We start from the raw sequence: 66,172 nt of genomic DNA, 5'->3' as shown, positions 1-66,172 counted from the left end.
TTCTTTAGAGCCTGTTTTCTGCAATCCAAACTCAGGGGAGAGATTGCTCCATGGTGGGGTGCTGGCCTTGAACATAAGCAGATGGACTAGGAACAGGGAGTATCCTCTGAGTCTGGACAATAGATGAGCTAACCTGGCCTTGTCTAGTAGTGTTTCTCTCTGGATGAAGGAAATAATCTCTTGCTGTCTAAGTGCTGAGAAGTAGTGGGAGTCTTAGAAGTCTTTTCCAGAAGAACCTTGTGAAGGAAGAGAAGAGGTTGGACAGCCTATGGCAGAAATAACAAGTGGCAGCAGTACAGTTAGTTTTTACTGAAGAAAAGCAAGCAGGCAAAGCATGCTATTGGAAAAGATATCTTCTCACATCAAGAAGAATGGATAGAAAAATGCAAGAAGGTTAATAGGCAAGAAATGGGAAGGCCAGGTTTTGATTCATGGATAATGTGATACTGAAGTTAAGGGATGGGTATTAAGGAGATGCTGTGAGGAAAACACCTTATGCCTAATCTGGAGGATTCAGCTGGACATTTCTGATAGCTGGCTTGTTTCAGTGGCTGATAGAGATCTGCTTCTGGAGAAACCTGAGTTTTGAAATTGGCAGCATACCCTTGGCTTGTATGTTTTTCTGGCTACAGTGTCTGTTTGTACAATGAAGGTTTAATGTGTACTCAGTTATACTTCAGCTGTTAATTCCAAATATTAGCTCTTCTAAGCCTGTTCCCTTCTTACATTGCTACCCTAGGAAAAAAAATTTGTAGCTCTCAATATTAATTCAACTCTGTTGTGTTAGTTTACATTCTTTGAAGAGGCATTAAGCAGAACACCAGAATTTAGAGAGTAAGTGAAATAAAAAATTATTTTGAAGGCATCAATTATCTGTGGAAGATAGCATTACTTTTACTAAACATTTTTTTATATGTCTAAAAAGGAGAAGGAAAGCATTAAAAAAAAAGAGAAAGAAAAGCAGGTAAGGAAAAGAAAGAAAATCTGAAATTCTGGAGATGGACAAATCCCTGCAAGGAGAAGTGTAATTATTAGGCAGGAATAAGAAGCTGTAAGAATGGAGTCTGAAATTTAAGTCATTCCTGAGACCATCACGACCTGAAAACAGTCTTAATGAGAACAATAGGGGAAAATGTGGTAATTGAAAGGAATCTAAAAATGAGAATCTGTTGATTAGAGGATGCTTTATTTTTTCTTTGTATTAAGGTTGACATGCTGTCATTTCAAGGTAATGAAGTTAAACTCTGAAAATTGTTTTCTGTTGTTCTATCACCAAAATGTTGGCAAATAGTGTAAATCTTAACTGCTTCTTCTATGAATTAAATAGAAGCAACTAAATCTGTGCTGCAAACTACTACAAACTAGGAAACTGAAAGCCAGAGCTGATATTCTGTTTTACATACCCTGTAGGCAACCTAAATGCTTAGGAGAATGCTTTGAGAGCATTGTCAGTTTTAATTTTGTATTGCATATCTTCTGACAGTTTGTTAAATACATATATGAATTATTTAAAAAACACTTATGTACATATTTAACAGTCTATTTGTAGATATTCAGCTCGCTGTTCTGACATGTATTCATGTACCATGTTTTTCAAGGGATATTTTGTAATATGGGATTTTCAGCTAAGGAAACAGACCATTTATAATTTCCGAAATAATTACCATACAACCCATGCTGGTCCATAAAACCAAAGAACAATTTCTGCCTGTTTTCCCTAATAGAGCACCAGGCAGAACTCCAAATACATTTCTGCATGTTCTTTCTCAATAGGAATGAGTGAGAACTGAGTGGGTTTTGTTTGGCTGGTTGGGGGTTTGGGGTTTTTTTGTGTGTGTTTGTGGGAGTGTTTTTTGCTTTTACTCATATATAAACAAGAATGGAATTTAAAACTTTGACAAAATGGTTCTTATTACAGAACTATATGGTCTTCTAATGAGGAAACGCATTTTTAATATGTCAAAAGCAATTTTTAAGGTCGTGGTAGATCCAGTTTTGATCAGTTACTATATTGATCTAATTGCAAGAATTTTTACTGTTACAGATGATAGAAGATACTTGATTTACATGTTCTCAAGGCTTAGTTTAGAATTATTTCTATTAATTCCTATTACCTCTGGAATTATGTGCTGCTTTTTAATATTAGTTTATTAAAATTCTGGGAGATAATCTTCTGGAGAATGCAATGCTCTGTTTTGTTGTTTTTTTCTGGTGAATTTGGGAATCTTGGTTCTCCTTGAATCTACTTCCCTTCATCTAAGATGTCCTCTTGAAGGCACTAGGCCAAAGTCTGATGTTGTTTAGGCATATTTGTCATTCTGGCTTGGTAAAAACTGAGGCTTCAGTCTCTCAGACATCGTGTGAATAACCTGTAATTCCACCACTTCAGATCCTTCTGCCGTAGCTGGGCCTCAGCTGTATCATGGTCAATGATGGATCCATAACCTCTAGACATTCTACTCTTGCTTCAGATCACTAAGAAAGGAAAAACAAGTTGTGCTTGTTACTCATGCGCTGTACCTGTAGAGATTTTATCAGGGTCTTCTCAAGCTTGCCCTGGTGGCAGAACAATTTCTGCTGTCAGAAGCAGAGCATAAAGAAGGGGAAGTCCAACAAGCCAAGTAAAAATAGAGTCCTAGGCCTGTACTGAGTGACCCAATACATGTGTGGATACAACACAACCCCAGAGTTACCTCTGCATGTGGAAGTTGGATAATCCTACTATAGTCTTAGGTAATTAGTGATATGTTCATAGGAGAAGAACAGTGTGAGTAATTCTCTCCTTTGAAAGAGACCTTGATAGACCTTCCTGTGGGGGAGTCATGAGCAGAGATTTTAAGATTTGGCTTGATATTAACAGTGAGAAAATTATAACAGAGGCATCAGAAGCAGCAGCAATAGGTGAGGGAGAAGATCTCCAATATTTTATAAAGGGGGGGAGGAACTAAACTAATTGAAATAACAAAATTCACAAGTAATTTGTAAAATGGAGCCTGTAGTTACCAAGATGCCTAATTAATTTTCCTTATTAGGTTGCTCATAACATTAAAATATCATTCTCTCTACTGTATGACAGTAGCAAATGTTCAGATAGCCTAGGCAGATCTTTTAAGTAAACTGCACTGGCTAGAGGAGTTGAATTTTGTTATTAATCATGGAAAAAAAGTAAAGGTAATTGAAAAGGTTTCTTGTGGTTTGGAAATGCCTTCCAAATATTCATTAAACATTTAAGCGTCTAAATTTGCAGAATATGTTCCTGGCATTGGCACTGGTTCTGTGGTATTTCTCTCATCAGATGGAAGGACTGTGTGTTATGCAGAGTGCATTCATGCATAAACAATATAATTTTCATAAATTAAAACCTCCCCTGCAGAAGGAACATCTGTGCCTGCCTTTGAATAAAAGATGGTGGCATGCGAGTTGCCCCTTGACTGACTAGAAGAATCCTTATGTTCAAGAAGAAGTCACATAACCAAAAAAGCAAGCAAGCCTGGGTCACCTTTTTCAATTTTATCTTGAAAAGTGTCATTCATTCCCCTCCCTCCCTCCCTCAGGTTACCCAGGATATATTTAGCTGAGTAGCCACTGACTAGGACAGGTTCATCTGGTGCTCGAAAAGTTGGCTTTTGCCTGCTAGCTTTTCAGATACAGCAACAGTTTGGGAGTACGGAACTGCGAGCTCGGGCAGAACCGGCGTCGCAATGAATTCCTGTCATGTTTTTAGTAGGGAAGACCGGAAGCAAGGGTGAGGTAGTACTAGTGCAGGTTTGCAACGCTTACGCGTTGGATTTCCATTGCTATAAACACCTTTAAAATAGACTTCAGCTTGATTTCTTCTAGGAAAACATAATGCTCTCACCCACAGGAGAGCCTGTTCACTTTCTGCTGGATTTAAGTGAAATATTTATGAAAGCCCCTTCCGCTTTGTGACAGACTTCATTTAAGGTATTTCAGGGAACCTCTTTAGTCTGCTTCTGACCGTAGGAGGCAAAGACCTGTTGCTAATTGCTCCTGGTCATTAGGGGAATTGCTCTCCCGCAGGTTGTGTCTCTGGGTTCCTTAAGCCCCAGAATAATCAGTGAAGATTAAAGAAACACATGTTTCCCGTCTGGGAGGAGGGGAGACGGCGAATCGATAGCGCCGGATCCAGGGCTGGCTGGCGGGGGAAGGAGCACCTGCTGCCGGGGCTGAAACGGCATTTTCCCTGTGTGCCAGGCTCGGCTGGGCGCGGGAAGCCGCGCCGGTATCACGGGACGGGCGCTCCCTCCGTAATTTGAGAGGGGACACGGGGCTGAGCTGGGGCGAGCGCGGGGCACTCGGCGCTGCTCAAACCGGTACCCACAGCTCCCTGGCGAGCGGCGTTTCGGGTCCCTGTTTCCCTAATTCGACAATTCAGCATTGCAAACGGCCCGCTCCGCTGTAAAGTAAAGGAACAAAATCCCGCCCCCATCTTCCCTCGTTCTCTCGAAACCCCTCAAGGTAAGTAAAGAACCCATGTCCCTTTTTTTTTAGTCCAATTTTATTCTACAAATAATAAGTGTTGCACCTTTCATGAGCTATCCGAATAAAACAATAATCCCATAGGAATTACTTACACTAAGAAAAAAATAATAATCACATTTAAGGAGAAATGCAACATTCGACCAAATGTTCAATACTATGTTGTTGCCAAAGGATGGATGTTTTCCTAAAATCCCAGTGTGCATTACACCATAATATACAGGATTACAAACAAAATTACAGTACAGATTGATTCCAGTTGAACCAGCGTTACATTTCAAACAGCACTTATTCTGGACTGCATTGTACATGCAATAGCTATTGTTCTAATTACGGATTAAATGGTCTGAATTTGTTTCAAGCTACCGTACTAATCGACTACAATAGGTATATAGCCCGACTTTAACAACCTGATTAGTTTTAGGTTCCGATTTAAAAGATGAGCATATGACAACCACGGATTGTGTGAACATGTATAAAATCATGCATTTATATCGCCTGGAAACATTAACATTTTCAAGTTCTCTTCAGAAAAACCACGCAATGCCAAGGGCTTCAAAGACTAAAAAGAAACAGTGCAAATTGTATGTGATAGTCAAGCAGCTTTTGATTTAAAAAGGGTGTTGGCATTTGCTTATAATCTTTATATACAAGTTTGTGCAAGTAATGTGTTGAATTGATATGTTTTAATAGAAAATAAGTCTCTCGTTCTTATATCTTCTCAAGACCTAGGGGATCTGGTTCTTGCTGGGGGGGGTGGGGGGAGAAAGAAAAAGAAAAGAAAAGGAAAGGAAAAAAAGAAAAAGAAAAGAGACTTTCATGGGAAAGAAATTGCCTGGATTGTGCATTTCTTTTTTTTCTTCTTCAACTATTTGAAAGGAAAGAAGTGCTAAGGCAACGTAACTTCTCTAAGCACTTTTCTGCTGGTTTAAATTAGTTAAATAATTTTGTATAAATTAGATATAATTCTACCTTTCCGATATGTATAAAAATTGATGAAGCTGCATGGTTTAAAATAGGAAATTCACGTTATAAAAAGTCATTAAAAATTCTGTACAAAATCACAACAAAATAATTCAGCATGGGAAAGGTAACAAGTAGTAAAACGTCGGTTGAAAAATAGAGATTTCATATATATTTTGTAATTGGCCCATCGCTAGTTTAAAAATTGCATAGATCCTAATTATTGCTTGTGATTTTGTTATCCCGATCAGGTAATTGGCGCGATCCCGGTGCCGCTGCCCCGCGTTTACAGCGTCGCTCCGAGGACTGCAAACAAGGCGGTGGCCGCCGGCGGGCTCGGCTCTTCCCTTCCCCGTCCCACGGCGGGTCGGGGGAGGCTCAGTCGTGGAAGATGGCGTTGAGCTGGGCGCTGAGGACCCGCTCGTGGTGCGGGTGTCCCTCGTAGGGCGCCAGGCCGTCGACCGGGAGCTCGCAGCGGGAGGCGGCGGCCGGGAAGATGGCGGCGTGGGATGGCGCGGCGGCCAGCGTGGCGGCAGCGGCCGGGTAGTGCATGGTGAAGGCGTAGCTCTTGTCGAAGTCGGCGGCCGGCTCGTGCTTGAAGGAGAAGTTCCCGTTGACGCTGAGGGGCGGGCTGAGCGGCCCGTCGAAGGCGGGGCTGGCGCCCTCCGCCAGGCCGCTCTCGAAGAAGGGCTCCAGCGCGGCGCCGTAGGCGTGCGGCGGCTTGAGGTGGAAGAGGTGGGAGCTGTCCATGGTGCCGTAGGGCGGGCTGGGGAGCCCCGGCGACTGGTACGGGTAGGGGTGAGCCGGGAAGGGCGGCCCCGCCGCCGCCACGTGCGGCGGCACCTCCTGGCTCTGCTCGGGGAGGAAGGTCCGAGGGTTGAGCTGCAGGCAGCCGGCCACCAGGTTGGTGGTGGGCTGCGAGAGGCCCTTGCAGAGGGTTTGCACGAAGGAGACCAGGTCGGGGCTCTTGCCCGAGCGCAGGATCTCGGAGAGTGCCCAGATGTAGTTCTTGGCCAGGCGCAGGGTCTCGATCTTGGAGAGCTTCTGCGTCTTGGAGTAGCAGGGCACCACCTTACGCAGGTTGTCCAGGGCTGCATTCAGGCCGTGCATGCGGTTGCGCTCCCGGGCGTTGGCCTTCATGCGCCGCAGCTTGAAACGCTCCATACGTGCCTTGGTCATCTTCTTCTTCTTGGGGCCACGTCTCTTGGGCTTCTGGTCGTCGTCCTCCTCCTCCTCTTCTTCTTCCTCCTCTTCGTCCAAGTCGTCCTCCTCGTCCTCCTCCTCACCGTTCCGCAGAGAGTCCTCCTCCACCTCTCCGTGCAGACCCTCCAGGTCCTCCTCCTTCTTGTCCACCTCGTGCTCCTCGTCCTGGGAGCTGAGGCACTCGTCAGTCCAGCTTGGGGGGCCTTGGGGCTGGGGCTCGCCCATTAGCCCACTCTCGCTGTACGACTTGGTCATGGCGAGCCTCTGTGTCGCGGAGGAGACAGAAAAGAGCCGTGTCAGCACCAGAACAGGCAGCCGCGGCACCGATCAACGACCCGCGGTGGGGGGGAAAGCTGCCCGCGATCCCCCCTCCTTGCTCCCCCTGTCCCCTCCCGAGGGAAGCCCAGGCCTCCCCACGGTGCCAGCGCAAAGTTTCAATTGTCTCCGCGGTCCTGCCTTATAATCAAGTTGACATATGTTCCAATGCCGTTATGTAACTCGCTGATATTAGTGGGGAATATAAGCAGATTACGTGTGCGTGGGGCAGCCCGGGCGGCAGGGCGACAGCAGACCGGGAAGGTTTAAAAAAAATAAAATCCAAACAAACAAACAAACAAAAAAAACACACAAAAAAATCCACCCCAAATGACACCCCTTTTGATGAATACGGAGGGGAAAAGGCGGGGGAACACGCACAGAACACCCGCAGGGGAGGATGGCCACCCCTCTAGCCTGTCGCCGCCGCTTTCTGCGGCTCCCCTTCGTCACCTCCTTGCACGGGGCTTTGCACCGCCCCGACGGGCACAGGACATCTGCTCCCCCGACCCACACTGCTCAGCCTCTCCCGGTCCCGCCGCCGCTCGCAGGATTGCCGCTGGGTGCCCGCGGCTGGGTTGTGCCGAGCGGCGGTAACAGGTGCGGGACCAGCCCCTGCTTTTCGTGTCCATCACCCTGTCCACAGCAGACCGTCATCGTCCCCTTGGTTCCGGCGGGGCCCTTGCGGGAGGGGTTGCAACCGTCCGCCGGTGGCATCGGGCACACTGGGGAGGAACAATGCCGCCCGGCAGCCGTGCGACTGTCCTTTGCGGAGGAGAGGGAGCTGAAGTTGGGGGGACACAGGTGGAAACACATATACATGTATAATATATGTGCGCACAGGTGCACGCACATATGCATATTTCTATGCGTGTATGGACGCACCTGTGCATATACATATATGTGTATACACACACATGTGTGCGCGCGGATGGACGGACACAGGTGTGCCCACTCACAACTGTCCGCACACACCGGTGGGAGCGACCGTCGCTTCCCGCGACCGCAAGCGACTAGACCTCTCGACCCCGCAGACTCCTCTCCCACCCCGGTAGCCGCCGCTAACCCCTTTCCCTCGGAGGGATGGGGGAGTGCGGAAACAACCCATTTTCCCGTTACCTCTGTTGCTCAGCCTCTCCTGCGCGGTGACTGTCTCATAACCCCGGCACAGCTCTCCGTGCGAGCAGTGTGTTTTGGTGTTGTGGGTTGGTTTTTTTTTCCCGAGGTTGCGCAGCGCCGGGCTCCTCCCGTTATATAGCGGGACCGAGAATGCGCGGCGGGAAGGGGGCCGGCACCGGGACCCGGGTACCCCGGCGATCGCCACCGCCCCAAAACGGGCCTGCGCCCCGCCCCGCGCCCCGCCCCGCCCGGTGGCACGCGCCATATGGCTGCCCACGTCAGGCGCGGCGGCAGTGGTGATGGGCGTCGTTTCACCCCCCCCCTTCTACGTTACACCCCTTATTTGTATGCGGCCGTTGAGTCGCCATCTGTCACCGGGCGGCCCCCCGGAGGCGGCGACGGAGAGGGCGAGGTGCGGAGCGGTGCCGCTGAGCTCCGCACCTCGCCAGCCCCTCCGCCGCTGGGGAGCCGCATTGTTCCCATTGTTCCGAGGGTGCGACCTCCCCTCGCCCCTAACGGGCGCCTCTGACCCCCCTGGGACTCCCCCGCTGTGGTTCTTCTGGGCTGCTGTGCCCCTCGGTGTGTTTCGCTTTCCCCGGGTTTTTGATGGAATTACCGCCGGTTAACGAGGGGAGTTTGAACTAAAGATGCTGAGCGGCGGCTTTAAAGTCTTTAAACGCCCCGGCGGAGTTTGCAAACACCAGCGAGTTATAGAGCTGTGCTTGAAAGGGGGAGATACCCCCTTACAGGGTGACGGGGGGAACTTTGCTACCGGCACGCTTTATCTGGAGATTTAATTGAAATAATTTTAAACCGTAATTAAAACCGCCTCGTACGGAACCTGTAATTCCGCCTTGCGGAGACAGATTTGAAAGATATTTTTCCAGGTCGGGTTATTTTTAAAACGTTTCCCTCCCGTTCGTGACCTACATAGCCCTGGGGCTGCCGGGGCGGCGGGAGGGGACTCCGGGGGGTGGTGGTGGTGGTGGTGGTAGTGGTAGTGATGTTTGCCTCCTCGGTAATCAAACACAGAGGGCAATGGGCTGCGTTTTGTTACTTCCAAGCTGGCCGGTTTCCTGTGCGAGGCGAGGGGCTGTCGCGTCGGACCAGCCGGGCTGGAGCAGGGCGCGCTCGTGTCACCGGCGGCTGAGGCTCTTCCCTGGGGCACGGCCGGAGGGAATGCGCCGGTGCCTGCCAGCCTACCGGCAGCCCTTGCCTGCAGCGAGCCCCTCTCTGGCCGCAGAGCTGCCCCCAGGTAGGGGCTCGGGTCCGGAGGATGCCCGAGCCCCGGGAGGATGGGCCGGGTGTCCCGCCAGGCCCGCCGCTCCCTCGGGAGCGCCAGTCCCCGCTGCCGGAGCGGACTTGGTTTGGAAGCGGTGAGGGTTGGACAGGTATGAGGGAGAAGAATGGGGCTGGACCAGCCCCGTCTCAGCTGCTGGAAAATGTCCCCCGCGTTTGGATGGGACTGGCTATGAATACATCCGGGAGCGTGGGGGGAACACCAGGCAAAGGACACCGGGAGGAAGCTGAATGCCGGTGACGGTGAGAGCTTCGGGGTGGTCGTGTGCCTCTGGGAGCGTTCACACAAACAGCTTCCCGGAGAGCAAAATAAAGTCAACAAACTGTGGGTAGACAGCTAAGTGTGCAGACAAAGAGGCAGGCGGGGACGCAGGAGGGCCAGAGCCTGCCGAGGGGGGTCGGTTCCTCCCCGGCGGCGCTGGGCGAGGGACACGTGTGGCCGTGGAAGAGCCTGTCCGGCAGGTACAAGGCGCTCCCTGTTGCAGCCCGTCGGGGCCGAGGCCGGGCGCTGTGCTCCGTTGTGGCAAGGCTCGCCGCCGCACCGGCTTCATCCTTCCCGCTCCTCTGGCCACTCCGGCAGCTTCTCCAGCTGCTTCTCCTCTCGATGTCTCAGGCAGTCGGCTCTGCTTTCCCCGCTCGGGCCGTCCTCTGGCTCCGCGGCTCCAGTTTCCCACCTTTCCTGCCTCTCCTCTCCCCCCAGCCGCTTGATTTTATCGCTCCAAGCGTGCCTTTTTTTCTCCCTGACCTACAGACTCCTCCTTCTCCATCTGGCTTCTAATTCGGCTTCTGCTTATTTTTCCTCCCTAATCCTCTTTCCTTTTCATTTTTTCCCTTCCGTTTTCCTTTCTCCCTTCCTTTATTATTTTCCTTTTTCTTTAAAAAAAAAAAAATCCTTTTCCTATTTCCTTTTCCTCTTTTATTTTATTTCTGTTATTTTTGCCTTTTATCCCTTTTCTTTTCCTTCTCTCTCCTTTCTCCCCCGCCTCCCTGCCCTCGCCCTCTCCCCCCCCCTCTCCCGCAGCGCGGCACGCGAACCGCACGCGTCCCAACAAAGCCGCGGCCCGGCCCGGCCCCGCCAGCTCCCGCCTCTGCTGCCTCGGGCCCCGGCAGGAGGAGAAGCCCTGACGCCGGCTGGGGCCCGGTGGGGCGGGCGGTGGCGTGGGGCGCTGCCGGAACTGAGCCCCGGCCTGGCCGGGCGGGAGCTGGGAGTAGAGGAGAGTTGGTGCGGGGGGAGCAGCGCTGTGCAAACGCCTTAGAGTCGTTGTCCGGAGCGCGAAATCCGCTCCCGAGGAAATCTCTTGGGTTTGCGGCATTATCTTAATTAAGATAATTGATTCATATTGCACCTGCGAGAGTGCGGGGAAAGGATGCCTCCCCAGATTGCTTAAAGCTATTGGAGAGAGGAAGCCGCGCTTATAATTTAGCGAGTGATTTACTGCCTGGGCAGCTCGGGCTCTTTGGGCTTGCTCCTCTCGCTGCCATGGCTCCCGTTCCCTCCCTCCCTCTCCAGCGAGGCACCCTCACAAGGCTCGAGGGTTATCCTAAATTAAAAAATAAATAAATAAAATACTAAGACACAAGGGAAGGTGTCCCTAGCCGCTTCCCATGCCCCCTCGGCCCCCGTCGGTGCAGCTTCTCTGTCGCATCTCACCCGTCCCACCGCACCTCGGTGCCAAGGCCAGGAGCCGCCGTGGGGAGCCGGGCGGGATTGCCGGCCCGGCCCCATTGCAGGGCTCCTCTGTCTTGCCCCTCTGCAAATAAGGGCTTGGGAGAGGAGGGCGGCTGCATCCATCTCATGCTGTCCAGAGCGCTCCGAGCAGCAACCAGCTTGCTCCAGCTACCCTGGCTCAGACGCTTTAAAGTCCCGTTCTGGCGCCGGTGTGGTGCTGGGGTGCGTCTGGACCGCACCTTGGACCGTCTCCCTGTCATACGTGTACAGCTGGGCTCGAAATTTGCTCGAACGAGTAAGGTGCCTTTTCGGCTTTTTGTCCCCCCTCTTAAGACTCAGTGTATTAATGTTATTGAGCCTTCCCCCGTTAGAGAAGTGCTGTTGTTTTTTTTTAATTCTATAAATGTAAACTTCTATTTAGTTAATGGAAAATACATCACTACCAAGCTTTAATTATCATCTTTTTAAATGACTCTTTTAGTCAAGTGCACACAATTATGAAATCACAATAGATTTAAAATATAATTCAAATTGATTAAAAAAAAACAAACCAAACCCAAAACACAAGAACCCCCCAGCAAAACAAATCAGAGAAGTACATACCATTAAAGCAAATGTCTAAATTGTATTGGTAGGCCAGCTACCGCCCGAGCTAGAGTTTAAATAGCATCAGCAGTCTTTGCTGTCAGTGTCAAACCACCTCTGTTATTAGGAAAAAGGATTCTTATCAGACGGGATTTAGATGCTGTTAGAACTGCAAAATCTAATTATTTTTGATGCAGGCATTTACCCCCAGAGTCCCACCTTGTTTAAATAAAGTGTTTTCCTTCCTCTTGAACAAATGCATTTCCATTTGAATTAAATATTGATAATTTGACCTTTTAGTTCCTTTAACTAATCAAAAGGGAAAAAAAAAAATCCAAATGTAGATCCTAGTGCCTTACCCTAGTGGGTCTTTCCGCTTGAATAGACACTGAGATTAAATGAGTCAAACTTCCTCTTTCATTGCACTCTCTTTGCACTAATTGCTTATGCAAAAATGCAGATTTGTATTAATTAGTAACTCCACTGATTAGTTCAGTGGTATTTTCACGTAATAAATCATGCTGCAGACACGATTTTTGGCACATCCCCAGTAGTGGCTCAGGATGCAATAAGTTTTCCATATTAAATAAAATCTTAGCCTAAATCTACCTTTTCGTTGCAGGTACACTGTGTACCACCTGCTGTATGCACCTGCTACGGGAAATTACCTTCTGTCCCTGGCAAGGCTCTTTCCTTTCCTTGATAATGCCCTCCTCTTCACAGGGTGTAGACTTTAAAATGGGAGGCATGAATCACAGAATTAAAGGAGGAGAGAGATCTGGTGTTATTTTTAACCCTTCCAGATGGATAATGTTCATTTTTAAGGGGATGAGACCTACGTAAGATGCATCTTTTTTTTCTTATGCCCAGCCACATAACGTCCTTTTACAGCACCATTCACTGTGTGCCCAAATTATCATGTGTAAAACCTTTTTGTTTTTTACATTTCTTTCTCTATCCTTGAGATGCAGAGACTCTTACAAACGTGACACTGGTTAGATGGAGTTCATATCTTAGTCAGGTACAGAGGCCTCAGCAGCAAGAAGATTCCATGGAATCTGTAATGGTATCTGCATAGTATCGAAAACATCTGTGCTTGCTTGTATTGTGCAAGCACAAGCAAGCTGATGTGTCCAGAAGCTTAAATGTACACTGAAAAATCTTTCTAAATTCTCTCAAAAGTCATCCTAGCTAATACTTTTCTACCTGTTTCCCTTGGACAGAGCTGCCCGTACTTCACACCTTTTCCTCAAGCAACTCAGCATAATGTATTGGTATGATATGTACCACAACAAATAATGCCGACTAGTGCAGTACTTCACAAAGAGAATAAGAGGCTCCAAAGGAATATAAAATACGATGACACTGATCTCATTTCCTCAGAGGTGACACTTTTGGGGGGCAGATCCTAACAAACTTTAAACTCTCACCTGCCAAGGCTCTTACTTCCATAAGCAGGACCACTGCCAGAAACCAACTTGCAGGATCCAACCTTTGGTCCTCAATCTAAGCAGTGCAATGAGGTGGAAGAGCAGCAAACACAGGTGCCAGCAGATTATCCAAAGCTTTGCTGAGATTAAAATCTTGTCTCAGTATGAGTTATTGCATATTCTCTAAACAGAAATCTCCTTAGTGGTGGCTTTAAAAGGTCTGCTTTTGTTTCCCTCTGAGAGAAAATAATGGTTGAACCCCAGGCTATGCACATAATAGCTTATGTGTTTGTTCCCTGTGGCCATGAAATCTGAATATTTCACAAACATTTTGCAGTTCCTAGTAAAGGCAGTGATTCTGCTCATGTTCCTTTACTGAAGAGAGAAAGCAAAAGTCAAAACGCTCTTACAGAGTAGTACAAAACCTGATCCTGATTAATTTATGAAAACGGTTACTTGTTTTAGCAATATCCTGAGAACAAAACAAAGAAGGTTAAATCAATGATGCACAGGAACGGAAAAAGAGATTCAAATAATCATTAAATCTTCTTACATAATGAGGCTTTGTTTTTACCTCTCAGAGTGGGTTCACACCTGGGTCTGTGCTTTAAGTGCTCCACAATGAGCTGGTCACAGTGGAGAATCATTTTCCCATCACAGTACAGTGTAACCTCTACAGCTGTAGAAAAAAACTACTCAACTGAAACTTTTGCTAAGCATTTGAAGTGTATATGGGGATATACACTTAAATATATAGTTCTTCATCATATACAGCACCACATTTTGAATGCTTTCCCTCCTCTGCCCTTCCTGTCATCACTCCTAGTTTACTCCCATGATTGCCATTGGTATTTCGCAATAGTGTAGGAAATGCCCAAGAGTTTGTGTAGTCCCATGTGGCTGCTTTTCAGAGATGCTCCTGGGATGTTAACCATCCCAGTTATGAGTGTGCTTTCCCTAGCACTCCACTGACACACCATGTGTTCCTCCTGTATGTGTCAAGGTGGTGTTTCAAACTCTTATCCACAAAGGACATGATGAGCATCAGATGACACTTTGTTTGCCTTCTTTCGCTCTAGATATGCACTGAAGAAATGAGATCTTGCCACCCAAAAAGCATGATGCCCATACAATACTCTCATGTTCCTAGGCAGACCTTTTGTATGCATCTCTGGTGACTTTTGCCCAGGAAAGCATTGCTCTTTGCTAGTCATCTTCTGAGTCCTGAGAAAAGTATGTCCTGAGGACCTGTAGCTCTCTCATCTGGCTTATTCCTTCTGTCAGATTTTTTTCTCACTGCTGAATCTTTGCTCAGTTTTTGTGGATTCCCAAGAGAGGAGGAACATGCTGGTAAATCACCATTTCCTCCACAACTGAGCTCCAGTTACATGCCACTATGATAATATAAACATTTACTCATTTTGTCCCTCTTCACCCTTGTAAGAGGATAAGAGCATCTGGCCCTTTGTTAGTAGCCTATTGTCAGTTTGCTGGAGCATCCACTTGTTTATGTTCACTTGTACAAGAACACATAAATAACCCTCTTCTCCATTATTTTGCAGAGTACAGTCACTGTTGAAAGGAGGTGTTAAATCTACCCGCCTGATAGGAGTGGAGAATTCTCACCTTATCACTCTTCAGGTGTTTTGTAAAGCTGTATTGGGCAATATGAAACATAAAGCAGTGGAGAACAAATTGGTGGGTTTTGTATTTCTGTACATTTATCCTGGCACTTCATGCTGTGGTATTTGGCAGGATCTTTTTGGCAAGACAGAAAACCTCAAGTCCAACAGCGGGGCAATAAGGAATGAGATCTACTGTCTTTTAAAATTGACCGTAAATGTTGGTGGAAACAGAAATATAGAGTATACCATTAAGATGTATTTTTTAAAGATCTGTAGTTCTTCTGTATTCATGTCATCTCTCGGTAGGCTGGTGTTCTGCAAAGCTATTAGCAAACAGAAGGGCTACATATTCCTTCCCAAATGAATTTAGATTAAAGTTTTCCAGGATGATTTTGATTTAGAGGGACAAATCTCATTTTAAAAACAGAAAAAATCAAATCCTTCCAGAATTCAAAACCAACTGTCAGCTGTTTGTTTTTTTTCACCTACAGGTTCAAGATTCACAAGAGCAAGAATCTCTACCTCTGAGAAATTTGTATTTCTAGAATAAATTATCACAGTATCACAGTATGCTAGAGATTGGAAGGGACCTCGAAAGATCATCTAGTCCAATCCCCCTGCCGGAGCAGGAACACCTAGATAATGTTACACAGGAATGTGTCCAGGTGGGTTTTGAATGTCTCCAGGGAAGGAGACTCCACAACCTCCCTGGGCAGCCTGTTCCAGTGTTCCGTCACCCTCACTGAGAAGAAGTTTCTTCTCAAGTTTAAGTGGAACCTCTTGTGTTCCAGTTTGTACCCATTACCCCTTGTCCTATCATTGTTTGCCACTGAGTAGAGCCTGGCTCCATCCTCGTGACACTCCCCCTTTATATATTTATATACACTAATAAGGTCACCCCTCAGTCTCCTCTTCTCCAAACTATAGAGACCCAGCTCCCTCAGTCTTTCCTCATAAGGGAGATGTTCCACTCCCTTAATCATCTTCGTTGCCCTGCACTGGACTCTCTCCAGCAGCTCCCTGTCCTTCTTGAACTGAGGGGCCCAGATCTGGACACAATATTCCAGATGCGGTCTCACCAGGGCAGAGTAGAGGGGAAGGAGGACCTCTCTCGACCTACTAATCACCGCCCTTCTAATACACCCCAGGATGCCATTGGCCTTCTTAGCCACAAGGGCACAGTGTTGGCTCATGGTCATCCTGTTGTCCACTAGGACCCCCAGGTCCCTCTCCCCTACACTGCTCTCTAACAGGTCGTTCCCCAACCTATACCGGAACCTGGGGTTGTTCCTGCCCAGATGCAGGACTCTACACTTTCCCTTGTTATATTTCATCAAGTTACTCCCTGCCCAACTCTCCAGCCTGTCCAGGTCTCGCTGGATGGCAGCACAGCCTTCTGGTGTGTCAGCCACTCCTCCCAGCTTAGTGTCATCAGCAAACTTGCTGATAGTACACTCAATTCCCTCATCTAAATCATTGATGAATATATTAAATAATACCGGTCCCAGTACTGATCCTTGAGGCACTCCACTAGTTACAGGCCTCCAACTAGACTCAGCCCCATAGACTACAACTCTCTGGCTTCTCTCCTTCAGCCAGTTCACAGTCCACCTCACTACCTGATCATCCAGTCCACACTTCCTCATTTTAGCCGTGAGGATGCTGTGGGAGACTGTGTCAAATGCTTTGCTGAAGTCAAGGTAGACCACATCCACCGCTCTGCCATCAAATTATTCTCAAAAATGATCAAATATTGATATAATTAAAGACCCTTGGCAAGCTCAGTTGGTGTCAGGCATATAATCAACTTACAAGGTATTTTATAGTCCACAAGTAGTTTTAAGGTTTTTTTGGATCGCCTTGATTTTAAATTATGTATTGAAATTTTTGGGCAACTCAGTCAAGAGCTGATGTGAACAAATGCATGTAAGTGCTGTGAGGTGGGGGCAGCAGTGCTGCAGAGTTAGTCTGGCCATCCATCTGCAGCACTGTTGTATTCCCACATTTTGATTAAGGGCTTTGGTTTGAGAAAATAAGCCTTAATATGAAAATGTAGGTGAATGCTTGAAGCACATGAACAATCTCAGTAAAATTAATGATAACTTGCACACCTTCTAGCTCACAAGTCTACAGAACTAGAAGCAGGGCATTGTCTCACCAACCTTTTCAAATAAACACTTCATTTTGCTGTCTTTTCATGTGCAGTCAGATAAATGTTGCAGCTTGGTGCTGCTCAGAGTGGGAGGGCTCACTCCTGCCTCCTTTTCTATCTCTCTCTTCCTTTGCTTTTGTCAGTGTAATCTGCTGCATCTTCTGAATCAGATCTGGTGCTTTTAAGACTCATTTTGAAAACTTATCATCACTGAACAGGTTATGTTGGCTCATGGAAGACCTGACAAACACCTTCACAAGTGCAGGAGAAGGGAAAGGAGCAAAGACAGGGATAGAGGGGAAAAAGTAGTGGGAGAAGACTGTTGCTTTTTCTGCTGCAATGAGATACTGCACTGAGCCATCATGTCTGGCTCCTCCTTGCTAAATCATCCAGGATGGACCTGCTGAAAGCATGATGGCAGACTAGATGAACCTTTGATCCAGTCCAGTATGAGAATGCTATTTTATCCTGCCCTCCTTGTTTTTAGCTTTGTAGGTAACAACCAGGGGCAGAAGGGAATTCCCGACTCTCCTAGTTTGGATCTCTGAACAACTGATTCCTGAGATGTCTTCTGTGAGGGTGAAATCTCCCTGAATGGCTTGAGCCCATGTGATCCTGCCAATGACACTGAGCATCTGCAAAGTGCTTCTCACTCCAAGTTCACCCTCACGTGTTACCTGTGCTGGTTCAGTCTGAAGAGCAGATGCACAAGCTGCTTAGATTTACATTTTCAGTTTGAAGAGGTGGTAGTTTTCATTCACCTGGCCATAGCATTTTTTTAGTCAGAAACCACACTAGCAAGCCTCGTGGAGAAGAAAATATCCAGTGAGATACCGATCGTCTTTCACACCAGGTTGGAAGGGGCTCTGTAAAAGGATTCACTAAGTGGTATTTGGGAAGAAACATGCAAGAGGTAATATCAGACTCAGAGAAGGTGAATGAACTTAAGCAAGGCTTTGTTTCTAATTAACTGCAAGAGAACACATCTTCATTTCTTTGCATTAAGATGCAACTTGAAGATAATATTCTTGTCCATGATACAAGATGGTTTACAAGAGAAAAGAAGGCCTCAGTGAAATACAGTTATGAGAATACAAAATTAAGTGAAAAAATGTTTTAATCAAATATTTTGCTTCACACAGGCAGTAAGAAAGAAAAGGAACACCTGTACAGAAGTTCACTTAGGCGTATTACTGCTGTGGTGGAGAGATGAATGGTGATAAGGGCAGTGCTGTGCAGATGAGTGGGAGGAGTAGGGGAGGCAACGAAACAAGGTAGCTTAAAGCCATTTCTGTGCTCATTTACCTACTGCATTCCCAATCAAGCTTCCAAATAAATTAGAAAAGATGAAGAATGTTTCCCATTTATACTAGCTGCCAGTTGCCTTGCACAATTAAAATGTGCAGAGAGGAACCATTGTGCTCCACCACCTGCAGGAGCCATGGAAGCTCAGAGCAGTAGCATTGGTGTCTTCTGAATGGTCTCCTGTTTGTCACTGGGGACTGTGCTATCCATACACAAGAGCAGGAAACTGTCTATGGAGGCTCAGTTCTGTTCTGGAATTGCAGCAATATCTGAGCACAAGTTTCTCTTTCTCTCCACCTCTGTCCTCAGTGCATCTCAGCACATATATCCTTGGAGACAGCATAGAAAGATTGCTGTAAAGTCAGCAAATAAAGTGATGATAAAGGCCCTTTTCTACTTCAGACAAAATGTCTTTTCTCCAGCAAAGAAGATGGGGTTCTTTTATTGTGTACTAAATAGAACAAATATGTATTAGGGAAAATAAGCAAGGTAACTCCCCCTAAAAATCTATTTTAATATTTGCATTTATTTGAATGAAAATCTTTCTCACATATTCTAGACACGAATAGCAATACACCATGCACTCCATTTATTTGTTTATAAATAAATTCTTATATGTATATGTGTATGTATTGAAGGATAACAATGCGTGGTTCAAGTGATACAAATCATACACAGAAAAAAATCTGTCACTATATTGTGTCATTCTGTTTTCTAATTTGCCAGAAATAAAAATCTATGTTGGCATTTCATCTTCTTACTCCTACATCAGCTTCAGTGCCACAGTTCTTGATGATCATGCCTCCCAGAAGATGTCCTACAGATAGGCCCTAGAAAGAGGAAAACTCAGACTCAGGAATTGGTTTTGAGTTTGTGAGTATAAAAGAATTCAAAAGGTACCTCTCTTGGATAACATTTGCTTTTAGGAAAGACTTTTCTTTTTTTTGCGTTTTGTTCTCACACATGATGATGAAGAGGCTAATAGTCAACCAATCATGTTCCCAGTGAATGCCGTCTTAGTTTGCCTTACTAACAAGCATGTTCCCATTTTCTCCAGTAAGTCGTCTTATCAAATGACAACACTGCTGAGTTTTCAAACACAAGACCTTACAAGCAAAAAGAATTTTGCTGGGAATTATTATTTAGAATTGCTGTTTTCTGACTGGATAATTGAGTCACTTTGAATAGAGCCTTACTTACCACCATAAAAAGGCAGTTCTGTGACTTCAGGTGGAAACACACTCTTTAAATACAAAAATACAAAGGATTTTCTATGGACATGAACATTTTCACCTGTTAAAGTAATAGCTGATAAATATTAAGGATTTCTTTGGCTTCATGCCAAATTTCAGTAAAAACAGGTTCCTGTATTAAAATGCAAAGCAGTGATTTTGGATGGGTTTCTACAACTGAATGACAGCTGAAGGGGTATAAATCCTTCAGAGTCAGTAGCAGTTAAGAGGCAGACAAGAAACAATTAACTTTGTGTAATATTTTGGTGGAAAAGGGTAGTTATTACAGAAAATGCAGAGGTTACAAGATGGAAACTTGTTCATCTTTCTTTCTCTCCAATAGCTGTAGTTTCTCATGAAGACTGATGAAAAAGTCTTCAGCATGATTCAAATGGCACTTAAGCCTCAGGGTTCACTTCACGTCTTTTGATGCATCCCTGATCAGGCTTTGTTTTTGGAAGTGTGATGGTATAGGACCATTAACCTTTACCAGTGCTAATGTTAATTACATTAGCACAATCCTCTAGTTGGTCCATCTGTTACTCATTTCTTATACATTACCTGTTCTCGTATGGGGTTTTCTCTGTGCTCCAGAAGACATCTTCTAGTTTTCTTCTGGCTTTATTTAAATGATGTTAAGTCATGTATGCCTCAGTGAAATACTTTTATATTTTTTTTCTAAACTGAGCTTTCATTTTTTCAAGTGATTTTTTAAAGGTAATTTTTGTATGTGATTTAAGGTTTGGTGTTGCACCTGAATGCTTAGCTTAGTAAAACAACTTCAACACCTTGTATTTCATATAGTGTGCCTCTTGAAAAACTCAATCTCAGTACCTTTTGGGGGTGAGTTCAGGCTGATTTTCTCACACTTGAATGTCACATTTTGGTTTTTTGCTATCATCAAGTGAGAATGCATTGTTTTCTGTTTCCCTTGCTAAGTTTCCCCTTCTTTTTCATTATCAACCAAAAATTGGTGTTTTCAGTATTAATTCATGTGCTGCTTAACTTCTGGTTGGAGCTCAGGTCTGCAACTAACTGAAACCGTAGCGACCCTGACAGGTCTATAGGTACCATCCAGGTGCACTTTGTGCACCGCAACTAATTACTATAAAGTGATAAGCAGACATGAAGCGGTCGCATTAGGATTTATAGTTTCAGCGTGTTTAGACCTGGGCTCCCGGTGGATAGTGGCTGCGGCCGGGGAGCTGTCCCTGCGGCGCGGAGCCACTGGCACGGCCGGGCGCGCAGCTCCACCTCCCGGCGGCGGGGAAGCCCGGCGGCAGCCGGACGGCAGCTGTCGCCGTCGGTTCGCAAATGCCGCCTGGGCAGACTGAGATTGTCACTTCCTCCTGCTTAGGAGCATCTCTGCCTTCCCCGAGCAGCGCAGCACAGCGGGTCGCGGCGGAGGAGCATCACCGAAAACTGGAGTTTCTGGGTTAGGGGCGGTTTTAAACCTGTAAAGCTGAGCACAAAGCAGGTGTGGAAAGTAAAGATGGGGCAGCGGTGTGTTTTCCTCCTGTTTCGAGCAACTTTCTCAGAGATAAGCGATGAACTGGCCCCAAGAACCTCTTTACTTGTAAAATTTGAAGTTTCATAAACCCAAAGGAGGGTTGAGGTTGAGGTTGAGGTTAAGGTTAAGTTTAGAATCTGGGAAAAGAAGTGTTTCAAAAGCAGGTTTTCTGCGGATTTTGCAAAGCTGTGAGATTGGTACAGTCATGTGTGAATGCCTTGTGAAACTTGTAGGAGCCATAGGTGTTTAAGCTTTTCTAGGCTGATGGTTACAGCTCAGTTTAGGGTTTGGGAAAGATAATTTGGAAGTATGTTTCCTGTTACATATGGTAAGGCTGCCTGAGCTAAAGAGAAGGTAGGGCTGAAGACCTTTAACAGTCTCGTTCAAACTACCTGCGCAAGAGGGCAGTTCGGGCTGAGCTTAGGAGAATTGAGTCCCATCAGCAGTTTCCTGTGGTGACTTGAGAGGCCCTCCAAAACAGTCATATTAGATGGAATTTGAATGCCTTTATTCTTAATTTCCAGGAAAATCTGGTGTTCCCTCTTACAGGGTTACAGTTACAGGCAGGATTAGGGGGACATGAAATGCTGAAGGCATATTTCCCTCTGTGGTCTGTAGGATATTCTGATGCAAGTTCAAGGCTGAATCTGAATGTCTTACCTTCACTCTGTGGAAATTGTAGGTGGTCTTGAGCTTTCTTGAAGACTGTGTAATACAAGGAGTTAGGAAAGTAAGGTTTACTGAAGTATATTTCCTGCTGTGTTCAGCAGAGTCACATGAGATGATCTGGGGACTGATGCTATGAATCTCAATGCCATGTTCTTACTTTTGGCCTAGGAATAGTGTCGCTATGCTTTCGTGACGACTATAGGAGAGTATGAGAGAGAAAGGACTGCAAGATCAAGTTTATGTTGTGTTCTTACAAGGCCTCCTGAAAGATGAGTAAGAGCTGGTACAAAGTGAAGGTTTCACCATGAGGTCTTGAATAACTCTCCTGCAAGTTAGGCTCAAGGTTTGTTTTCTGGTAGCCATACAAGTAAATACCAAGCTGAAGGGGGGAGAAACTAATGGCATATTCTTAATTTTGTGGTAGCTTAAGCAACACTATATCTTCTTAAGGGTTCATAGACTCATAGAATCAAAGAATCGTTAGGGTTGGAAAGGACCTTAAGATCATCTAGTTCCAACCCCCCTGCCATGGGCAGGGACACCTCACACTAAACCATGTCACCCAAGGCTCTGTCCAACCTGGCCTTGAACACTGCCAGGGATGGAGCATTCACAACCTCCCTGGGTAGCCCATTCCAGTGCCTCACCACCCTCACAGTAAAGAACTTCTTCCTTATATCCAATCTAAATTTCCTCTGTTTAAGTTTTAACCCATTACCCCTTGTCCTATCATTACATGTTTGGTTACAGAGTAGAAAGCAACGCCACACATTTCAAAGGCCACACAGGGCTGTTGCTGATAGATATGAAGGCCTTATACTTCAAAGCAGCCATGAATTTCTGGGGTTTGATCAGGGCTAGTGTTAAGTTCTGGAAATCAGAAGCAGGTTATTTGCAGGTTATGTCAGACTTTCAGTAGGTTATTAGATGAAGCCTGATGCAGTTAGCTTGGAGTTGGGAGTTCTGGATTTAAAGAGCTTAGTATTTTGGGCAGCAGGTGGTGCTTGGTCTGCATGATGACTTTAGTGGCTCTTAGCCATTGAACGCCTCGCTATGACATAGCATTTGGTAGTGGGTGCTACATGCTGCCCATTTTTCATTGTGGGCTTTCAGCAGGACAAGTGATGTGGTTATAGGTGTTTGCTATGGGATTGGTTTTTTTTTTGTGGAAATCACCAAGAGAACCAGCATTAATCAGAGGAGGAAGCATGTTTGTGGTTGCATTTTAAGCAAATAATGATCAGGATGGTTATGATCACAAATATCAGAAATAAAGGGGGAGAAAACTTTCCCCTCACCTCATGCAGTTGGGAAGCCAGCTGGCACATCCATGCCTGAACCTGTTTCTGAAAAAACAGGAAGGGGAATCCACATCCAGAAAACACACACAGATCAGCAGGTACTCGTGATTTCCAGGTTCCTGTGGAGGCCCCGAAGAAAGTGCTGAGTACAATGGTCTCCTGCTCATCTTGCCCATCCACAGCACTCTGAGACAGGGCTTTATCCAGCTCTGCTGAGGAAGAGATGCTCAGCAGGAGCACACACAGCTACTGTCCCTGGCATGAGCAGCGGAGTACAGCTGCAACCAGGCCGGACAAATTAGGATACAAAAATTGCTGAAAAATTACTGTCAAAATGTGCCATGGAAAAGATGGGTTATGAGGGTTTCTCCTGCTGAAGATTTTGATCTTGAATCAACCAGCACAGCCAGCTCGGAAGAGCAGAAAGATATTTCTTTTGTTTGTCTTCTGTAGCACGTAAAGGCACCTGTAGATAGATGCTAACAATAAGGAACTGAATCTCACAATGCTTGGAAATCAAAAAAGCCATCAATCATTGTTTTTGCTTACAGTACCCCCTAAAAAGAAATGGTGGTTGTGTTTAGATATGTAGTCTCTGACAGCTGCTTACAAGGCAAAAGCATGTACTTAGCTTCACTGGAGCTGCTGGTAATGCCCCATCTCTTCTGCTCCCAAGTCCCCGGGGAGGGGGGGGGGGAAGACATCCAGACATGTCAGCTTGTGGCCAAGGGATGTGACTTGCAAGAGCCAGGTACAATCAAGTCCCCTAATACAAGAAATGAGCTATGTCTACAAGGGTCTGACACACCTACAATAGTATAAAACACTTAGAAAAGAGAAAGATTTCCTCTGAGATAGCATCAGTTGGTGGTTGATACACATTGCGCCTATCCTTGTTAGGTGAAGCAAATCCCCACCTGTGCTAAAAGCTGTGGCTCTTACAAACGTTGCAGCATACAACAGCTGCTGAGTAGTTGTGTGTGTGCTTGTGCATATGTAGTTAACAAATATGCACCCATTCAAAATGCTGAGAATTTTTAAATCTAAATTCTTATTCCCTTATAATAGGAAACACATTTTATTTTGTGAAAATGCTAATATTACCTTGACACAGCATAATGCATCGTGTAACTTGGAAGAAGGCATTGACACAGCTTTTTAAAAAATATTAAAATTAAACTGTTTTCATTTACATGACAACAGGTTCCTCTAAATGTTTGCTCTTGCAGTTCCTGTGGAATGTGGTTATTTTCCCAAGATGTGGTATTTTCAATGCTGACACTTGGTGGTGCTGCAGTTAATAGATTCTTATTTTTCTGCAGCTGTTTCTCCTGTTTCTTCCTGTCCTTCATTTGCAGATGCTGCTTGGGCCATCGAAGCCCCTTAGGAACCATGATCCATCTTTCAGCAGTTCTTAATTTAATAATAATAACTGGAATAATAACAACAACAATAATATTAACAACAGTAATAGGAATACCAGCAACAATAATAACAACACTACAACTGCCTTTATAGTACATGTTTCCTTACAAAATGAGTAAGCATCATTCTAGTGAAACAGCACAAATACAGGCATGGTCCAGTAATTCTAAGCATCAACACAGAGGGTAAGCTCTGAAAGGGATCTTGAGAGGTGATGGAGTCCATCCTCTTTTTGCAGGAGCAGGGATAGCTGGAGTTCTGCCCAACCTTTTATTGAATACCAGTATAGGCTTTATGGGAATACCTCAGATGGTTTAATGTGTTTTACATACACGTCTCCCACATGGGATCTCTGCCTAAGTAAAGATGAGAGGCAAGGCACGTGGGTTTGGGTGTTCCAGTCTCACACGCAAGAAATAGTCGTATCTGCCAGTGGGCAGTGGAACAGAGATTTTGGCTTGTCCCAGCATTTCTGTGGGCTCATCTATAAATTCACAGGTGCTGGACGAACCATAGGAGATAGGAATATGGATAGGAGCCATAGGAGGAGCTGTGAGGACATCCTGCTGCACTGCTTTGCTCTGAGGGTCTCCCCCCAAGTGCCCTTAGAGATGCTCAGAGCATTAAAGCGCAGATTGCAGGTGATCCTGGAATGATCAGCAGCAAGGTTTGCTGTTGCAAAGGAGGCAGGCAATGCTGTGATAAGAAGCTGTCTCTCTGTTCCCATTCACTGGCTCAGCCCTCCACCTTCACATAGCAACAGCCTGTTTCAGGCAGGAAATAACCTGTAGGGACAAATTATCTTAATTATTAGGACAAAGATTACTTGTTTGAGTGCAGATTCTTAGTATTAATACAAAAAATAATCAAGATATGTTGTTGTAATTAAATTGAACCTGTTCTTTCCTCCCCAAAGATTTCCCTTAAATCTTATTCATTATTTGATTGGTTAATTAGTATTAAAGACCCAAAGAAGTGGCTGTTCACACACGATAAGCAGAGCAAGATCATGACTGCTATTACATGCTTCCTGGGAAGCGGTCAGATTACAGGTACTCCAAAACAACACTCTAGCTGTAAGAGTGCAGTGAACATACACACACTGAAGAAATAAGGTTAAGCACAACAAATGTGCTCCTGATGAAACAACGGAGGCACTAAGCTGATGTGGAAAAACTGCCTTCCTAGGCAGGAAAATGTGTTCTCACTTGGTGGTACTGTGTGGTGAAAGCCTCAGAACATATGGTAGGATCAATTTTGGTTTTGGACACATGTTTTAATGCTCTTTAACATGCAAGCTTCCTATTTCATTGGTCTTGGTAGATAAAAGGGAGCTGTTTGTCACATCCTGCTGCTTTGCAGAGGCTGATTTTATATGTGTGGACTTTGGATTTGGGACAGACAGAAGGAGTTATGTGCCAGCTGGAAAAAAATGGGATGCCCATCGTCAGATTGTGAATGGGAGAAATCAGAACATATACAATTTACTCAAGCTCTTAAAAAAAAAAAATTAAAAAAAAAAGGATAAAAGCTGGAAGTTCCCTTCATTATTTGAACAGAATATTACTTTTTACCTGAAGAAAAATGCTTGTTTTTTCTTGATTTTCTTGATATTTTTAATGTAATTCCCTGTTTCCGTTAACATCAGAAGATCTGGTATGTTTCCTAATAGAAGAATTTTTGTTTAACCTTAACCTTTGCCTGTGGAATGAAGTTTGTTTTCCTTTGCACCCTGAGGTCTGTCCTTTGAAGCAAAGGATTATATTACATATGATTTTCCCCTGGAAATTAGAGAGCAACCCTGCCTCTTCCTGGAAGTGAGAAAGTAAAACCTAGACTGTCTGACATATTGAAAAGGTTTTGCTGGACTCTGCTTTAGAATTGTGTCCTTGTTTATTTTAAATCAGCTTTAAAGTCAGTGTCAAACACTGCTTGAGCTCTCTTATTTCAGTCCACAATGTACCTAGTAATTTGTAAGTCATGAATTTACAGGTGCATATTTACAGATACAGTTGTCTATCCTGTTACTCCTGCTGAAACTTCCTTATCACGGCATGGGAAAACTCCAGGAGGATTTTGCTACCATTCTCTAAAAAACAGTTTCCAGAACTAATTCCAGTAGTTTTGTTGGGAAAAAGTGCTTTGATTTTTTTTTTAAATTACTTTCTACTTTTACTTACAGAGAGAGATGGGTACCTGCTAAGCACAGGTGCATAAGTATTTCTTCTCTTTTGAGTCTCCTATTTAGTCTTGTCAGAAGATTTGATTTAGACACTCCCTGTTCTCAGGGTGGCTTTTGTCTTCCAAGGTTGGATGCAGGCTGGGACTTGTAAAGGGAACTGAAGCTACGAATTTCATAAGAAAAATGAGCCATAGTTCTTTGTATGCTATGTACCTTGTACATACCTACCTTATCCCACAACAAGCAACTCAGCAAACAATAAAAGCAGGTGTTGTCAGGATTTTCCTCAGCCAGAGTCCTGAGATGGCCAATGTGTTTCTGCATCTTCCTGGTGCTGCTACACTTTAGCAGGGCCTCTGTCTCAGTCAGAGATGCTGTGGAGAGAGCCTCCACCTCCACCTGGGTTTGGGTGCAGGCAGCTTGTGTGTTTATCTTACTTTGTATAGGTTACTACTCATATCACTGAGTTAGTGATTAAAAATATTTGCGAAGAAAGTAAAGATTGCATGGGTTTAGATTTGAGTAGGTGAAAACCATTGAAAATAGAATCTGATCAGAAAAAAGAATTTAGAAAGCAAAAGCAAAGTGATTAGTTCCCTTTTCAATGAGACTTAAGTGACAAAAGGTATGTTTCATCATGAATGAAGAAAAACTTGCCTTAAATTTATTCAAGGTCTTATTAAAAATTTATTTGCCTTCCCTTAGTAATTACTGATTATAAAATATATGCACTCGGGTTTACACAGAGCTGAACAACAAGAGTCTGAGAAGGACCTCAGACAAATCTCACTGTAAGATTATATATGCAAATAATTTTGGTATAATTGTAGTGCAAGTCTTTCTGCAGGATTACAGGATAACCAGTACTAAACCTAGCTGATCCACAAAGCAGAAACTGACAGTGAAGAACGAAACCTTCTTCCAGGACAGATGATCATATATAGGTGACAGAGGATAATATATGGACTGTATATAGGAGACACTGGGAAGTGGATAATTCTATTAAGGGCCAAAATGAACACTTCTGGAGGAAGCTTTGCTGGCTGGGAGATGATGGATACGTGACATGATCCTCTCAGGAAGAGTAGCTGTACCCAAGTGTTCCTTCCCAGACCTCCTGCACCACTTGGCACTGTGGCCCAGACCCACCACTTATATCTCTCCAGGTTGTGCTCCCTCTCCCTGAGCATGACCTTTACAATTCCACTTCATTCAAAGCTTTTCATGGAAGATGTAAAAATATCCCAGGAGACACTGTCTGGGTGGACATATAAGAAATACCTTGTGTTGCTGCATTAGCTCCGGCAGCTGCTGGATGCAGCTGTCAGGCATTCCCACACTGACCTTCACTGTGATTTTCTCCTGCAAAAAGTATAGCTGTGGGATAGAAGGACTTTTTTCCTTGTTGCTGTTGCTGTTGTTTATTTGTTTTGTTAAAGGAGTAAGGCTTTTTAATGTGATTTCTGTCCCAGTCCCATGATTCATGCAAACAGTGCTCAATAACTATACTGCATAGCAGTGACAGCTGGTTTTCAGAAATTACTGCACATAAATACATAAAAATGCCTTTTTAAAATGTCCTGGTCCTCAAGACTTCACTCTTACCACACAGAATACAATGCTCCTAACTAGGGCTGGAAATAAAGCCATTGACTGAAGATGGCTCAGCTTAGGATGGTTGCCTCCTCCAGACCGTGGCAAGGTACCACCAGGGCAGATGTGAATCTCTGCAGTGGATTAGTCTCTTAACTGCAGCACCATTATTTTTCCCACTTAAACTTTTCTCTAGAGCCTTCTGCTGTTGCCTTGTCTGCCTGTAACTGAAAACCTGACTTCCTGAGGCAGGTGATTTTATAGCTTCAGTGACTGACAGCCTGTGAGACAATTTCCATCAAACATGAAAGATCCCCAATGACAGGAAGAATTCCCCCAATGTATTTAAATGTAGAAGGTGTATGTGATGAGCTCTCAAGGCCATAATGGAGGAACTCATTTATATACCTCATTTTGCTTCATGTTCGCAGGAAGAGTTTGGCTGCGATTATGGGTATGAGGTGGTCTGCATGGCTACAGACAAGCAGGTACATATCATGCTGAAAGCTCTCCAGCCTTTCAAAAAGGTAACTTTTATTAAAGCATAGAGTGGGTGCTGCTGCTGAGCAGTCAGGAGGTTTCACTAGAAAACATTCCTTCTGGAAGCTGTTTTGTTTGATTATTTTTGGTTTATATCTCATTTGCAGGCTGCTAAAGTGCACGAAGGGACTGTGGCCAGATGCTTGCTTTGTGCTTTGTTCTCTGGCTGAACCTTGTAAACAAGCTATAACCCTCAAAGCAAATTTTGGTTTGCTTATCCTGGGCTTCTTTTTTTTTTCTTTCCCTCCAGCTGCTTAGAACTTGAGGATGTTGCTTGTTGAAACAAAAATTTATATTTTTCCCTATTCCTGTATTTCTTTCACTTTTTAGCGGGAAAAATCTGCAATTACTTTTTTGTTTAAATTTTGTTTGCTTATTTGTTTTTTAAACTCTAGGCTGCAAAACTGATTCTGTGAATGCCCAAACCTTCTAGGGTGTGGTGCACCTTTTTCCATAGTAAAGCACCACAATGACTGGGCTGGTTCAGAGCCTATTGCTCCAAGGTGAGGATACCTGATCCCTTAGCTTGCACTGGCTGCCCACTGCCTACCATATCTTTGCATAGGGTCTTTGTGAAAAGTCACATTCCAGGGAGAGGAGAGCCTGGAAACAGCTTCTTCTCCTACAGAAGGTATATGCTTTCTCTGCTTTAAAATCATACACAGTGAGAGCAGATGCCACCTTGATGGTTTTCTCCTCTAAAAATTTAGGTTATTATAGCTTAAAAATAAAAAGTTCAGGCTTGTACCTGTGCTATGCTATAGAATATTTCTCCCAGGCAAAAATGAGATAGCAGTGAGCCATGGCGGAGGGAAAAGCATATGAGAAGAAAATACTTTTTGATCAAAATGCCCTTACATAATTTTGGCAGTGAATAACAGCTGCCAGTGGAACATGCTCAGGAACAGCCTTGCATCCTGTGAATGGCCACATGGCATAGGAGCACCCAGGCTGTTTTGTGTAGGGGATAACTTGTGTCTCAGAAGCATTTTGTGCACTTCGTGCAGCGCATTAGGGTCACCTTCCAGGTGACATCTTCATTGGGCCAGTGCCTGGGCCATCATGGGCATCATGCTGATGCTGGCCTGGGCACCTCACTTTGCCCCTTTCTCCCCTGGAAAACATGGCTGGGGGCAGTTTAGCTTTCTCCTTCCAAAGAAATGTATGCTTGTTGCCCAGGAGCTGGGCTGGCGAAGCTGCCAGATCCCTTGTGACAGTGGCAGGCTGCCAGGCACCAGGGCATGGCAGTGCCGTCCCCATGCTGAATGGGAGGAAGAGGTGGTGTACAGGGAACACCCTGTGTTGCCGGTGCAGAGGGGCTAAGGCAGTGTGCCACCCGCAGCGCATTTGCACACCCTAATTCGCGCAGCTTGGCGATTGGGAGGCTGCTCTCAGGAATGCTCACCCAAGTGAATTGGCCGCCCTTGCTTTTGCTGATCCCCCTTGTGTGGCAAAACCCACAGTGGTGGGTGTTGGATGAATAGCAGGTCTGGGACTGCTTTGGGATGTATATGCTGTGTGTTTGATCACAGTTCCTCTGGCTGTTCAGCAGTGATCTTACAGCCTGCCCTTTCCACTGCCTCATGTAGCTGTGGAAAACAGAAGCCTTTCCTCCTGAGGACTGTGGTCTTCTGTCATCCAAAAATACACATCTCATCACGCATCACTTGTGCCGCTATTGCTGCTGCCCTTCCAGGCCCTTCTAGAGAGGCTCTGCTTGCCCAGTCCCTGCTTCTGCTGCTTGATACTATTAGCTGGAGAGACTTGCTGGAAACAGACAGTCCCGTGAGCAGTTTCCTATGGACTTGTTTGGATGCAATTTTCCATGAATGGGGCTTTCAGAACATCCCTCTCTGCAGTGGCTTCCTGAGTGTCTAGCAAGGGGTGGGCTCTTACTCCTCCACATCTCTCTTTGGGGTCATTAATAAGCCTCTCCCCTTTCCTGTGAAACGTGTGGGAACTTAGTTTTCTGCCCTCTCTTCGAAATGGGGCAGAAATAATCCAGAGGCTTAACAGCAGCTCGGGAAGAAGGGGAACAAGAGCACAGACCCTGGTTTCCTTAGGAAACAAGCCCAGAAACAGGGTGAATATACATATAGAAAGAGGCTTAGGGTTTTATCTCCCTTATGATAAAGCAGTGCCATGGAAAGTAGCTGGGTACAGGGAAAAAGTGTTTTCAGGACTTTGTTTCCTGCAGTGTTCAGGCAGGGACAATACTTTTCTTAGCTGGGTAAAAGGGCCTTTCCTCTCCCAAAAGCCTCACAGCCCCTCCTCTGTTTCTGAGATTGCATCTGGAAGGAAACAAAAGATGCAAACACCAGACCCAGTGTGTTAACTGAAAAGAGATATTTTTTCACTCAAGCAGATGGCGACTAAAAACCTACCATAGAAACCAACTTACGCAACTCTTCACAACCCGTGTGTGCCTGGTAAATACAAACCGCCAGATAGAACAGTGAGATAGAGCTAGGCAAAACAGCTTGTGCCAGTGAAACAGTGAAGTAAGGAGCACAGAGTAATTTATAATGAACTTGCAAAGGATATGTAAAAATACAAAGGTGGTGATGTAATCCAAGTGTTGCTTCAAAACCCTGCAATTATGGTTTCTGCATTTGTATGGGCTACCAAACCCTACAAATCAACAACAGCGCTAGGAATAAACCCTCTGTGGAAGCGGGAGTCAGCCAGAGGCAAAGGCACATGGCAGCTGCTGGAAGATGTGCAGGCTGTGGCTGGGCCAGAGGCACGGAAACTCAGAGCAAGCCAGCCACAGCCCAGCTCCACTCTGCTCCTGGGTGGAAGGAAAAGCTGTAGGAGAAGAGAAGAGGAGGCAAAGCTATGGTGAAAGAAGGGTTTCAGGCAGACATCAGACGGCAACAAAACCCAAGGCCACAGCATAGTCACCCCAGCTTGTCCTGACTCCTTCCAGCAGGATGGTCAGGAGATAAGTGTGGATGAGGGCAGCTGAAGGAGAAGAGGCAGCTGAGAGATTTGTGCATCTCCTGTGTTACAACATCTTAGAAGTGAGTTATGTAGGTTAAATGTTTACCAGAGTTGTGAGACAGGATTTGATGTTGGATGGCAGGCAAGTTCAGCAGGACATTCAATGTGGTACATTAGCCATTTCAGGTTTCACCTAAAGATTGTGGGTATTTCAGAGGGTAAATGCTGTTTGAAGCATTCTGTTTTGGCTCACCTGGATCAGCATTCTCAGTAGGTAGGAAAATACACACAAAGTCTGAATTTTCCTGAAGTGTTTAGAGTGTATTTTCTATTGCTAGGATAACAGGAGCCAGTCTGGCAGAGACTTTACATACTGTGAACATTGGAGCTTTACATGCTGTGAACAAACCTGCTGATTTTACTGCTGCTTTCCTAACTCGCACTTTTTTTCCCTAGATTTGAAAACTTTTATTTGAAACAGTCACTTGAGTCCTTCACATGGGTTGCATATACTGACAGCAGCTCTCCTGTGTCCGTGTGTTTCCTTATAGAATCATATTTTTGATTGACTTTCATACAGAAGAAGCTCCCAGAGGAACTCGTTGAACCATATGGGTCCTATCTTTTGACATAACAATTATTGCCTGATAATAACAGAATAGCAATAGCAGCATGTTTGGGAATCAACAGTGAAATACTAATGAATGTTAATGCATTGTTTTAATTTACTACATTTGTTTTGTTGATGTACTTATTAACCTTCTGGTCTGTGGTTAATAAGGCATTCTATTTTAAGGTATTATTATCTGGGGGAAGAAGAGAAAATCAACACTGATGAAGTTAGAAAATTTGTTCTTCATTTCATTCACATTTTGCTTGGTAATTGACAGCAGATTTTAACCACTAACCCATAGACTGGAGGGACATTGATGTTATTTTAACAACACAGTGACAGAGGGATGGTTTTAAAAAGAGAATGCACAGATTATTTTAGCTGTATAAAAGGACATTATGGCCAGGAAATGCCATGCATTGCACAAGGCAGCCCAAAAGACTACACTGGTCCCACATGTTCCACACTGTGCTGAGTGTGCACCTGACAAAGCTGCTGGCTAGAGTGGCCTGACTGCAGGACGAAAGCCAAAGACAAGTGCAGCACAAGGCTGTTTTGTAGCACACAGATAATCATTTCCCATGGGGGAAGGTTTCCTCCTCCCTACTTTAATTACTCCCTCCTGATTTTTCTGCCCTTTCATTGTAATGCTTTCTGGCTCCTATGACCATACTAACATGTGGCCTATTGCTGTCCACTCGTCTTGGTTCAAGTCATTTAACAGCAGCTTGTCATGGGATAGGACGGAGGGATTTCATTGGGAAAAAAGAATAGTGCTTGTCCTCTCCTCCCCCTCTCTAGAATCTATTCCACTCTGGATGAGATTTATGGATGTATCTAAGGGATATACTTAAGGGTACAACTTTCACTGACAAGCAGTGAGATTCATGTTTCTAAAACCTATTTGAAAGTTTACCTCTTTGTGACTTTTATTGCCATGGTACTGAAATCAGCATCCCTCATCTGCATTAGCAAGGAAAATACTGTCAAAACCTGGAAAGCTGGAGGCTGGAAGTGTAATCTTCCAAGCAGAGAGCATGCATCTGCTACAGCCCCTGCTCCACCTTAACAACTTTGAGCAGCCCCACTGTGACCCCACATGTGCCTGCCTGGGGCCTTATTTAAACACAGCCAGAGGCTGCTGGTCCCTTCCCTGGTGATGCTGTAGGGTGCTGCACTCCAGCCCTTATGGTTTTCTGCTTTTGCACTGGGCAAGACCTTCCCTGGGAGAAATGTTGTACCTCTCCAATGCTTTGGAAATAAAATGTAAGGTGGAAAACAGTTTTACAATTTGGTTTCCGAAATCAGTCCTCTTTATGGGCATGCAGCTTGTTCTTTGGGCCTTGAATTGCATACTTATGATGTCTTTTTTAGAAAGCTCAAGCACACTTGAATTTGATTATAATTTGGATGTCTAATACCCTTAAATTAATTTGGAGACCTCTTTTTTAAGCCCTAACGGTAATTCCATCAACAAAATGCTTAACAATAGCATTTGGTCTTTCAGATGTAAGTAGTCTCTGTTGGTTTTGTTTCCCATTAAGATTTCTTTTAGAAGTTTTCATTTTTAAAAAGGAAAATTTCCTTGCAGGGAGGGTGAGGGGACTGGATTTTACCATTGTTTATAAAAGCATGTGTGTATACACAGCAGAACCTGCTATTTCCTCTTGTATTAGAACAGCTGAAGAAAGGGGAAGAAAATAAACAACAAAGGTAAGAGGGCATTTCAGTTCCTTTAATCTCTAAGCTGTTTCAGCCGTGTTTTCAGACACTAAATGTTCTCTTGTCTGAATTGTGAAAAATATATTCCTGATAAATCAGGTCACTGAAAGAAGGTTCTTCCCTTTCCCTGGGGTCTGTATTTGGGTGTTTCTCTTTAGTGACTGTGACTGCATACCCCTACTCAAGCAGAATCTGTGTCCCTGTCTTAGGCTGGTGAACTTCTTGAAAAAGGCTGTGTTTGTGACTGCAACGCTCTGGGACAGGAGCATGCATTTATTATTCATACATGGCAAATGTGTGCCTTGGAAATACTAAAGTTCACCAGTCCTTTAGTGGCTGGATGCATACTAAGGTTATTTCTAATACTTCCTTCTGTTCAAAAATGCCAGCACGAGAATGAACAGGCTAAACCAGAACCACTTTTTTCATTACATTTAATTCATTACACTGGACTCTCCTTTCATATTATCCCTTCTCACTCCTCTTTCCTCTGAGGCAACTGTTTATTATATACCCTGCTGATGCAATTAATGAAAAAAACAAGGTCCGCTTGTGCTGACTAATGCAGAAGCCCCACAACTTTCCAACAGTCGCAGCAGGAGGGAATCATATCTGTGTGCTTCATCTCTTGGAACAGTGATAGCTGCCTACAAGTGCTGGCACTTGGCCTGTGCTCAGGCGGTCCATCTCTAACCTACATAGGTTGCCTACTGAAAGCAATTGTACTGTTATCAGTCTTATTACAAATGCCACCACCACTCTCCAAAAAACTTTGGACCCAACACATAATAGAATATTTAAGAACTTATTTTGCCCCATCAAATAATTCCTCTAAAAGGAAATGTACAAATACTTATTTTGAAGTTTTTTCCTTTGAGCCCTCCAGGTACATGTATTACACAGCTACCACCTGACTTTTTTCAGAGATATGCACACAGTATGTTCCTTTACCTTCAAAACCTTTCATTTCTTGGAAGCTGTATTGATCCATGGTAGAAAAACATGTACAATTCAGCATGATTTTCTTGTAATTCCTTATTCATTTCTACGCAGATTCCAGTGCTTGTCTCCTCAAAGCAAGTTTGGTATAGCACACCGAGGACAGGCTGATAAAGCATACTTTTTTGAAGATCTGAGCTGAATCAAACAATTGCAGTGCAGTGGTATTATTGATTTGCTCTATGATATGCCAGGTTGAGTAGGGAAACATTTTAAGGGTCACTTCAAAGAACCAAAATGTACTCTTTTGAAATAATACTGTATAGGAAGGATGATGAAGACATTGCAACTCTGGCTACTGTGAAGCTGAAATTCAAGTGAAATCTCACAGGGCATGGAGTTATGTGAGTAGGAAGTAAAAGGAGCTTGTGCAAACCCCTGTGAATTGAAAGGATAAAACTAACATGTTAGAAGCATGACAAATTAGTGGATAGAGGGCTGTTTACGAAGCGGGAAGGAAGGTGAAAGAACTGACTTTGTCCTGTCTTTAAGGTAAGACTAGCTTATATATTTCATATCATATTTCTCTTAACTGTGCTTAGAAACACAAATTTATCAGTAGACCTCACATAACACTAGAAATGCAGCCTTCTATTTTTCTGAGCTCTTAATTTTTCCTGTCATGAGGACTGAAATGCACAGGTTCCTTAACTGTGCTCTTTCATGCATGGACTCATTTGTTTTCTGTTTAAGTGTTTGATAAAGATATGTTAGTCCAAATTACTTCTTGGACAACTTTGAAAGCATTGAGGTTGATGTGTGGATTTCAGGTGCAGCAACTGAAAGGCATCTTTGCTGAGATCAAAGCTTAATATTTTTACATTGTCTTTGAAGTCTAGAAGAAAGTGAGTGATCCTGAAGATCAAGACAGAGAGGTCTGCTATCCTGCAGCTCCTCTGCATGTTTATATTGCTGAGTAGTTTGACTCCCCACACTTTCTCCCTGTAAGAAAGTGACAGGGGGAAGGATTAGTAACTTGCTTAGTCCTGCTTAGTAATAGTGCACAAGCAACTAGACTTTTTTCTCACTCAGAGAAAGAAGTTTCCCTCCTGTAAGCATAACTAAATGTACAAGGCAACTAATAGTTGTGAATGCCAGCAAAAGGGTTTGTAGTTCCACTAACCGAAATGTATGTGTGCAGGTTTAAACTTCCAACAATGTTGGTTTGGTGATCATACTGAGCTTGGGAGGAAACCAAGTGATATAAAGTACAAACCAATATCACCAGCATGATGCACTGCAGGCTGGAGTCATTAGAAGGAAAAAAGTCTAGTCAGAGAAACTTTCAGGAGTGTTATTATCAAACAGATTGTTAAGGCTGTCTTCCATCAGAAAGGGATGTGGCAGTTTACAGAAGTATTGTCATTCACATCTAGAAAAAATGTGTTGTTTCAGTCCTGTGACAACTCTTCATTGTTGCTATATATTGAGAACAAATGTCACTCTTTTCACAGCTTTTCTCCAGACAGCCAAATAAACTGGGTGTATTCATAGTCTCTTGAAGAATACAGGCACTGGTATTTAAAGTGCGGTTGGTGATTCATGGAAAACTGATAAACATTAATTTCAAAAACAATGGTACTGAGCAGTCACATTGTGCTCCTATAGCTGCCGTTTCTTGTATCTTCCCACTTAGTCATACATCCTGAAACACCCAGGGATCTTCCCTGTGGTACAGACCTATTTGTGTCATGAATATTGCCATTCTTTTTAGATTACTTATTTTCTTCATATTGTAATTAATATCCTTGTGAAATACTGCTTCTGTCTCTGAAAGATGAATCTGTGATTGCCTTCACTGTGATGCTAGTATACCAGCACCACCATAAAAATTGCCACTATCGTAAATGACACCTGCTTCGGCAGTTTTACAGAGCTGTAGGAATTTATTAGGCATGAAAATAACTTTTAACCCTAAGCTGGTCCTTCTGTAGTATGGCTCAATTTTTAATTTTTTGCCTTTTACTGTCTGTGCCATGCCTGTCCTGAGTAAGCATAAGATGCCAGAACAGGCAAACCAGAATCTTTTCTCGGCATCTAATGCTGCAAGAAAAGGGTGGTTATTTTCACTTGAACTAATTTCCTGCAATATTATTTAACTAACTTTGCTGAGCAGAGATAAGAGGCTAAACAGAGTTGGTACTAATCTCTCCTCTAATTTTAAACAATGAGGACTCAGGCTTTATGGAGAAAAGGGGGAAGTTAGAAACTCTAATTCTTCAATCATGATTTCATCCTATGAGTTTACGAAGAGTGGTCACTAGTGTGCTCCTCTGAATAAGTGAAAATAGGTGGGAAAACTGGGATTTAGAAAGGGTTTGGGAGGATCTTTTGTTGTTGCTTTTAAAAAATGGAAAATGAAATTGACAAGAGTTTGGTGATTGATGCATGTGGGACTAGAACTGGCCTTTGTGTGCACCCTGCCAAGGAAGCTGGGTCCCTGGCTGACAGACGAAAGTGCCCATGGGGAGCACATGCAGACTGTGGGAATGGGCTTTTGGCTATCTTTTTGTAGCATACACCTTCCTGGTGATACAAGGTGTCTGAATCTGGAAGAGATGTTTTTGGACTCCGCATTTCCCCATGTGGTGAGTGAGTGCTTTCACTGTTGAATGAGGAGATGCAAAGGCGCTTCCCTGTCCTCTCTTCTGTGCCTAATGCATAAAGTCTCTTCTGTGCCTAACCTGTTGGTTTCCGCACTCTTGGCCTCACACAATTACTGTAAACAGAGGATACACTGTGGCTTAGGGTAGTTTTTTTATTTACAGAACGTTGTTACTGTTCCTCTCTGGTCAGCTCCAAGAAATTATTTTCTCACAACAATTTTAACCCGTTCCCGCTTCAAAATAAGTTATATGTAATTAGTATAATCATACGTGAAAAATCATGGCAGTCAGGTGAAGTTCCCGACAACTGGAAAAAAGGAAATATAACTCCCATTTTCAAGAAGGGGAAGATAGATGACCCAGGGAATTACAGAGCAGTCAGTCTCACCTCTGTGCCTGGCAAAATCTTGGAGCAGATTCTCCTGGAAGGCATGCTAAGGCACATGAAAATCAACAAGGTGCTTGGTGACAGCCAGCATGGCTTCACTAAGGGGAAATCCTGCCTGACCCATTTGGTGGCCTTCTATGATGGGGCTACAGAACTGATGGACAGGGGTAGAGCAGTTGATGTCATCTACCTGGACTTGTGTAAAGCATTTGACACTGTCCCAGATGACATCCTTGTCTCTAAATTGGAGCGACATCAATTTGATGGATGGACCACTTGGTGGATAAAGAACTGGCTGCATGGCCGCACACAAAGAGTTGTGGTCAATGGCTCAATGTCTGGCTGGAGACCAGTAGCGAGTGGCGTCCCTCGGGGATCGGTGTTGGGACCGGTCTTGTTTAACATCTTCGTCGCTGACATGGACAGTGGGATTGAGTGCGCCCTCAGCAAGTTTGCCGATGACACCAAGCTGTGTGGTTTGGTTGATACGCTGGAGGGAAGGAATGGCATCCAGAGGGACCTTGACACATTTCTGAGGTGGGCTGATGCCAACTTCATGAAGTTTAACCATGCCAAGTGCAAGGTCCTACACCTGGGTCGGAGCAATCCCAGGCACAGCTACAGGTTGGGCAAAGAAGAGATTCAGAGCAGCCCTGCAGAGAAGGACTTGGGGGTGCTGGTCGATGAGAAAATGAACATGAGCCGGCTTCAGTGTGCATTTGCAGCCCAGAAAGCCAACCATATCCTGGGCTGCATCAAAAGGAGTGTGACCAGCAGGTCGAAGGAGGTGATCCTGCCCCTCTATTCTGCTCTTGTGAGACCTCACCTGGAGCATTGTGTGCAGTTCTGGTGTCCTCAACATAAAAAGGACACGGAACTGTTGGAACAAGTCCAGAGGAGGCCACGAGGATGATCAGGGGACTGGAGCACCTCCCGTATGAAGATTGGCTGCGAAAGTTGGGGCTGTTCAGCCTGGAGAAGAGAAGGCTGCGTGGAGACCTCATAGCAGCCTTCCAGTATCTGAAGGGGGCCTATAGGGATGCTGGGGAGGGACTCTTCATTAGAGACTGTAGTGATAGGACAATGGGTAATGGGTTAAAACTTAAACAGGGGAAGTTTAGATTGGATATAAGGAGGAAGTTCTTTACTGTAAGGGTGGTGAGGCACTGAAATAGGTTGCCTAGGGAGGTTGTGAATGCTCCATCCCTGGCAGTGTTCAAGACCAGGTTGACGAAGCCTTGGGTGACATGGTTTAGTGTGAGGTGTCCCTGCCCATGGCAATGGTGTTGGAACTAGATGATCTTAAGGTCCTTTCCAACCCTAACTGTTCTATGATTCTATACCTAGCCTGGATACACTGATATACCATTGACCATTGATACAGTTATAGCAATTAAGGATGTGGTTTCTCCCCACCAAATATGCCAAGCCAGAATAGCTTTCTGATAAAACATTTAAAGATCGATTAGCCAGGGATGGCTCCTTGGGAGCCATACTCAGAGAAGATGACAGGAATTCTTAATAGGAAATCATAGCAGCATTTATTTGCCTCAGAATGGAACTGATCTCCACAATGCTACTTGTTGGAGATAGTTGCTCATAGTCCTAGGTTGTACTGTATTTGCATGAGAGGAGACTGGGTGGTGACTTTTTCCAGTGCGAAGTTGGAGCTGAGAAAATGATGAAAGAGCTTCTCCATCATCTATAATACCTGCAGCTTGCATTCAGGGTGATGTTATGATCCCAGTAAAAAGGAGCTGATGCTGAAGCATGAGACTAGTTCACATCACTGGACTCTGTCAGGATTTAATGAGTAACTTCAAAAATGTTAATGAATTTAGAAATGTAGTCTTTCTCTGGGTACTGCTGTGGGCTGCATTTGACTGCTTGTTGTACCTGAAAATGTACCTAAAGAGGGTTAATGCAGCTCTAACAGTGAGCTGTGCCTGTTAATTACAACCTTTTGCCCTCCTGAGTCTGTGCTGCTTCCTGAACCTGGATGGGAAATGACAACGAGATAATTGTTTAAGTGAAAGCTAATTACATCCTTATTGTTGTATGTTCACTGGTCAGTAATATGTGCTGCTTGTCATAAGTAATAGTGTTGGAAAAGAACGCCTGGATCAATTCAATTCAAACGTCATCATCAGACAGCCTACTTTTTATTTTTGCTGTGTGTGCATAGAGAGCAGTAATATAATTTCTTCAGCTTTTTCATCTCCCTCTGTGTCAATGCTTAGGGGGAGGAAAACATCGATGGTCACCAAGACCTGCAAATTTGTTTGGAAGGAGGAGCAATAACCCTGTTGCACTTCCGTGTGAACTGTGAAAGGAGTTATTTTTATCACAAAGTGCTTTTATAAAAATATATTTGTAAACATCTCTATTGTTTATGAACAATAGAGTGCAGCAAATAATGGAGGGAAAATTATGAACAAATGGGTGTAGGTCTTATTTCTGCTCAAATTTTATTTTCTTTTAAGATATAAAACTTGCATATTGCAGCAGGAGAATGTTTTTTTGTTAGGACTTACCTTCTCACAGCAAATTAAGAATCTATGCCAGATACTGTTGCTAATAATTACTATCGCTTTAATGACACCCATGTCTTATGGACTCTGGCCACAAAAGAGGAGTTCTGACATCTCGGTGCAAAAGACATGAGAACTGTAAAGGTGCCTGCTACGCATCAGTATTATGCAATGGTTTTAAGTTGCTTGTTGGCACTGGGGAAGTCTCTTGATGCAGATGCTTTGGCAGCTTGGAAGAGATCCTAGTTAGCATGACAATCCTGTGAAATTTCTGAAGCATGTGAGGTAGGCAGCATCTTCAGACAATGTTAGCCGCAGTCTGAAAATCACTTTGGGTATGTAAAAGTATAAACTAAGGTATTTTCTATGCTACTTGTATATTTTCCTGCAGGGAAATGGAAAGAGCTGGGCAAAACATATATCTGACTTTTTAAAATGTATCTCCTTTATCCATCCATGGGTTGCCTTCCCTCTGTGTTGAAGGGATCCCAAGGGCCAGGCTGAGAGAGCAATGGTGTTCTGGGACAAGGTAACATTCCTCTCCTACAGAAGCAACTCCTTTCTCTGCCTGTGGTGTAGAGAACTCTTCTCATCTTTTCCAAGCTATTTAAGTATTTCCATCTATTGAAGTACTTTACTCTGATGAAGGCTAGGCGTACGGTATGTTTCCCAAGGGGTAACTCTGAGAAGACTTTCAGTTTTGAGGTAAGCTTAGTAGTTGAATGCAAGTACTCAGTAGGAATTTTGGTCTCAAAAGCTTATAGCCACTTAGGGGGCCCTGGGGCTCTGAGGACAAAAATCTTTTCTTAGGCAGAATTGTGAGGATCCCAAACCTACAAGGAGAGTCACCTAATTTTTCTTGCTGTTGCTTACTAGCTCATCCTCACATTCACTGTCATCAGGGATTTTTTTTTTTTTTTTTGGAATATCTTCCAGTTTTGGAATTTTTCCCTTCCACTGTAATTTTTCCTTCTCTGTTCTGGTTCTTTTCCCTATTCTTTGAATAGTCTTTCTTTACTATTTCCATCCTTTTCCTCACTCTGTGTATCAAAACCTAACATTAGAATCATCATTGTTAGGCTTTAACAGCCCAATTACATTAACAGCATGTCACTGTTTTCAGATTAAATCCAGATATATATCATGATGATGTGTTGGACCATATACGAGTTCTCAGTGGGTTATTTTCATAAATAGAAGTATCCTGCTGAGATTTTTTGCCCTGTTTGCATAATGAAAGTATAGGGTCCAAATACACCTTTTGGAGTTAGGCGGAATTACTGAAGTAGGACAGATACCTGATATCTCTGCCCTACATTTATAGGTGTGAAATCAGATATGCTGGATCTGGAGCAGACTTGCAACTTGCATAGAGCACTATGAAAGCAGAATCGGATTTAGTAGGCCAAACTGGAAAGAGCTTGTTAGTTGTGGGAAGTAACGTTGTATTTCTTCTGGTCACTTTTGTGTTGCTTTCACATCCTATTTCAGTCTATGAATAGCCACCAAATTAATCTGAAAGCTGTTTGTATGCCAAGCCCACATGGCTCCCATACACTGTCTTCCGCAATTAAACTGTAAAGGTCATACCTCCTGCGGGTGGACGTTGCTGGTTTGAGCAAAGATATGCTGTTGCTCTCCTTCGCTACTCAGTGGCAGAATCGTAATATCATTACCTGCCTGAAAGAAGCCCTAGCTGATGGCTGTTCAGTAGAAAAACCACTTTATTTTTGTCTTTGGATATAAGTTATACTGAAAATGTTAATCGAATCACGTGCCTGATTTTCAGATAATTCACTGTAGTGAGTTTAATATACACCTGGAAAGGTGTTTAACACTGTTAAGCATACCTTTAAATTGCAATTCACTATAACCTGGTGAAAGAAAAGAATACTTTTCCTGGAACCTGCTATGGGTTTAAATTTGGAAATGTCCAAATGGATGCCATAGTCAAACAGCTCTGAGGACCATAAGGGATTGTCTTGCATGCAGTTCTCTGCCCTGCACCAGTTTCTTACAGGGAGTTACTTGAAGTATTTTAAGCAAAGAAACTGGAACGGGACTGCAGAAGAACAGGATTTCTGTTTGCAATCATTTTTGGGAGTGGTTACAGCCCTAGACCTGTAGTAGCAGATCCTGCTCTGTTTGTTTATCCTCACGGGATTCAGCTAGACCAGCCCAAGATACCTACTAATGTTATGAGAGGATACAAAGGTGATGCAATGTCCACATTGCTCCCACAATACTGGCAGTGAGGAAAGCAGGTGTATTTTGAATGCGTGTGGGAGTTTCCCACTAGGAAAATTGTCCTCCTTGATAAGAAACAAGTTAGCAAGCTAAAAGCTTGTCTGCCTGGGGAAACCAGTTGTACAATGCATGTGTTTTAGTGTTGGTAAAGAATTCCCATCAGAAGTTAGTTTTGATTAATCCAAATATGAGTGACCTGTCTTTAGTTTGAAAGTTAATTCAGCTAAAATAGCAACTTAGATTCTAAGTGAATTTGTTGGCAAAGGTAGTAAAGTGGTATAATGGAGCCATTTCTAAGGTGTGAACTGCTGTTGCTTCTACCCTCCAAGGGACTAATGGTGCCTATAGACTTTATGAAATCCAAAGAGAAGTAAAAGCATCAGAAGCTTCTAGCATGCCATCAGTAGGACTGACCCTTATTCCTCCTGTAGTCTTGATTTCACCTGCTGTGAAAACACAGGGCTTTGTCTCCACTCTTCTGTAGAAGAACTCTAGGGGGTTAACACCCATTCTTTTCTTACCATGGTGAAACATGTCCTTTTGTCAATGAAAATAAAGCCTAAAAGTGTTGCAAACACTGATATCCCCACATATGCTTTACCTTGAGCAAGCAGTGAGTGCTAAATTATTGAATGAGACTGACTATGCTAAGGATGCCTGTGATTTTTTACAGGATCAGCATTAATAGTGGATTTATTTTCCATGGTATAGTTTAGTGATGGTGCTATGTATGTAGTGATATAAAGAAGGGATCAGACAATCACTTGATGGATGACCCACATGCGTGCTTTCACTATGTCACAGCCACAAATCAATGATGTCTAGAGAGGAATAAAAGAGGGAAGCTAATTTTTTCTTGCTTTGTGACTAAAACAGACTAAGAAACACGTGCCTGTATTTTCAGGATCTGATGCTTGGTAAATTATTGTGGTTGTTTATGTGCAGAGCTGAGCAAACTGTTGTTTTTTTTTAATGTAGATTTGCTGACCAGCCTTGGGGGAGGGAAAAGGACATCTCCGGTTAGCTGAAACATTTCACTTTGTTTTTTTTAAGGTGTGTGGCAATTTTAAAAGGTAGCCAAATTAAAACAAAAACAAAACCCAAAACATTTAGAATTAAAAAAAAAAAAAAAATTGTAAAAAGGGCTCTGTAGTGCTATGTTTTTTTACAATTTATTTTTAAAGAAACTGTTTGACAGAGGTGTGTAAGGAGAAGAGCACTGAAGCCATTTTCCACTCTCAAAGTCAAGATAAAAATTAAGGTTAAAATATTTGCTAAGTTTTAGCACATCAGGATCTCCCTTTCTCAACACTCATTCAAGCAACCTTTAACAAAATACTATTACAACTGATACTTTAATTGCTCTTTCACGTGCTTTAGCATGTTTCAAGTTTTTTTGCTTTATCATGCAAAATCCCTATAAAAGAGTATTAAAACCAATTTCCTTGAAATAATTTCTTTAACAATAGTTACAGTCTGAAAGGAAGTGTAGCAACTAATTGTACTTTTTACAGATAACTTTCCCTGTTTTCTTTATGCTGTCCTACTTATGCTTTAAGACTTTTTAGTGAATTTAGCGCTTAATCTAGAAACGGCCTAATTTGCCAGACTGGGGGAAGAAGGGGTGGCAGAGAAGTCCTGGAGTGAGAAAATAATTAAAATGCTAATGAATCTGGCCCAAGCAAAGGTGTTTACCAAACAGACATGAAGGGAAGGAGTGTAGTTTGGAATTGCAATCTGAGATCAAAAGATGTCTGAAATACGATTGCAAAAGGAAATTAAAATATACATATTAAAGCATAGTTAATTTAATTAAAGGTTTTATGAAACATACAGAAGTAAGCACAGAAGTGGATGATGCAGATGAATGTCTGAGATGAGCAGCTGATGTAATGTTTAAACATGTTAATAAAAATATGAGAGATTTCCTCTGCCAAGAATGACAAGATTTTTTTTTCTATATATATACAAAGTGCTGATCTGTGGAGACAGGGAAGGACTAGGCAGAGACAGACATGGATTCTTGAGACGTGGATTTGCCAGCTTCCCTTGTTACTGGCATGTCTCAATGGAGATGGAGACAACTCTTGTTTATCAAAAGACACTTCTCCTGTCTGGATCTCCTTGTGCTAAGCTGAAACATCTGAAAAGAGTAGTCTGGTTTCGCTTACCGATGTCAGGACTGGAATTGACCATATAGGAACAGTGACCTAGCAGGTGAAGACACCTTTCTTGGTCATCACTGAAGAGGTGAGCAGTTGCTTTAGAGGTGGTTGTATCCAAAGTCATAAATAGTAGTAGCTTTCGTGCATAAAACAGTCAGGAGCTGTGAATACGTCCTGCCTGAATCCTCAAGACCTAAGTGTTTTGTGGCTCAGTTTCATTGCAACTGTGCCCCAGGACAGAGAGGTTTTGCTGCTGCTGTGCAGTGACTCCAGTACAAGGAAATCTTTGGTCATTCTCTTGCTGTTTTCATTTCAGTGGCTATTTTCAGACCAAAAATGATGTGTGTAAATTGTTTTACACTCAAAGCAAGAAGAGGTGGCTTTGCCAAAATCAACAGTGGGTTTCAAAGCCTTCCAGGTTCCTTAGAACACAAAGGCTGACTCAGAGCTGTGACTCACCATCAGGAAGCAGGGAGCAGGGGACCTCCTTATCTGATTTCATATCTGGGGTGTGGGAACCAGCAGCGGGGTGGGGTGCATGTCAGTGGAAGAGTAGAGAAAAGGTTAAATGTTATGACAGCTTCCACTTTGGAAAATAGTCATCCTTCCTTTTGTCCTTCCTTACTGGCAACTGAAATTGTTTCAATAGGGGAAGCATGTGAGCACTGTAAATACATTGACAGTTGTACAGTAAGTCAGTCCCTGGGTGAATTATTTATGTGCAAAGCAGTAGTTTAGTTTTTATAGTTTTATAAGTGATGAGAGTAATTCCAGGCATGCAAGGAATTGTCATTGTTAACTTAGTGATGACTCTGTTGGTCTGCTCTGCCTATTTGGTGTCACTGCATCAGCAGGTGACTTATGGGTGAGATTGCACAGGGCTTTCGCACCTGACTTCCAAAAGGCAAATTTTGTACCTGGACAGCAAAACGAGAACTTCCACTGGGGCTTTTTAAAAGCAAAAAGGTGCTCCGGGGCCTGACATATTACCAGTGAATAATGAAGCACAGCATCTCTCTTGGCAAAAGGTGCTGAAGGATGCAAAAAACTTCCTGCCTCTAGGCCTGTCTGCACTATGTGCTGCTTTCAATCCTACTCTGCTTTGAAAGTAAATAGTTACTTTAAGCTTCAGAAGATACCTAATGGTTCTTCCTTTCACTTCTAATGCTAGGCAATATTACCCAATTATTTCATTGCTATCATTGTTATTGGCTTCCTGACAAACTGTCTGGTGGTAGGGTCAGACCTCTGCCCAGCAGCGGGTGCTCTTGCATTGCTCTTCAGTGGGCTGTGCCTCTCCTCCTTCCTATCTCTACAAACGAATACTTTTCCTGACCTCATTGCTTATGGCCCAGGATGAATAACCCTAACTATCTCAGTATGGATTAACTATGAGGACCCAAAGATTTCTTTATGGCCTGGCTTGTGTTTCATTTGCAGGGAGCTTCCCACGCACCTGCCTTGTGTCAGATCCTTTTGCTAATTGGCTCACCCTCAGACCTGTTGCTAGTCTCTGCAAAGGCTGGGCTTTTCCTTTCTTACTTTCTCTCTCCTGGGGTAAGTGAGGGTGGTGATTAAAAAAAGCCACCACCAAAGCAACTTTTCCTCCTTTGGCTGCGACCCAAGGAGACAGATGTTCCTGGGAAATGGCTGCTGCAGGGCAATCCGAAGGAGTAACTGCAGCTCCTGCAGACACACCCAGACCAGCTTGAAACGAATCTGCCTGAGCAGCAACTGAGCCCTGGCCCTGTGCGTTTGACTCGGGCTGACATACATACTCTGCTGCTGGGGCTGGGGTTAGCTCTCCTGAAATGGCTTTGGCGTGTTCCCTGGCCAAGCTGTGATGGGAGATGAGCCCTTGGGCACTCTCTTGGGCAGCTGTGCGCTTGGTTCCTCCTGCCAAAAGGGGTTGGCTGATCCTGACAGTGAAAGTGGAAGTTAAAAAAGGGAGATGAAATACCTACATTTTATATAGGGCTCAGTTCGGCGCTGTGTGTTGCTTCTCGCAGTGATTTCACTGGGACAAGCAGCAAAGGATTTGCTGCTGTTGTGTTAGTAGAGCTTGATCACGTTTGGGAGTGGTGCAAATGGCTCTGTGGATGAAAAGGAATAGTTATTTGGCTCACTTTAAAAGGCATCATCTGTGCTTTCCCCCAAACATCAGGTTTTGTTTGACAACACCAGAATTACCTGCTTATCACCATTTAGCATACGTAAGTGTATGTGGGAATTTTAAATTCACTTGTACATATGTGCTTGAAATCCCATCTCTCTAGCAAAATTTGTAGAATAAAAGTACATGCTTCATAGTGTAAATTGTGAGCTGTGAAGCACCCCAGGCAAGGTACCCCATCATACCTTGTCCCAAGTGTTAGCCATCCCAACTATTTGATTGACTCCATTATGCCTGCAGCAAAAAATAATCTACAGTTCTCTGTCTTTTTTGTCCTTTGAAATGAAAGTCTTGCCGGAAAAGTACGATGTTTGTAGGAGTCTTGCAAGGAGCAAGAAGAAATATGCATTTTAAGAAAATTAGTAACTTTCTGCATTTTTTTGCAGCTTTTCCAGGCATTTCTCTCTTCAAGTCCTGTTTCTTCCTTTTCTTGATCCCTTGTTGAATGTTATAATCCTATGTTTATATCTGTCTGTTGCTATAGAAATAACTGATGTTGTTAACTAAGCTTGAAACTTCCTTGAGGGATAAAGGAAAAGGCGATTACTTGTAATTGTTTCATCTCTGTGAAAATAACAAGTCTCCAGATGGATTTCTCTTCAAAGGTCATGAATTTCAACTTCTCTACCATAATATGAAAGAAGTGAGGTCCTTTCAATGGCATTACACTTAGCTTTCTTCAAACAACAGGTCTAACAGTGTGCTACTGCATCCTGCCTTCCCAACCTGCTTCAGCTCTGCCTCAAAGGGACCAAAGGATGGGTCAAGCTTTCTGCTCATTAAAGCTTTGCTTTTGCTACTGATACTGCAAACACTTGCCTGTTAGCAATCTGCCCAAATATGTCAATGCTCCCTTCAGAAGGAGCTTCTATGGTCAGTGCAATGTCAATAGCTTATTGCTGACACAGGATTTGAGTTAAGGGGCCTGCCAGCAAATGTGAGGTTTGACTGTTCCATCCCAGGGACCCTCGTGCTTATTTGCTGCTGAAAGTCCTTGTTTCTGTATACTATTGTGCCACTGTGTCTTGTCCACACTTTTAAAAGTCAAAATCTAAAGCTTATGTCTTTAGTTTGCCTTATGCTCTGTTTGAGATCTGTTACTGCAAACAACCTCATAATTTAGATTAAAAACAGCTATAGGAGGGAAACAAGGGAGGCACTTACATTTAAAGCCTCATAATGTGACATCTGACTTGTCTTTTTGCCTGGAAGAAATATAGAAATGGTATCACTTTTTTGCATTTAGTTTATCTAAAATGTTAGTTCTATTTAGGAGGAGGTGGTTGAACTGTCTTTTCCACTCTAGGAAGAAACAAAGCAAGGTATCATACAAAACAATGCAAATTTAATAGGAAGTTTCAGGCCCTTGGAAAGGCTGTTTTACATCCAGTCAATGTGTGCAGTGTGAAAACTGCAGTCACCTTTGGGTAGAATGATCTCTCAATTAGCAGCTGCTTAACGAAATAGGGGAGCTGTAGCTGAGTTTGCAGACTCCGCTCTTTCAATTTTGGACAATCCCTGTCACTGAAAAATATAAACCAAGTTCCATCCTTATGGGCATGTGCATTTGTGGGTAACCCTTTATCTCACTGGTCTTTGAAGCACCATTTCATAAATCTTTCTTCTTCCCTTATCCTCCCTGCTCTTTCCTGAGTTCTGCTTTGTATCCTCTCCCTCATTTGTCAAATGAAGCTGTACCAGTTTTCTCATAGTCTACCCGTTCCCCCTCTATTCCATGCTACCTCAATTCTTTACCGTATTTTTTTTTTCTCTTTCCTGAACACTGCAGGTTCAATGATGTGAGTTCAAAGTGTCAATAGTTCAACTACACTGGTCAGTATCACAAAAAACATTATTGGGTATAAACTATATACCCATTGGCGGGGTTAAGAAAACATCCTGCGAGTGGGTAAACTGAGGTATAGAGATCTTTTTCAAGGTCACAAATAACTCAAAGGCAAAATAAGCCATTACAAAAATCTCACAGTAAGCTTAACTTTTTCCTATACTTAGCCTCCAGTTGAACTTCCATTTTAAAATTATTTTCTTTGTAGCAACATGATGTTCATGATGTGCAAAGGATAAGAGAAACAATCAACATGGTCTTTTGAAAACTGTTCAACAAAAAAAAGCAGTGTTGCACTTTGGATGGCCATGATGATCTGTTTGGATATTCCTTTTTTGTTTTTATCTTTATTGCATTATGTAATTTCATCAGTCTTTAAAACCAGATTATTTGAGTCAGTGTCTCCACAGCTTGTTGGCCAGGCTCCTATGATGGGTGCTGCTTTCTTGGGTCTGGGATGGAAGAGCATCTGGAGGTACAGTAAAACACAGGTAGGGTGTTTCCCCAAATTTGCAAGCACTTTGTTGCTCCAGGCACACTCATGCTCATTTTATCCCTTGTTTCCTATAAGCCCTGGGATTTGGTTTGTGAAAACGCTTCTCTGTGGCATCAAACACGAGGGTAATGACAACCCAGTTGAACAGTTTCACAACTTTCACCCCAGCCATAAGATCCCATTTTCCTCTTAGTCTTTGCCTTGCATATGTGTCAGGATTAGGAAGAGGGATAAAAATGGTGAGAGAGGAAGAACAGGAGGAAGATGGAAGTGACAGCAGTGGTGGGAGAAACGTGTGAAGCTTCTGGTCCAGTTGTTTCATATTGCGCCCTAAGAGGCCCATCGTTCTGCAGAGCTGGCCACTGCTTTGCTATGACATTTGTATCCATAACCATACTGATCTTGAAATATCCAGATGTCTCCATATTTTGTGTGTTTATCTCACAAAAAACAAAACAATGGTGCTGGAAAACACTTGTTTTAGCACATGCTAGAGAATAACAGTTGTTTTCCTTAACTTTAATTGCGAACGGAGCTCTTTGCAATGTGCATGTGTTCAGGTCTGTTGCTGGGTTTGACCTCATCAGAAGTAGCAGGATGTTGGGATCCACACTGATTCCTAATTTGACCGTCAGCCACTGATTTTTTGGGGAAGCTTTTTGCCAACTATGTCATAGAGAGAAATCTGCTCTGACTTGATAAAAAATTAGCCTGAACGGCAGCAAGTGTAAATGACGAGAAGCAGAGCCGGCTTGTCTCCAGCCTGCCTTCCTGTTTTCCTCGTTAATACTGATTTTTGGGTAATGTCTGACTCCAAAGGAACTTGAAAACATCAAAGTAGTGGACAAGTCCAACAAGGCCATGTTTTAATCTAGTCCTCTGTATAGGGAAGGACAGATTTGTCCTTTCAAATCCTGAGGTAAGTGCAGAATGAGGCTATGACTCGGCCTGTCTGTTCCTAATGATCTCCTGTAAAGAAAACAGATGTTGAATAGAGATTTTCTTGGAAGCATAATATAGCAGTAATTTAACAGGGTGGAATTCAGTTATAGCGTGCTGACCTTTAGCAGTGCTCTCATAATTTCTTGTGACTTTCTGGTTAAAAACTTGCTTTGAAAAAACTCAAACACTTTCATCTAATTTTGAACTGAATACCTTTAAATGAATGCAAAAATAGAGTTTTCTGGATTTTTTCCTTTTTAGGTTTGTTTTTTTAAGTAGCTACGAGAAAATCAGAAGCACTTATTCACTAGGATAATTAAAGCCAGTTTTTATATAGGTAAGGGCAGAAGTCCTACAAAAATATGTAGTTGGAAATAAAACTGGAGAGGAAAAAACTATATGTTGCAGGCTATAAAATGAAATGGCTGCCTCAGCTTGGAAAGCTCTGGGAGGATGGTGCCTGACTCGAGAGGAGGCAGGGGGAATCCTGCTTTCTGTTTCCTGACCTAGTTTAACACTGTCTTCTCTTGGAGCCTAGTCTGCCCCGTGGTCCTTCACCTGATATGAAAGTTGGTGCCTTGTTGTTTGATAGTTGACTTTTCACATATAACACTTGGGGCCCTCTTCCTCTGTTATAGGCTTCTGAAATGTGAGTTTGAAACTGTACAGACCAAAGTCGGTTTCCAGCAAGCAGTGGAGGGTGGCTTTTTCCTGTGACTTCGGATGTTACTGAGGTGCTGCCTGAACTCAACCTGTTGCACTTGAGGCAGGGATTGAATCACAGGTGGTGACCGGCATGTTGCCCCACATACTATGGGAGCAACTGGCCCTAAATAGGATTTATTCTCTTATAGAATTTGCATGTAAACGATTTAACTAATTTTCATTTCCAGTATGGTTAAATATTTAATATAGGGCAAATACTTTAAAATGTTTTTCATGTGGGTCACAATCGCTGTGAAACATTTTAATCATCTGAGATTTTACACTGAATCAGTGCAGGGCAAAGTTGTGTCCTGGCTGCCCAGATTTGAATTTTAAATTCCCCTGGCAGGTTTAATTAATGTTCTAAGTAGGGAGGTGAGTGTTGAAAATGTATTTTTGAACCTTTCTCCCTTTAAAGTCAATGGAAAACCTTTGTTTAATTTCAGTGGATAAGATGCATCATGATGTTTTTTTTTAAACCACGTGCTTTCACTGAGCACCAGAGGAGCACTTGGACCCTATGACAGCTGGGCTCTCTTATTACCAGGGGCACAACTTGTGCTCCTGTGAATGGGCATGGCTAGTTAAAAACTCAGCAGTGCCAGCTGAGGATAGGGTAAATGCAGTAATTCATTATTTTGTAAATTGTTTTGTGATGGGGCTATAAAAGCTGTGCCATTGTTCAAGCCTGGGTCACTTTACCACAGAAGTACCCTGAGGTGACAGGAGGCTGAAAAAGGTGATTTTTAACTTCCTGTGCTTTCAGCAGTGACTTCCAATCCTGACTTACAAAGCACAGAAGAAAAGAATCTGAGGAATGTACTCAATAGCTACTGAGCAAACCCAGCTCCTTTCAATGGAAGTAACCAAGTAACACTGAAACCCACAGTTTTATCTTTCAGTGGCAGTGCAGGTGGATGGGAACAGTTGTCCGAATAGGTGCACTCCTCTTCTGGTACCCCCCCCCCCCCCCCCCATGAGCACAAAGTCTTCAGCAGTACTGTAAGAACATAAGCATCCATTCCACTTAAAAAGGGAGGTAATCTTTTTTCCTCAAGTTCAAATTGTGTTGAAGCGTTAACTACTGTTTTGCATTCATTTTGTGTGGCTACTGAGATTTTTGGGCATGTAGGAGTAATAACTAATGTGGTGCAGAAATGCTGAGTTAGCCAAGAGCTGCTGTATGCACTGTTTCTGGGAGAGAAGCCCGAAACAGCAGGGCCATTGTGGTTTAAATAAATAAAAAACAACACCCCAAAAAACCTAACAACTTGAAGTCACAATAAAGTCCTCTTACCTTTGAGAGACCCTAGCAAGTGCAGTGATGCCTCTCTTCTACCTCTCTGCTCCCAGCAGGTTAAGGGGTGTGTTTATTCTACTCTTCTTGGCACTTTTGTCCAGTTCTTGTCCCACAGACTCTGGAAGATTTGGAGAGGGTCCATTGGAGGGCCCCCAAGGTGGTCAGAGCTTGAAAGATTTGACATATGAAGAAAAGTTGAGGGAAATGGGTTTTTCCAGCCTGGGGAAAAGGTGGCTTAGAGAGATCTAAGAGATCTGACCATAGCCTCCCAACACTTCAAAGGTAGTCAGAGAAGACAGGAAACACCCTTTTCATGGATGTCATTTGTGTTCAGGCAGGACAAGAGGCAATGGGCACAAGTTGCTTCATAGGAAATTCTGTCTGGATATCAGAAGAATATTCTTTGCCATAGGAAGGGCCAGATTTTGGAAGAGGTTGCTCAGAACTGGTGGACTCTACCAAAGGAAATACTCAAGCCTTAGCTTCACAGGGCCCTGGATAACCCCAATTGAAGGCCCTGTTTCCATCCTGTTTCCCATCCTCCTTCACAAGCCTCTGTAAGCCATGGTATTCCTGAAATGAATTTCAGACAGATTTTATGCAGCGCAGTTGGAAACCTGTCACTGGAGAAGTGCTGAGGTCACATTAGTACTCCGAAAATACTGCAGTTTGGATCACTGAACATTTCTAGTGCATAACTGACACTAGTGTCTCCCAGATCATAACAAAAAAAAAAACAACTCAAAACTTCTTCAGTTCAATTAAAATGGCTTCCTGGGTTCCAGTCATTATTTTTCAGCTTGTGCTACACAGGAGATGAAGATTTTCCATAGGATAAGCAGCACCTGTTCTCCAAAAAGAGTTCACTGTGTGCTGTGTACATCCCTGCTCGCTTTTCTTTTGAATTGTAGGTGTTGAAGTTGTTTACCTTCACTTTTTTGAAACAGAAACCAAAGGTACCAAAGCCTATTCCAGTCCTAGGCGTACAGTGCAGGATGAATAAATTGCTTCTCTCTTGTGCTAATTGAGATCCAAATTGTGATAGGACAAGGGGTAATGGCTTTGAACTAAAAGAATGTAGATTTAAACTAGATATAAGGAAGAAAATTTTACAGTGAGGGTGGTGAAACACTGGCAGGAGTTGCCCAGAAAGGTGGAAGATGTCTTATCCCTGGAAACATCCAAGGTCAGGCTGGACAGAGCTCTGAGCAACCTGGTCTAGTTGCAGATGTTCCTGTTCACTGCAGGAGGGTTGGACTAGATAGTCTTTAAACTTTAAAAACTAGATAGTCTTTAAAGGCCCCTTTCAACCCAACCTGTTCTGTGATCCTAGGGAATACTGGGGGGGGTGTGGGGGTTGTGTGCCTGGCCTGTAATAACATGGGAGTTTATATTTATTTAAGATCTTCTAAGCACTTCATTTTTACATCTTAAGATGTATAAAAAAGGAAAGAAGAACGTATGAAAAGCAAACACTTCAGTAGCTGAATTTAGATTGACATGCTGCTAGAAATACTTAGCAGGAGTGGGAATGCGGCACAATTTTGTGCGGGCAACCTTGTGTGGACTTTGCCATGTGCATGTGAGCCTGAAAACTGCAGAAAAAATATCATATGTAAACAAATGGGATTTCTGGTACCATAAATTGGAGCTGAATGTGGTTCACTGAAAATATTTATCCTAAAGAAAGTAGGAACATGTTAGGCCAATGTGAGAAATTTGAGGTTTAAAGTAGCAGCATGCAAGATACACCAAGTAAAATTGCTTAAACTGGGGACTTACAAATGGCCACACATACTGCACCTGCAGCTATCCTTTTACAGAGCTACTGCTTCTTTGGTCACAGTCTGGGCTTAGCAAGATTTTCACTGCTCAGAAAGATTCTGTTTCATAGAGAAATTAATTAGAATGGGTTAAAAATTTTATGTTGTAAATCAGGTCTTGGACTGAGTTGTTCCTACTAGACTACCTGTGAAACTGTTCTTTAAGCTGTAATATTAGGCAGAGGAATCTAAATAAAATGGGGTAAACTTGTTTAATTATCTTTGCATATTCCCTTTTTCATTCAAGTCCCTTTGAATTGTGTGCACTGCATATGTGTTGACTTACACTCAAGATCTGTTCTGGAGTAAATTAACCAGATCTCTGTGTGGGCAGGGAGCAGGTTTTTCTGCTCTGCTTCCAAGTGTGGACAGCAGGATAATGTACATCAGAAACCAGGACCCACATGAAATGCAGCTGTGAGCCAGTCTGCATCAGTTATTCCATGGATAATGGGGGGGGCCATCCAGCACAAAGAGCAAAGCCAGTGTAAAATTACAGACACACACACACACACCCCCGTCTGGGGTGTCTATGAGCAAATGCATTAGCTGGTGCACAGTGCTTTTTCCAGAATGCATTGAAAATTCAAATTGCCTTTCCTAGCACAGTGACTGCAAGTGTGAGCTTTTCACTGCATCTGAAGCACTGACACCACAGTGGCTGGGAGGTTGTCTTCATCAGTGGCTACATTATTACCTTAAATAAACTTAACTGGAAACTCCAGTGTCACAAAAACAAAGCAAAGTTCTCCATCTGGATCTCTCCCACTAATGTCCTTTGCAGCTGTGTGCAAACCGTGAATCACAAAGGAGGAAAACTATGGAGGTAAGCAGAGAGAGTGAGCTCTCTTCCAAAGAGAGCTGCCTGTCAGTGGTATGGTACTGAATCCTGTACCCTGCGGCTGCAGTGAGCTGGCCACAACTCTCTGCTGCAGCTGGTCCTCCACCACTGTGAGCAAGGACAGAGTTGTGACTGAGTGGAGCAAAGGTCTGAAAATACCATCAAATATGTGGTATCTATTTCAAAGGTGGCAATGCTTTCAAGAATGATCCCAGAGCCATAGGCAGAGCCCAGACTGTATTTGTTCTCACTTTTGTCTAAAGTTGAGGGAATGCCAGAATAATATTACAGACTTTTGATTTGTGTAAATCAAAAAAAGTGTATTAAAGGGCTGAAAAGATGAATAATCGGGCTTTTTTAATTGAAATATTTGAGAATGAAATAATATTTTCACTGGAAGGCCTAGGAGGTCCCCACTTGAAAACTCTCCCTACTCTTTGCCATGTGCCTTAAACCTAGGATAGCAGGACCATATCAAAAGGATTATGAGGAAGCCAAGTAATACTGATCAGAATAACTGTCAGCAGTCTCATCATGCTAGTGGCCTGTCTTTAAGTTTCTGCATTTTAGAGAGGGATTGGAAGGACAGCTATTAAGCAGCTTTGGGAATGCTTGTAGATACCTGCTCCCAACCTCAGGGACAGCACAGGAAAACCACAATTTTCAGCAGTCATGAACCTAGTGAAGGATGGAGCTAACCGTAAAAGAGAATGAGGAAAAGGTAGGTAAGTTGGAGATGAATCTAGAAAGTAAAAAGGTGTGATAGAAGAGACATCCTGGAGAAGTATGGGTGGATAGCTTAGTTTGCTACAGAAAATTAAACTTCCACATGTCTGTAGTGGATCATGATGGAATTTTTCAAGCTGAAGACACACTACAGTAAAAAAAAGGGAGGTGATGACAGCCTTTATCCTTGTACCTTATGTGTAGTGCTGAAGGGTTAGAGATTGCTAGACCTTCAAAGTAGTTTTAAAGTATCGTCAATAAGATGTAGCTTGGATGTGAAAGCTCAGAAGTACATTCAAAAGAAGAGATCCATGTTGTATACCCAGCAGAGAGACTGCTTCTGCAATTTGCTGCTAAAGCAAAAGTTAGTATCAAACCTTTCTTACTGAGGATTTTCCAGACCTTGAACTGATATCCAGACTTCTATGGTGTATCAAAGCAAGGGAAAGACTAGTTTGGACAGAAGGAGGAAGGTCTGAATAAAGTAACTGAAAGACCAGCACAGAATTTCCAGTAGACTGTGTGAAAAAATGGGAATAAGGAAATGGGTCTTTGGAGGAATGAGTATAGGAATGATGAGCACCCTCAGCATGTGAAAATAAGGTTTTAGTGAGAGAAATAACAGAGAAGAAATGGAGGCAAGGGAAAAGCTTTCTGGCCATATCAGAGCTGGCGGAGATAATGGCTGGTGGATAAAAAGTGTGGAATCTGAATTTCACTGCTTTCTCTAAGACCAATAGAAACTTTGTTTAAGAATTGCAGAGGATGTAAGATGAAAGCTGGAATGAAAAAAGGTTCACAGTATAGGCTGACCAGAGAAGCTCCCTTCAGGAGTGGTTAGCTATGGGAACTAGTCTGTCTAATTAGTTTAAAGATAAAGGAAGGTTATAGTATCTGGCCAAAACAGGAGGCAGCAAGCATTAAAAGGGCAAGTGCTGAGGAGGTGACTGACTTGCCCAGCTTCTGTATGAGCTCTACGGGTTTATCTTTAAAACCTACACCACCTAAGGGAAAAGCTTCAGTACTTTGTTTTCCTCTGGATAGTGAAGACTTGCAAGAAGACTGAGCCGGCTTTAACCCACCAGTGATCATGCTGCTCTTCCAACTAGGCCAGGTTAGATACATGTCCTGTTGCACAGAGAAGGAAAACATTTAACTAATAAAAATTAATGGATGGGACTTGGAAAAGGTTATAATTAGAAGATTGCTTAATTGTATCCAACAAATAGGCACAAAGTGAAAACACACTTGGCTTCCAATGAAATGTGTCAAAGCTCCTTAGGTTTTCGCAGGAAATCAGATCCTACACTTTTGGACTTCTGGGTAAATAGAAATCCCTCCAGATGACCCTACTGGTACTATGGGAAGAACAACCTTTGAAAGGGGAACATGGCAGAAGCTTAGGAAAAAGTGGTGCAGCACAGTTAAGCACTGACTGGCCAAATTCCATTACTGAGACAGTAAGTTAAAGGATAGAAATCTCTAATAGGACAGAGGAAGAGAATGCGTTAATAAACCCACTTTCATTAACAGATTTATTTGTTTATTTATTAAAAGGGATGCCTTTGGTTAGCCCATTGGCCTCTCTTTTTCTCTAGTGTCTGCAAGTTTGTACTTGCTGCTTTGGTGTTTAGAGCATTAGGATTATTGCCATATTCTTGAAGATTGAGAGTAAATGGGAAATCAGGAGTCCGGCCCTAATCTTATTTCCTGTTCTGCTATGCAGAGACAACCCAAAGGACCTTTGTGGTCAATAAGAAAAACATTCTCTATCCTTCTATTTAGAATGTTTTTTTACTTTCCTTAGTTGCTCAGCCTCAATGATCAATGTTGGGAGCTAGCACTGTATTTATTTTATTATCTTTATTTCTGGCCTTTTCTCTGTGAATGGTCAGCCCCATATCTCCTGTCCTCATCCTGTGCACTGGGGTCTGTAGTTAAAGTGCTCAGGTATAACAGAAGGAGAAACTGCTGAACAGACTCCTTTCTCCCTCCCTGTTCCATCTCAGTCTCCCAAGCCTGGCTCAGGAACTTGTATTTCTCTAGCCCCATCTCTGGCTACCACAGCATGTGTCTGTGCATGTGGAAGATGTGATGCAGGTGATATAGCTCCTGTCCTGATCAAAGATGTCCACTGGGAAGAGCACAAAGGGGAGAAATTGTTTTTTATGCTATGGCAGAAAAGGTTCAAGGAGCCAGATTGAGACAAATATTGAGAGTCATGGAGTTTTTAAACAAACAGATCTCCTTAGCTATGTTTTTGTTGAAAAGAAAAATGCAACAGAAAGAGGTCTTTCTGTACAACAGCCACTCTAGACCAGCATATAACTGATGTGTTTAATCCTAGTAAAATCAATTGATGGATGAGGTAAGAAGATGATGTTGCTATAAGCAGTAATTCCTCCAAAGTTGATCAAAACGTGATTTAATTGAATATGCTCTTTGTTTTTGTCAGTGGTACTGTTTTGTGCTCTAAGCAGAAGAGGATGAGATCTTCAGCACATATTGTCCTCCTGGATCATACATTTATGATCAGGTTTCTTGATTTCAAGTTTCCAGTTTATTATAAACTAGGTGAGGGAGCTACCCTTCACTTCTCTATAGGCATGTTGAACTCTCGTATTTCTTAATACGCTCTTATTCAGAAAATTCTATACCTCTACCAAGTCACCTCTACCTAATTGATTTCCTACAAGACTTTTTCTTCAATTCTTCTGAAGCCACTTGTAAACTTAATAACCAGTTTTTGAATGTTGCACTGATTTCATTGAATTATTCATAGTTTGGGTGATAATCTGAAATGTCATCTATCTGGAATGAATAAATAGCATTAGTAATTTGATTAAAGTTATATGGCCTCTTTTTGAAATGGTAATTCTTTACTGTTATTTTTAAAGTATCTCTGGGAACAGTCAAACAAATGCACAATTTGAGGCCCCTTCTTGAAGCTATGGTAATCTACTGTCCAGCTTCAGATTTTGGTTATAAATATCTGTTAACCCTGGAAATACATACCTCTTCAGCAAGCTGCCTAGTTTCTTCTGGGTTAATGCTTGTAAAAATGTTTCTTATTTATTAAGGTTAAACAGTAACTGTTTGTTTTCCATTCAATATTGTAAAACAATCATGACATGAGATTGGTACATTCTGCTGAAAAATATAGGCCCAGTTAGTTCATTATTTTTTTGTCAACTCTTTGTCCAGGTGTGCATGTACAGACTTTGACAGCTCCAGCTTTATTTTTATGAATTCAGTTTTAACTCTGAAGGCTGGAACAACCTAGTGTATAATCTATTATTCCAGTGGTATTTTTTGCAAAGCTGAAGTAAGACCAAGTAATCTGTTGTATCACATATATGTTTCCTTTTAAAAAAAAATGACAATTATATATTTGTCTGAATTTGAGGTATTGAACATTTCTAGGTTGTAACATCTCTGGACTGAACAAAGAGTTGTGCACTGTGGATCCTCAGCTGAACATTGTTTTTTTATAACAACTGATGTTTTAGGCAAGTAGAGCCTCAATGTGATGTTAACCAGAATATTATCTGTTTGGATTTTCTTACATAATACTCTTTGCTGTTACTTCCAGAGTTCGGCAGCTGTTAAACAAATATTGTCTCAGAGTGTCTGCAGATTTCAGTGTTTAATTTCCTCTGGGCTATAGTTTGTCATTTAACAAAATATTAAGTATTTAATGTCGATCAATAGGAAAAGAAAGTAGCTTCATTAAATCATGTCCTGGAAAAGCCATATATTTGTAATCAATGTTTTCTCTAGCTTTCACTCCAAAAGAGGCTATGTAGGAAGCAATAGTTATTTTTAAGGTATAAATTACTTTTTTACTTCCTGGCATACTAAAAATATCAGGAGGTTCATGGATAGGCCAGCTGGGTAATGCCTGTGCTGCTCTCTGAGGAGCTCAAAACAGACTCTTGGTAATGGCTTCTTTTTCCTAGTGGAAATTCCGAGTTCTTGTGCCCAAGGTATGTTTTTTTTTTCTTAATGCTGTTTACTTAATGTTGTTTTCTAGCTAAGTAATAACCTCTGTGTGAATCATTATCTACTTTGTCTCAAACTACTAGTGACCACTTTGTGCAACTGTTTAAAAATGGGATTGGCATTAGAAATTCTAGCAGGCAAAGAATCTACAGATGAGCCACTAAGTAGACCAAGAGCTAGAAATCTCTGACAATTCCTTTTAGTTGGAGACGTGTTTACAAGTTTATTAAGGATGTTTGCCAACTTCTGGACTTCACCTAAAAGGCAGAATTCCCACTGCATCTGGGATTTAAACCTTAAACATGCAAAAGGAGTGAGCAGCCTGTGACAGTGCGTGTAAACATTTCATACGTGTAAGGGGAGAAAAAAGCACAAGGAACAAACAGTAATACCCCCTATCTGTTTTTAAGAAAAAGTCCACTGAGGATGAAACTCAATGCTCTGTCCAGAATGAGCTTTGAACACAAGGTTGTCAAGCAGTGCTCCTAACCCTACTCCCACACATGACTCTTATTGAACACATAAGCAAATACAACTGTTCATAAGCAGTTGTATTATGAACTTTGAATTTAATTAAATAAATAAATTTTCCAAGTAATTCTTTAATTTTCTTTTTCATAACTGCAAAGCAAGAGATGCTATGGAAGCAGAGGAAATGAAACTATTGAATCAAGAACTTTAGGATATAAATAAAATGTGCGCACTATTAATTCAACTGGTTTCCAAATGAACAATCTAATCTCTTGTCTGTGTAATTTCATTATCGGCAATTTGAAAGGACCCAAATGCTTTTCCTCTAAGGTTTTAACAGCAGATGTGGACCAGACTAAGTGTGCTGATTGAAAGAGATTGTTTTTCCAGTTGCCAAGTAACAGGCAGTTTTCTTAGAGAATGCAGTGTTGTGCTGACAGCCTCAGCGTCGCCCTGTTCTCCTGCAGGGTTTAGGAAGTCAGTGTTCTTGTAAGTAAGTTACCCAACAGTAGTGGCACTAGCTCAGCTCTGCTAATGGCTGGAGAGTACCAGTAGGCAGTTGCTGATGTTCAAGCATGTTGAATGTTAGAGGTCTTTTGCTCAGCTGATGACGTTATTATCTTCAGGAAAGGGAATTAGATTTTCATGAAGAAAAGAAGATACATATTTAAGTGAAGTTTGCTGTTTGAAAAAGAAAAGCTTAGTAGACTAAAAATAAACCCATTTCCAAGCTGGCTGCCAGCTACTGTGAACAATTATTTGCTCATGTTGTACGAGTGCTGTGGCTGTACTTTGTAAGTTTGCTCCCTGATGCAGGTGATCCTGCAGTACTGTTGATGTCATATTACTGATATCAGAAAGTGGGTCAGGAAATCCTGAATCTTTACCTCATAAGACTAATGAGCCAAGATTTATGATTACCTTTGACTTAAGAATGCTTAATGGAATGGATTATGGGTGTTTGACAACCTTTTCTGATGTGGTGTACTTCTAATGGTATTTTCTTTTTTTCCAATTATAAGTATTCCACTTTGTAACTGAGGTTTTTGTTTTTCTTAAATTGCAGTCATGATTTTTGTCAATCGTTCATGCCTCCTTGTATTCACAGCTGCTTGTTTCCATCCCAATCTTCCCACCTTCCTATTTCTAGTCTACCAGCTTGCTGCTTACTGCACTTCTGCTCTGTAAGTCTCTTCCATGTTCTCCCTACCATAGCCATGAAAGCTAACCAGGAAAACATATCTTCTTAAGGCACCCATTTCTCAGCTTTATATGGACCCTCTGCTCCCTCAACAGTCTTGGAATCAGCAGGTGCCAAGGAATGATAGATCTGCTTGTATGTGCTAAGCAAACAACTTTTTCCCCTCTCTTCTTCCTGAGCCTAACTCATCCCTATGAAGGTGCCTGATGCCCTGGGCTGGGGGCTGCCCCTGGGCCGTTCTGCTCCTTGCTCTGGTACAGGAGGAGAGGCCATGTTACCGCTCCAGAGGAGTAGCTGCCCCCCTGCATGGTGCCCCTGGGGCTGCATGCTTGGAGGACAGGAGAGGTTCCAGTTGCCTGCTGGCTTGTGGCATGTCTCTGGGCTCTGTGGCTGCCTGCATTTCAGCACTGATGGCAAGAGGAGCTTCTATTGGAAGCATTAATTTGAAAAAAATCACAGTCTGCTTTAGCAATCTGTTGTGCTTAGCCTAATGGAAAACATGCCAACCTCCACCTCTCTGCGTCCCTCATGCCCTTTGGAGAGGCTAGGCTTCCTGACTGACTGGTATCTATGTTTCTATTTGTGACGTACAGAGTCATCTGTAGCAATTACCCTTAGAACAAGATGCTTCACTTTCAGCAAACCTTATTCTGAATGATGTGAAGAATTAGTACAAAAGAATTTATATTAGAGGTCAGAAAAGGATCTAGAGGGCTAAAGCGAAAATTGTGTGTGCAATATATCCACCTGCATCTGAGAGCAGCCTCCAAGACCTCTGCTTGACCACTTACCCAGATATCCACAGGTGTGTATGTTTGCGCCATACAAGATTTTGTAAGCTCCTGGAGTTGCACTCGGCCTGCTCAGAGCCACTGCAGTTGTGGGTGAGCATCTCTGCACCATGTCCCCTTGTAAAGCTGTCTGGGATTCCTCATGCAGAGCCTGCCTGTAGGGCTGATTTGCAAAATGTGATGTGAGCTTGAGTAAGATGAAGTGATAAAAAGGAGGTCAGCAAAAAGCACAGAACTTGCAGACCTGCTGTCATGGAAAATTACAGTAAGTTGCAGGAGGGAGCATTGTTATTAAATAGCCTGGAGGCCCTTGCTAGGAGGTGAGAAATGAGCTCAGCACCATCTACAGTCAAAAGGAACTGCAGGTCACATTTTCCCCTAGACAGGAAACCTTAAACTCTGCAGGTCATCTGTCTGCTGAGGGGAGCCCTTTACCTTTCTGTGTGAAGAGCAGCCACGGTGTACCAAGAAGATATGCATGGGGCCAGGAAAGCCTGACACTGTGGTCTCAGCATAAGATGCATTTCCTCCAGGGGGCATATGAAGATCTCGTTTCTGGTTGCCCAGGCAGAAGCTGCTTCTACATTTTGCACAAATGCTGGGAAAGTGGAGGTCCATCCCACATTTGTACAAAGTAGACTGAGTCTACCTCTTGTGCCCTGCGTTGCTGCTGTGGTATCGATTGTAAGTGTTCTTTCCTGAAGAATGATGTAGACATTTCATTCCAAAGTAGATTTGGTCTATAATTTGATATTTGAATTGTGTTAAAGTCTGAAGAAACTTTTCAGGCATTCTTCCACATAGATGTGAATGGTAGCAACAGGTGTTGAAGCGTTTCACTGCACAGAGGATGAAAGCACTCAGTTCAGGCTTGCAAATTCCATTCCTATAGCTGAGCACCACCTGTATCATGAAGTGGAGCAGCCACCCTACAAGCCTCAGCACAATCTAACTGAGGCTGTCATCATAATACTCAAGTAAACTGTGAGATGAATTAGGGCTGTAATATAGAAAGCCCTGGAGATGATGTGATTTGCAAGATAATGTAGTTACTTACCATACAATGGAAAAGTATACTTGGCATTTTGCAGAGATAAACATTGCAACTTGGCATTTCTCTAAGCGATGAATTTGCACCTGAAAATATCATTACACCTCCTTTTTATCAACACTTCATTGCTATTTGGAGCAACGAAGTATTGACACATGAGATGTATCTCTTCTTTTAATTTGAAGCTACTAGACAGGTCAGCTGAAATTTTCTTCCCTTCTCTCTTTCGTCAGACCTCAAGTTCAGTCTTTGAAAAGCAAATATTTTTAATATTCTGGGTGAACTACCGGGTTAAATTCTCAAGTTTCTTGTCCCTCAGACAATTTGGTAGTCAGAATAGGTAGAGAGACATATGCCCTTGTATTAGCAACTGTGCTTCCTAGTTTTCCATCTAACCAAAATAATTTTTAAACAGCCTGCTGTGGGTCTGGGTTCAAAATATCCATTTTTGAGAATCAGAAACATTTGACTTGAATCTACAGTAGCTAAATATAAGAAGTGTAATAGTCTCTGCTCCATCACAACACTGGAAGAACTCCAAAGGCCTGGGTTGAAGAAAAGAGATGAGATGTCCATACATGGGGGTAAAAATAGCATGAGAGACTGATCGGAAATAATACATTCAGCCTACAGCCATTAAAGGGAAACAGAAAGTCAAAGCAAATGCCTTTTGATGCTTTGTTTATGAGACTTCTCAGAAGTGCTTGTTCTTACTCTGTCACTCACTATCTATCTTGAAGCTCAGGTTATTCTCCCAGGCAAGGGAGCAGTACTTAATGCATCCTTATCCCTCTTTCACTAAGGCACCTGCCCGAACTTGCCTTGAGTACCCTTGCAGCTTGCTTAGCAAAGAACTGTTTACCAAATCAAAGCATCTCTAAGATCTATCTTGTTTCTATCAGCTACACAGCATGAAATTGCACTTTGTTACCATAAAAACCTTACATCAGTCCTACCATTCCTGCACTTATCTTTTCTGCTGCTTTGTTTCTCTGTCTGGCACTCGGCTCTAACAGCTCATTGCTGACTCCTAAGCACTGTGTATACAGTTGTTCTCATCATTCAGCTACAGAAAAGCCCTTCAGGGGCTGCATTTTGATCTTCTGAGAAAACTCTTTTCATGACTGTCATCTCCCTGGCATTTCTCCCTTTATGGTGCTGAAGATAAGTAAAATTGCATTTTCTTCAAGTTTTAACACATCTATAAATTGTGACAGTACCAGGTTATGAAACTATGAAAGATCTCCTGCTTCACTTATTTGGTGGTTTCAATTTTTTGTTTTTTAAGGGCATCATGTTTTAGTTATCACTTTTCATGCATTTACCCCTCTTCTAAGGTGTAGTACATGCAGCTGTAATATGTTTGTTGCAAAAGTCTTCCTTGCGATCAGCATGCACAGAGCAAGCTGGTTTTTGTGGTGGCTCTGCAATGGGATACAGCTGCAGAGCACACCCAGCAAGGCAATATGAAGGAAACTTTTCACCAGTTTTAAAACAATGCCTGGAATTACAGGATCCTGATCCTTTTCTAACTTTAAACAAATGACCTTGAGCTTCTTAAGGAGGATTTTTTGTGTGCTTTGTTATTTTAAGTTAGTTATGTCTGAAGGGAGCCACATGCTGCAATCTTCAGCTTAAATTAACAAGCTGTAAAAAAGGTTGCACAACTGTGTGCAAATAGACAGCTGCTGAAGCCACCCAACCATCACAGAGCCAAATCTGACAGAAATAAACCAGCAGAAACTATATTCATACTTACTCAAACTTCAGAATGACATAGGGGTTATTTTCCTCCTTTATTTTCTTTCCTTCCTTTCTAGGCGAACTGATCCAGATGCTCTCTTGGAGGGGGCAGACAGTCCTGAGAAGAGCCTTGTTTATGAGATGTAAGGGCTCTCTGAAAGAAAAGAAAAGCCAGGTCAGTGCTATTCTGTTCAAGACTTGTTTGCAATTGTGCCTTTGTGTGCATGTGTTAAGTGTGTGTGAACCTGTAAGGTCTGTTGCTATCTTGCATCTTAGCTTTTCCTCAAACGGTGATTATTCAGAAAAGAATGTGGGACACTGAGCCTGTCACCGAGTTGCTGTATTCCAACATTCTACCACTAATTCTGGCCTCACACAGGATGTGTTTGGTATACAACATGCCCTTCTTAGAGTCAATCTGAGCATGAAATTGGACAAATATCCTATGACATCTGTTTTAGGTGCCCTTTTCTGAAATGCCCTTACTTGTTTTGCAGAGAAAAATAGTGAGGAATATTGCCCCTTTGCGAGCAAAATGAGGTTGAAGAAACAATGAGTTCTTGCATCTGTTGACACTATGACTGGAAGGCAGAGCAAAGCTGCTCCCTATAGCTCTCTGTACATTGGGTATCTCAGAGCATAGTAGCTCAAGTTTGGATCCACTTGCATCCATCATGCATTTTTATTGATCAAAACTGTATGTGTGATTATATACCTGCACTTTCTGTGACTGTGATACCTCCTCACATATTTTACTGAAGTAATATAGAAGAAGAATTGAAACAACATCTCCTGAAGCCACACTGAAGCCTGAAGGATCATTTCACTTGCGCTCTTAGTACTTTTCTCCTCTAACCCACCTCTCTCTCAAAATCAGAGGACACTGACCTTCAGGCTTTCACAAGCATTTCTGGAAACCCTGCCTTGGTTTACCCATGCACACTGCTCTTCGCAGAAGCAGGAAATCAGTTTCTTGTATTTTAATTGTGATGTTTTCATATAAATATATACCATTATTTATAGAGTCTCTGGAGGAGGAAAAGAAATGTGTCTACAAGCACCAGAAATTGTGCTTCCAAAATGAAATCTGAAAAATAGTGATAGAAACTTGATACCAGCTCACAGAGGCTGTACAATAGTGCCACTGGTGTTCATATGGCTTCTATTGGAGCTGATTTTTGTTTCCTCTTCCCAGTGTGCAAAATATAAAGGAGATATCTGTGCCATCTT

The 66,172-nt window shown here is 42.9% G+C and overlaps 1 protein-coding gene and 1 long non-coding RNA gene across 2 annotated transcripts; one reads left to right on the top strand and one right to left on the bottom strand.

The window, feature by feature from the left end:
• Window positions 1–5,272: 5,272 nt before the first annotated feature.
• NEUROD1 (neuronal differentiation 1) lies at window positions 5,273–8,242 on the bottom strand. Its single transcript, XM_057411767.1, has 2 exons — window positions 8,101–8,242; window positions 5,273–6,930 (listed from the first exon to the last, which is right to left on the bottom strand). The coding sequence occupies exon 2, from the start codon at window positions 6,919–6,921 to the stop codon at window positions 5,842–5,844; it is 1,080 nt and encodes a 359-aa protein (XP_057267750.1). The 5' UTR covers window positions 6,922–6,930; window positions 8,101–8,242; the 3' UTR covers window positions 5,273–5,841.
• A 25,092-nt stretch (window positions 8,243–33,334) lies between these two features.
• LOC130600443 (uncharacterized) lies at window positions 33,335–60,533 on the top strand. The gene is made up of 4 exons (XR_008972456.1): window positions 33,335–33,444; window positions 33,855–33,886; window positions 49,261–49,341; window positions 60,315–60,533. It is a non-coding gene; the product is annotated as an uncharacterized LOC130600443 (long non-coding RNA).
• Window positions 60,534–66,172: the final 5,639 nt, after the last annotated feature.

The sequence above is a fragment of the Pezoporus wallicus genome, unplaced genomic scaffold (assembly GCF_028554395.1).
Source record: "Pezoporus wallicus isolate ANWC-B61680 ecotype Strahan unplaced genomic scaffold, APGP_CSIRO_Pwel_v1 contig_6732, whole genome shotgun sequence".
Lineage (NCBI taxonomy): Eukaryota > Metazoa > Chordata > Aves > Psittaciformes > Psittacidae > Pezoporus > Pezoporus wallicus.
Note: the sequence above shows the minus strand (reverse complement) of the source record. Positions and strands in the feature narration are given on the sequence as shown.

Excerpts from the sequence above, each read along its gene's own strand:
- NEUROD1 (XM_057411767.1), bottom strand. The coding sequence starts at position 6,921 with ATGACCAAGTCGTACAGCGAGAGTGGGCTAATGGGCGAGCCCCAGCCC.